General features: G+C 48.1%; 1 protein-coding gene across 1 annotated transcript; it reads left to right on the plus strand.

The window, feature by feature from the left end:
- The first annotated feature begins 591 nt into the window (after positions 1-591).
- ENDOD1 (endonuclease domain containing 1) lies at positions 592-27,881 on the plus strand. Its single transcript, XM_036074971.2, has 2 exons — positions 592-1,038; positions 23,646-27,881. Exons 1-2 carry the CDS (start codon positions 739-741, stop codon positions 24,846-24,848), a joined length of 1,503 nt encoding a protein of 500 aa, XP_035930864.2. The 5' UTR covers positions 592-738; the 3' UTR covers positions 24,849-27,881.
- The last annotated feature ends 25,855 nt before the right edge of the window (positions 27,882-53,736 follow it).

Genomic DNA, 53,736 nt, shown 5'->3' on the forward strand with positions numbered 1-53,736 from the left:
GCGCCAAGTAAACCACAGCAGGGCTCTCCTGTCTGCCTGGTTAGGAACTTCCTATAACAGGATTTCTCAGTTTGAGGCTCGGGGCTTCTGATCCGCTAACAGGACATCAAAGCTTTATACGTGTGCGCCTGGTGGAGCCTTTCAGTTTCCACTGGATTTCAGAGGCGGGTCTCTACCCACTCGCCGCAAAGAGCCACAGTTCCACGCACATCTCCCGCCGCCCCTCGGCATCCCCGACGGCTCCCGGAGCGCGCTGGCTCCAGAGGCTTCCGGGCGCCCCGCCCAGGGGACCGTCCCTTCCCAGCCCCTCGGGTCAGGCCCACCCGACTCGGGCCTCCCACTCTTGGGGCGCGTCCCCGCGGCCTGCAGAGGCGAGGCGGCGCGGCGACAGGCGGGGGGTGAGGGAGCCGGGGACGCCGCCGCACCCCCGAGCCCCCGGCCCCCGGCCCCCGGCCGACGCGGCCATCTTCGGCGCAGGCGGGTGGGAGGGAGGGAGGCGCGGCCTCGGGCCTCGGGCCCGCCCCCGCCGCCGGGCCGCCCAGCCCCGCCCAGCCCCGCCCAGCCCCGCCCCGCCGAGCGCTCACCCCGCCGCGCGCTCACCCCTCCGCGCGCTCACCCCGCCGCGCCGCGCCCGGGTCCCGACTTCCCCTCCCGCCCGGCCCGCAGAGCCCGCGCCCACCCCCATCCCCCCACCCCGCCCCAGCCGCCGCTCGGCCCGCAGCGCACGCAGAGGCCGCCATGCGGCCCGCGCGCTGCCTCGCGCTGGGCAGCCTCCTCGCCCTGGCCGGGCTGCTGGAAGGCCGGCTCGTGGGCGAGGAGGAAGCCGGCTTCGGCGAATGCGACCGGTTCTTCTACGCCGGGACCCCGCCTGCGGGGCTGGCGGCCGAGGCCCACGTGAAGGTCTGTCAGCGCTTCGAGGGCGCCGAGCGCTTCGCTACCCTGTACAGCCGCCGGGACCGCATCCCCGTGTACTCGGCGTTCCGCGCCGCGCGCCCCGCGGCCGCCGGCGCCCAGCCCCGCTGGCTGGTGGAGCCGCAGGTGAGCGAGCTGAGCCCGAGCCCGGGCGCGGGGCTGGCCCCCGGGGGCGGGGAAAGGCAGCCCCCGCGCCTTCGGGGCCAGGTCAGGAACCCCGGGTTTCCGAGCCACCCCGCCGCACCCCTGTCTAAGCCGCAGCCGGGGCTTGGCGATCCGCGAGCCTCCGCTTAAGCCGCGGGGGCCCCGCGGTCCCCAGTGGGAGGTGGTTCTCCCCTACATTTCGGGGTAGACATCTGCAGTGTCTCATTCATTTCCTGACCGGTGAGGAGCGTGAGATGGACAGTTCAGATCAGCGGAAAGCCTAGGCTGGGAGCCCACAGGCCTTGGCGCAGGTCGTTGCCATAGTTCTTTGGGCCCCCCGGGTAGGTGGGTGGGCGTTTTCGTGCCCATTTTGCAGAAGGGGCGATCAAGGCCCAGGGAGTGAAGAGACTTGTGGAAGTCTGCCCAGCTGGTAAGATGGGGCAGGTGTTTTGGCTTAGAGGTTCACTGCCCTTTCTACTTAAGGAAAAGCTGCTCTTCTGCAGAGGCCACCTGAGCCTGAAAACCCCTTGTGCACAGGACATGGAGTAAATTCGACCTGAAGTTCTGTTAGGACAATCAAGGTACATTGTTTTAGAAATGCCATGGGATAGTTAGAAATAGTAGGGAAACTGACTATCTCCAGCTAGTGGGAAGGGCAAACGAGTTTTACCCGACTCTTCATATCTGTATTATCAGACCACTTGGAAACCATGTCGTGAGTGTTCTGTACTGGCTGGCGAGGGTGACCAAACACTGCAGAAGGTCCCCAGAGGCCCTGCTGAACCTGCCTTAACGCATCCTGCCCCACCTCTGCGTAGCTGGCCTCCTCTCTGCAGACCCAGCCAGGCTCCCCTTGGGTGTGTTCTCCGCCTCTCAGCCGCCTCCTCCCACCGTCTCCTGTACCTGTCCCAGCCGTCAAGACCACCTTGGCAGGGGGCAGAGCTACTCACTGAGCCCACCCACTCCTGATGGCCAAAGCTGGCTAAAACCATATGGGTGAACAGACTGTGGCTTTCAGGTGCTTCATTCCGAGCCCTGGGCTGTAATCCCTGTATGTCATCCAGGTATTTCTAGCTCTGAGAGCTTGGCCGGGACTCATGTCATCTTGCACCTCAGTCTTCTCTTCCTGTCCGCGTCCAATCCATAGCTGTCTCCTTGATGTCAGGACCTAGGAGATCAGGCATGTGTGAAAAAGCCTTTGTAAACTGTACACATGTAAGACATATATTAATCTACAATTAGTTTGTCCCCAGCTGCACCCCTCAAGCTCTCTGCGTATCCCGCAATTCATTATACATCACGATTGTGGGCCTGTCAAGAAACAGATGACCTAGGCCTTTCTCCTTGAGGATCTTCTGGACGGCTCAAGGAGACAGAACATACAAGTGAGGAAGACACAGGAATGCGTGCTAAATTTCCATTGAATTCAGAGCACATTTAGTAATCACCTGCTGGGTGCCAGGCACATAGGGAACCAGGAGAAGAGAGGGTAGCTCTTGGACTCCAAGGCTTCCTGGTGTGCAGGTGAAGAAGCCTGCCGGGTGGAGAGGAGCAAAACAACTGATTAGAGCCAAGCAATGTGGGTTCGAGAATGTTTTTATTGACGAGCTGTAAACTTGGGCAGGCTATCCTGGAGCTAATAACAGGGTGGCCTTGAGGATTAAATGAGTTACTATATAAAGTTCTCTTGAGAGATGCCTGGCACATAAGTCCTACCTATTATTAGGACATAAGCAAAGCCTATACTTTCATAAAGGTAAACAAAGTCCTATTAGATTTAATCTCTCGTGGAGGTGAGAGGGGAAAGCCTTGGGGTCAGGGTGACATTTGTGTTGTGCCTGGAGGCGGAAGCAGAGAGTTCAGAAGAGAGACAGAGGAGGAGGACATTCCAAGCCTCCTGATGTTTTGGAGGGAACACCAAAAGTGAGAAATGCACATTCAGGGATTAGTGCATGGGGAGTGGTTGGAGCTCCTGAACTAGGAGTATGTAGGTGACAGTCTGCTCAAGTGTTGCGAACAGAGGGGGATAACGGAAGGGAGAGGGCAGGTATGAAGGAGTAATCAAGGAAGGCTTCGTGAGGGAGAGCCATCGATGCAGTTACAGAAGGAGTCACAAAGGAGCAAGTTTCGGGGGTAGAACCAAGTTACAGAGGCACAGGAGACCCTGGGCCCCTGGGGGCAGGAAATGAGGAATGGCACTGGGGAGGTAAAAGAGGATGGGGAGGGAGGGGGGACATTGTTCCAAATGGCAGCTTGAGAGGGGAGATGAACAGTGGTTTAGAAAAGGACAGGAGGCCATTGAGTTCCCAGCTGGGGAGGTCAGAATGGTGGCAGTGGCTGATGCTTTTCCCCGCACGATGGGCTCATGTCCGCCTCCTTCCTACCCCAGCCTCAGTCAGGAGCCAGAGGATATCAGGAAGGAGGGGTGGAAGGAGGGAGGGAGGAAAAGCTGCCAGATGAGATGCAGGCGGGCTCTGGAGCACACTGCAGCAAACCTGACACCCCCCCCCCCCCCCGCCCCTGCAGCCTGCATCCCAAGGCCTGCCTCCCAGCCAAGGTCCCCACTGCGGAGGATGCTCAGGGCTAACTGTGGACTTCTTCAGAGCACTTTGTAATGCTGAGCTGCCTTGTGCCCACATCACCTTTTTTTGAAGTCAGCTTTACCAAGAGGCCCAGCAGACAGGGAAGGAAGAGGCGGGAGGCCAAAGGAGCTCAGTGATTGCTTTGAGCGATGAGTCAGGCAGGGCTGTGCTGGCCCTGGGGGCTCCCTCAGCCCAGTTCAGCAGCTTTCAGAGCTGTCCTGCAGTTTCCCTTGGGAAAAAACACCAAAATTGAAGATCATAGAAACTTAGTCACTCTTGAGCTTAAAACCTCTAGGTGGCTGCCCAACACCTACCGGACCAAGTTTATCCTGCAGGATGCAGTTTAACAAGGCTCTCCACGTCCTGGCTCCTGTCTCCAGCTCCAGCCTTGATTCTCACTCCTCCACGCCCTCACATTTTATGTTCTAGCATTATCCCGCTGCCGGGCATGCCTCTCAGAAACTGTACTGTTTGTAACTTCTGCTTCTGTCCTCATGCTCAATCCTTTTGCCCTGAATCCCCTTTCTGTACTGCCCCATCTTGCCCCTCACTTCTTCCCCTCCTCCATCCTTTAAGACTGCTGAGGTACCATCTCTTCTAGAAAGAACTGCACACCTGATTTAGCTCCACTGCTCAGTACTCTGATAATTTCTTTCTTTTTTGTACTCCCCACATTGTTTGTTTTTTTTAGATTTATTTATTTGTCAGAGACAGAGAGGGAGAGAGAATATGAACAGGGGGAGTGGCAGGCAGAGGGAGAAGCAGGCTCCCCACTGAGCAGGGAGCCCAATGTGGGGCTCGATCCCAGGACCCCGGGATCATCACCTGAGCCAAAGGCAGACGCTCAGCCGACTGAGCCCCCCAGGCGTCCCTCCCCACATTGTTTTATAATTACCTGCTTATGTGTCGGTCTCCTCAGTGTGAGCCCATGAGAGGTGAATGCTGCACCTCACTCATCATGCTTATGTCACTAGTGCCCGGGACACAGAGAGTCTCTCAACAAGGGTTGAATAAAATAATTTGCTGTTGAGCTAGGTCAGGCGGCAGCGGGTGCGATGCTCTGCTTGAGCTTTCCTGCTGGGACATATACTGCTTCAGGGGCTCGCCCCGTAGCTGGCCAGCAGCCGCTAACACAAGCATGTTCCATATGCAGAGCTGGAACCTTCTAAGTCCACCCCATTAGTCCCAGCTCTGGCCTTTGGAATGACCCCAAATGATTTGGATCTCTTCTCTGGACAATAGCTCTTTGGTGTCTGACACAGGACCCCATGTCCACCCACACTGGAAGAATTTAAATGGGATCTTCTGAGGGACGGAAGGAGAACTCTGAAGGAAGCAGAGAAAACAGCGGGCTGTTGTAGGTTTTATGTGGAATGTGGTCACCTTTAAATTGAGAATGGGGGGCGCCTGGGTGGCTCAGTTGGTTAAATGTCTGCCTTTGGCTTAGGTCATGATCCCGGGGTCCTGGGATCAAGTCCTACATCAGGCTCCTTGCTCAGCGGGGAGCCTGCTTCTCCCGCTCCCCTTGCCCTCCCCCCTGCTCATGCTCTCTCTCTCTGTCAAATAAATAAATAAAATCTTAATAAATAAGTAAATAAATAAATAGAGAATGGGGAAAAGGCAAAAAAGGTGAGAAAATGTTCCCCCATTAGCATGGTGGAGATGCTTTAGAAGATTTCTAGTCAAGACTTCAGAGACCTGAGAACTGGGTTCTGGTTTAGTACAGGGAGCCTCAAACCTTTTAGTCTCTCGATTCCTTTCCATTTAATAGAAGAATTTTTGAATGAAGTGTAAGTGATGCGTTACCAGAGTGCATTGTCAGTTCATGCTGGAGGCCATCATAGAAGACTCTACCATTTTATAAAGATGAATGCTGAACGGATCTGGCTTCGTATTCAGCTTACACTTCTTTAATCTTACAAAAATACTCTGAGGTAGATGTCATTGTCTTCATTGTAGAGATGAGGAAATGGGCTCAGAGGGGTTAAGTGATGTGCCCAGGGTCACACAGCTTGGATTTGAACTCATGACTATTTGCTCTTAGTCCAGTGCTCTTTGAATATATCATGGAGATTCTTTGACTTCATAGGGGATCCACTGCATTAATGGCCATAGGTTTTTAATTCTCATCTTTTATATGGGGATCTTAATTTCTACTTCATTTCTCGTTCCAATAGTTAGTAGGACAAGTGGGAGTACAAATTTGGCCACATAAATGTTGCTTAGGTGCCAGGGGCTCTGGAATGAGGGGTAGATTCTGGTTAACTACAAAAGCATTGTCCTAAAGCGCCCATGAGGCCATATTTCAAATCCTAGTCAATGCCTGTGAACAGTGATCACAAGTTAGAACCTTGATTAAGTTCTGGATCTTTAATTTCTATCAGTGGCTTCTCGCCTACACACACCCTGAAACTGTTAGACAGGCCTTTATTCTAACATCAGTCCCTTTGTCATTGTGTCAGAGAACAGATACATCGAAGACATCACACACTTAAATCCCTGTGCAGCAAACAGGACAATTCTGATACATACTTTCTAGTTAGGACACTTGAATTCAGACTTCCTGCTCTGCTGCTTATAGGCTATGTGACCTTAAATTCTTCCAGTCCTGTTTTTCTCATCTGTTCATTAGAGGCAACAACAGTATTTAATTTCATGTAGTAGTTGTGACAAGTGACCAAAGTAACGCACATAAACCTGTAGCGTGGTACCTGGAATCTGGTAAGGTCTTAGGAAATATTACTGTGTCTACTTTACTAAGGTCCTACTCTAATAGGTATTATTACTTTTTTTTTTTTTTTTTTTTTTAGAGAGAGAGAGTGCGGGGGGTGGGGGCAGAGGGAGAGAGACAATCCCAAGCAGGCTTCACGCACAGTGTAGAGCCTGACTTGGGACTCGATCTCATGACCCCGAGATTACGACCTGAGCTGAAATCAAGAGTTGGATGCTTAACTGACTGAGCCACCCAGGTGCCCTGGCATTATTACATTAAAAAAAAATAAATTTATATAAGTTGTACACCCACCATAGGCCTTGAACTCACAACCCTGAGATCAAGAGTCACGTGCTCTGCTGACTGAGTCAGCCCCCCTTTTTTTATTACCTTTAAAATTTAAAAAAAATTTTTTTAAGTAAGCTCTGTGCCCAATGTGGGGCCTGAACCCATGACCCTGAGATCAAGAGTCACATAATATAATAGGTGTAAGACATACACAAATACACACAAATGGAATGTTGGATTAGACAGGTGACTCTTACAATTCTACAACTCTCTTAAAATGTAAACCATCTGTGTATCTTCTCAAACACTAGGCATATATTTCACATCATACAACAGGTGCTTAGATAGAGCTTTGGTGAGAGACTGAATGGATAGATGGATGAATGGATGGATTTAGGTGATTGAAAGAACAAAAATAAAATTGGTGCCAGAGATACCTCCACCCTCCTTGTCCTGAGTCACCAAGAGGTGTGTTGTCACAAAACAAATAGTGAGCAATGGCATTGCAATCTATGGCGCTGAGTCTGGGTAAGTCTGGGAAGCGGCTGACTCAAAGGGATGATTCCAAAGTCAATCACTCACAGTTTCTTCCTCACTGGGGTGCACATAGCAAAAACAGAAGTCACTTAGGCTCTCTTTCCTTGCATTTTTCTCCTCTTCTAGGTTTTTCTTCCTCTTTGAATTCAGTGTTTCTGTTTGATTTGTGGTCGTTCTCAGGAGCAAGTTAAGGGACTTGCCCTACATTGGCAGAACATTTTAGGGCCCTTTTGTCCTGAAACAGTTCAGGGGTGACATCGCTGTACACCATTCTTTCAGTTCAGACTGAAACTTGGACAGTCCAGGGAAGGAGATGTCATTTACTGATTCCCTCACTATGGACAAGGGTCTTCACAAATTAACCCATTCATATAACTAGATATTGTGATCCATGTTTTATAGTTTAAGAAACTGAGCTTCAGAGTGGTAAAGCCACTTACCCATGGTCACCCAGCTTCTAGATGCAGAGCCTGGATTGGAAGTTATGGCTGCCCGATTCCCAGGCTCTTACTGCCCTTTCTACTCGAGTGTGAGGTCTTCCAGTGACAGTGTTCGTATTTTCTCTCCAGATTCCAAATTGACTGACTAGGGTTGTTAGTTTATTTTTATTTTACTGAATTCATCTAGTTCTTTGGATGATTTGTGGCTTTGCTTTGGAATGGGCCATTCTGAAAATCTCGGCTTCAGATTATTCTTAGCTCAGTTATGAGCTCATGGTGATTCAATGGAGCTTTCCCTGAATAAAGATTTTATTCTTTGGGTTTCAGATTTCTCTTCCTTTTAAACTGTCAGTGAAACTTTTAACAAGTAAGAACGTGAGAAAATAAATCCTCCCATTCGCCAGTAGCTTTCGCTTCCTGTGATCTGGTCTTTCTCCTAGAATTACCGTTCATTCAAGCGTATGGTCCCCCTTCAAGTTGTATATCATGTCTCCAGAGTGGCCACGTAACCTATCGGCCCCATGGAACGTGGCATCTGTGGCAGCCATAATTTGTTGCCTGTTGATATATCTAGTTAGCCACTGAAAGGAAGGAGAAATAGAAAAGAAACTGACTCATGGCGTGAACCAAAAATAGAAGCACCATTAGTATTCCAGTCATGCTTCTATTGACCCAGTGCCGGACAGAGTGTGGCTCCATCCAAAGAGGTCAGGCTGAGGACATCCTATACTTTGAATCAAGATGAAAAATATGGGTACATTTCATTTTGCAGAGTAAACAGGTGGCTGAAATAGTGTTTGAAAATAAAAGTTAAATTACATGTTCCAGTCGACTTGTACCTTAATTTTAGGGATGATTGGTTTTGAGTTTTGATTGAGTTTCAGTTGGCAGGAACACCTAATGCTTTAATAAGGCCCTGGGTCCTCTATCAATGAATTCCCCAAGTCAACAAATATTTACTGGAGCATCTGCTGTGTATCAGGCACTGTTCTCGGCCCTGGGAATGGAGCAGTGAATCAAACAGACAAAAATACCTTCTCTCGTGGAGCTTACTATCTAACAGAGGACACAGGCGATAAAATAAATAAATAAAAAACATAACATGTTAAATAGTGAAAGTGCTAAGAAGAAAAGTAAAGCAAGGCAGGAGGATATGAGCTATCAGGGAAAAGGTGAAGTTTTCAAAGGGTTTTCAGGGAAGGTATTACTGTGGAGGTGACTTTGTGTACAAACCTGAAGGAAGGGACAAAGCCAGTCATGCAGGTATCTGGGGGAAGGATGTTCCAGGCAGAGAGAACAGTAAGTGCAAAGGCCCTGAGGCAGGAGTGTTCCTCATGTTTGAGGAAGAGGCCAATGTGGCACAAGAAGGATTAATGAGGAGAGAGGCAGGAGATGAGGTCAGAGAGGTGGGGTGGGAGATAGCAGACCATGTAGGGCTTCTGGGCTGTTTGTAAGGGATTTGGCTTTTACTCCATGTGGGACGGGACGCCACTCTGCCGACTTTGGGGGGTGGGGTTTGACGTGTTCTGACTTACATTTTAATAGGATCACTTTGGCCGCTGCGTTGAGAACAGACCATGTGGGTTCAAAGGCAGAAGCAGAGAGGCCAGATGGGAGCTTTCAATATCTGGCAAGAGGCGGTGGAGGCTTGGACCACTGGGGGTGGCAGTCTAGTTCTGGGTATAATTTGAGGGGAGAGCCAAGAATGAGAGAACGGGAGGAGTGGCAGACAACCCCAGGGACTTTGGCCAGAACAACTGGAAGAACGGGGTTGCCGTGAATAAGACGAGGATCCCGGAGAAGGAGTGTTAGACGTGCTAAGTACAAGATGCCTCTTGGTGTTCCACAGAGCTTCAGGTAGGGCTGAAGGATGGTGCTCACTGGTGCTTACTTACCACCCTGGGCGCTCTTCCAGGCCTGATTCACGTGTGAGCTCATGTAATCCTCAGGGCAGCCATAGGAAATAGGTGCTGTCATTATCCTCCTTGGACAGAGGAGGCTCCTGAGGCACAGAGAGGGTGGGTTACTCTTCCATGCTCACACAGCTAGGAAGCATGGGACTGGGGCTCTCTGACATCAGAGAGCCCATGGAGTTGCCTCTCTTAGCAAACCCGTTAACGTACGGGGGAGTTCCTATTTCCCTCTCCTGAGTGAAGCTCCTCTTTGCAAACTCACAGGTTCCTTTATCAGGACTTCATAGACCAGAGCATGTTCCCAGCTCCACGGCCGCGTGCCGATGACCGTGGACACTCACGGCCTTCAGGTGCACGCTCGTGCTGAAACCACGGCAGGTTACTGGAGCCGTAAGCACTGTGCTGGGCGGAGGGTGCTGTTGGCTCCCTTTTGCAGTCGTGCTCTGTTCTGATCCGTCGATCCATCGTGAGCACTGCCCATGGCCATTATGCAGACAGACATTCTCCATAGGGTTGGTGGGGGGGAGGGGGGAATCATCTAAAAACTCTGTCTGGCAACAAGTATTGTCCCTTGCGTCTCAGTGAGTGTGGCCAGCATAAGGGAGGGCTCTTGCATCTGTGGGGGCGTGGAGCTGTTGCTGCTGGAAGTGGGCTGGGTGCCATGCATGAGCCTGAGGAGAGCCCAGCTCCTGACCAGGTGCCAGCTGCCCCGGGGCGGGGGGGTGGTGCAAGCAAAGCACACCCTCCAGAGCCCCACCTCTGGAACAGAGAGGGAGGACCCACTCATCCATCCTTCAGCCTAGAGAGCTCAAGAGTCCCTCCAATGCCCCCAGCCTGGTTCCCCAGAGTAGGAAAGGCAGCTGAACCCAGCACATTCTGAAACTTCATACCCCGGTAATGTCATACACCCTGCTTTGGGACCAGGAGAGGACCTTCTCTCCAACTCAGCACACCCCACGTCCTTGAAAGGACAGAAATTCCTTTTTCTTTTATGACTGTTAGTAAACTGACATCCTCTCCCCAGTGCACATTCTTACCTTTGCGCTTATGTCCTAGGTAACCTGGCATTCACCCAGCTTGGTAAATGAGCCTTCCCGCTGTGTCTGGGAGATGGTAGCATTGGTTTCAGGAAGTCCCCTTATCATTATTTTAATATTTATAACTGAGGGAAGAAGTTGACCCATATCACATCAGTGTTTTGAGTGAATTGACCAGGACGCATGACTGAACAGGGCCATGTAAGGAAATGGCCACCGTTGATGTTTCTGAAAGACTGGTCATCCACCGTAGTCTCAGGATGCACAGAAGCCTGGGGAAGGGAAAGGCGAGCTTACAAACCACCATCAGTCTTCTATCATTCTGGAGTATCTCTAGTGTATCTGGAACCATGGTACCCATGATGACAGATGCCTCCTTCATGGCCAAGGGCACTGTTCGGGGTGGTTGATGAACTTGCCCTTGCACTTTCTTCACTGGACAGACCTCCCCCCTGTTATCCTGGCCATCTGCATGCAGAGGTCCAAGCTCCCTTCATCTTCCTCTAGGCCTCTGCAAAACAGCTTCCTCCCTGGTTAATTCCTCCTACCCACATCTCTAAACTTACTCCCCTTGGAAGCCAGAGAAATCCTCTCAGATCATCAATCCCGTCGTGCCTCCAGCAGCCTCCCTGGAAAGCCTCCAGGGCTCCCCATTTCTCTTCCTATAAAGATAAGTCCTTATCGTGATGTCCAGAGTCCTGCACGTGCATCTCCCACTCCCCACCCAGCCTTATCCTGGGGCCACACACATTGCGAGTCCTTTACCTCCAGCCACTTCGGCTCATTTCTGTGAGGGTGATGCCGCTGTTTTCCTAATTCCCATCAAAGGACCTATGTACCTGCTGTTTTGTTTTGCATTTTGTCTTCCACAATATTCCAGAATAGGGCAACTGCCCAGAATACTTTCTAGTAGCACCAGACCTCACCTTTCTTTGCTAGTGTGTCACAGTTACACATGTATTTGTGTAACTGAGTGCCACCCAGTGAGACTTGAAGTTCCACGAGGGAGGGTGCAGGGCTCTCGTTGCTCACTGTCCGAGCCTCAGTCTCTAACACAAGGACCAGCACACGTTTTCTGTATATGGCCAAATAGGAAGTATTTTAGGCTTTGTTGGCCATAAAGTCTCTGACACAACGATTCAACTGGGCTGTTTTCACACAAAAACAGCCCAGAGAATAATACATAAATGAATGAACGTGGCTGTGTTCCAAGGGAACTTTATTTATGAAAAGTGGTGGTCGGTCAGATTTGGCTTCACAGGCTGTAGCTTGCCAGCCCCTGGTCTTGCCTCAGGCCAGCATTTCATAAGCGATGAAGAAATGTTGCTCAGTGTGGAGCACTTAGCAAATATGGACTGAACAGCAGCAGTGAAATTTGAAACGTGGGCAATCCTAGTCCTGTTGCAGCCCAGCAGTCCTAGATCTAGACCTGCAGACAATCTTCAACTAACCCTTTTAATGTATAGTAATGGCCATCATTTATAATACTAAGGGTTTTTAGGATTAGAAAAGTAATATATGCTTATGGTAAAAATATTTTTTGAGCATTTTAGAAGTCTATAAAGAAAAGGATCTCATTTCTCACAGACAGCTAACCTTTACAGTTTGTGTATGTGTACGTGCTAACATTCCAGAAATTTCTTTTTTTTTAAGATTTTATTTATTTATTTGACAGAGAGAGACAGTGAGAGCAGGAACACAAGCAGGGGGAGTGGGAGAGGGAGAAGCGGGCTTCCTGCCTAGCAGGGAGCCCGATGTGGGACTTGATCCCAGGACCCTGGGATCATGACCTGAGCCGAAGGCAGACGCTTAACGACTGAGCCACCCAGGCGCCCCAACATTCCAGAAATTTCTGTTCACATAGAGACACATATAGGCTCTCAGACCCTTTATTCTAGTCAACAAGGTTCAACACTCTTTTGGATCCCCAAGCCACAGCTAACAAGCCTCTCAAAGGACCACCATACCCATGGAGTGGGAAAGTGAAGGGGCTCTTGATGAGTGAATTTGCACATGAATAGAAATAATTTATTTAATTTAGAAATAGAAGACCTGGGCACCTGGGTGGCTCAGTCGGTTAAGCGTCTGCCTTCGGCTCAGGTCATGATCCTGGAGCCCCATGTGTGGCTCTCTGCACAGCAGGGAGTATGCTTCTCCCTGTGCCCCTTGCTCTGCTCTTGCTCTCTCTCTCTCAAATCAATAAATAAAATCTTTAAAAAAAAAAAAAAAGAAAAGAAAAGACAGAATGCCGGGGGCCCTCACATGCAAAGTCTACTTCATCATATTTATTCAAGTCAGTGTCTAGATAACTCATGGGTGGCCTGAAATAATCTTACCTTCTTGCCCCTTCCTGTGTTCCTGGGCAGTGGTGATCCTTGTCCTCTTATGGGGGACTCACTGGCCTGCCCAATGTGAGGAAGCCAGTCAGTGGCAGAGCTGACCAGTCTCCTCATTTCTAATCTGGTTCTGTTCCTAAGCCCTGCTGCCATATAGTCTCACATTTAGAAGAACTTGAAGATTAGCAACATTCAGGGCGCCTGGGTGGCTCAGTCCATTAAGCGTCTGCCTTCGACTTGGGTCATGGTCCCAGGGTCTTGGGATTGAGCCCCGCATTGGGCTCCTGCTCAGCGGGGAGCCTGCTTCTCCCTCTCCCTCTGCCTGCCGCTCCCCCTGCTTGTGCTCTCTCCCTCTCTCTGTCTCTCCCTGTCAAATAAATAAGTAAAATCTTAAAAAAAAAAAAAAAAAAGAGTGACATTCATAAAACCCAGGAGAAAAGTTTGAACAAATGGAAATGATTTTGCCTGAGGGCAGATTTACTAGCCTCAAATCATATTTATTACACAACATTGAGAAGTACATGCTGTCTTTTTTGTGCTGAAGACACAGGGTAAGATTTAATAGTTCGAGGAGGGTTTAGGTTGGAAGCAAATAAGCCATTTCCCAACAGCGAGAGTTACTATGCTGTGGGAAAGGGTTTAGGGGCTGTCAGGTCCCCTTCTCTAATGATCTTCAAAAAGAAGGGTAAATTTGTCAGTTGGCTTCAGAGGAAGGCTATTTCTTATAGCTGTCAGCTTGTGTGGAGACAGGCTTTGAGCCTTTCCCAGTTTTCCGATGAGGGCGACTCCATAATTGGGTTGACAGTGGTTATATTGCTCACGGACCAGGCGCGGTACTGTTTTTTTTTTTTGGTTTTTTTTTTTTTTTTTTTTTGCTGCTCTCAGTACTGGGTCCCATCCTGTGCCTCCGTTCTTGCCACAGGCCAGCCCCTGAGTATTTCCTCCCATTTACGTACGTAATAAATGTGATCACAATCAACCAGAGGCCAGGGTGTATCATAAATTTGTTCTCTGTCGGTGAATTGGGGTTTAAGAGGTAGGTGTGGGATTATAGGGGTTTGTAGTGATTGAAACAAGTCCATCCTGTTCATTATCTGCTCATTTACTTATTATTCCTGGTCAGTGGGTCTAGAGTTTCAGCATTGCAAAGAAGGAGGGGTGGAGGAGTTGACATCCAGTTGTTGATGGACACTGTGATCGGTGTTGCCATTCTCATCCACATCAAAACCGTTTATTGAGTTCTCAGCGCCAAGCCAAGAAATAGGAGTCTCAGACCTGGCCCTGGAACAAGACCCAGTCCTTTCCCGCAGGTGTCTTGTTACTTAAGGCAGGAAGGCAGATCGTGACCGTGACTGAATTCTCTCCTACTAGACTGTTAGGCCCGAAGGGGCAAGGACTGAGCGAGCACACCGAGTGGTTGAGAAGGTGGGTCTTTTAGAGGGACAAAATTGGGTTGAGTCCTAACTCTGTCATTTACCAGCTGTGTGACCTTGGAAATGTTACTGAATTTCATGGAGCTCAGTTCCCTCTCTGTGACATGGGGCTAAGAAATTGTCCCTATTCCACAGGGGAGTAAGGAAGACGGTGTGACACTGTATGCAGAAGGTCCTCTGCATTGTAACATTAGCACTCAATACGTGTATATTAAGCATGTGGGACGAACAAGTGCCCTTGGCTTCCCCGACCATGCCTGCCTTGGAGACAACCAGGCTAAGGGTCCCCAGGCTCCTATGTTTGCCTCAGTATTATTGCTCAAATCGTTTCCTGGCCTGTGCTGAGAAAGTGAGAGGTCAGACTCTCCAGGTGGCCAAATGGGAGAAGACAGGTCAGGCCAAGCAGATGCAAAACCAGTGCTTCGTCAGTGTTGTGCGCACCTTTGGCAAAAAGAAGGGTCCCAATGCCAACCCTAAAGTCCTGTGTAATCCTGGATTTCTGTAATAAAACTGTTGAGCTGGTTACAAACAAAAACCCATACTCCTGCTCCATTGCTACTTTTCTTGTGACTGGCCTCAGCTTCTTCACGGAGTTCGGTGGCTCGTACACTGTCCTCCATGTTACTTTACCCATTGATACATTGATACATTCTTTGTTGGGGAACTCAGTAGAAGTTCCTTCTCTCTGCTCCATGGGGTGCCCCTCCGGTCTGTTCCCAGACTTCTGGAACCAAGACAGCCTTGTCTCTTCATTTGCTCCTGAAATTTAATCCAGGTGTCTGGAAGGTTCCATGCCTATAAGGTTCCTGCTCCAACTCCCACAGGGGGCTTGCTTCAGGCTAGTTGGCGCATGACTCACATGCTTACCCAAGCTTATTCAGGTGAAGGGCAGGGCTGTTGTAACAGATCACTGGTAGATTCACAGACATAGGAACCGAGGTACACACAGGCCTCCAAGGAACCAGAGCTGGGAAACTTCTAGAAGCCAAATGGTCTCACAGTCTTCAGGGTCTTTATCCTACCCTCCTGATCTTTTAAGGGTTTTCCTGCTTTCCCATGGGTCAGCCTGGCTCCCAGCCCTAAACTGCACGTGGCGACCTTCACACTCTGATTGTTGGCAGTCTCTGAGTTTCTTGGATTGAAAACCCAGGAGAGAGCCATCTGACTGCTTGCTGGCCAGATGTGACTGGCAAGGAGGTGGGTAGGAGGGGATCGTGTGGTAAGAAGTGCTGCTCTTCCAGAGATAGTATCTGAAATAGTTAATTTAAAAATGGAAGTTAACTATAGCATACTGACCGACCAGGGCTGGTATGGCTGGGGGTGGTCTGGGAGAGTCCAGCCTGCGCAGCCATATTCGACTTCTCAAGGGACCTTCACTAGTCAGCAGAACCGGTTCTGTGTACCTCTCTGTGTGTAACTCAGGCCACGAAGGCCCCAAGGTGCAGTTAATCTCCCAGGACTGGGTGAGTTGCGATCTTGGGAAAGCACTCACTGAAGGTTGTATCAACCAGGGTCCTGGCAGGAAACTGGATGGAACACTCAAAGTAGCTTAACCAACAGAATTGAATGAAGAAATTATTTACAGAGAATTAAGGGAGTCAACGAGATATGGTAAAGCTGCTAGGGCCCAGCCATTTTTACAGGAAGCTGTCACCATCCCAAGCTGTGGGGTCAGGCGGGAGCCTGGTGGGAGCCACGACGGCAGAGAAACTCAGCCAGAGCTGGAAACGCAACAGCCGGCTGGAGGGAGAGCAAAAGAATAAATACTCCGGTCGCTGTCTCCCCCACTTTCCTCCTGGCTAAGCCAGAGGGCACGAGAGCTCAGATGATGTGGTCCCTAGAAGGCAGCCTCCTGGGGCACAGAGCAGGGCGGAGAAGAGTGGAGAATGGATCTGGGAGGCCAAAGGGGACCACCCAGCATGGGAGGCTGTGAGGCTGGGGCTGGGCCCGAGCACCCAGGTGGAAGGCAAGGAGCGGGGAGGAATGGTGGAGGCGCCACCACCCCCACCCCTGAGGTCACAGGTGCAGAGGGAACCAGGGAAGCATTCACATGACATCCACGTAACTCACATGGTTGGGGACAGATTGGCCTATTTTGGTTGAATGTAAGGGAAGATTTGAGTGAAGAGATTGGAGGAGTTTTGTGTGTTGGGGGGGGGGGGGACTTACAAATATGCCTGTTTGTCATTTACCCAGGAAATATAGGATTCTATCAAAGATGTTAGACTAGTGAGATACAGTCAAAAGAGTATACATAGCAAAAATGGACTTCTCATTCCATATATGAATAAGGCAGGAAATCCACGTTTACACATGTTTATGATCAGAATGCTAACTGGTCCGATAGGAGGCAGACTTAAATGGCCCTATAATCCTTTGTTCTCTCCCTTGGCGTTATCATCGGAGCTCTTGCAGTTTGTGGATAATGCTCTCACAAATCACAAGTATCATGTGAATCACTTAAGCCCGGCGGGGGCACTACCCAAAGGTGATTTAAACATTTGTTTTTAGGTGTGGGGTTCATGGAGCCCCCCACCCCGCATCAGCCTCACCTGGGATGGTGGTAAAAATGCACTTCTGAGCCTCACTCCACACCTACGGAATATAGCTCTGGGGTGACGCACAAGAATCTGCATTTTTAACAAGGACCAAGGTGCTTCTAATATAAACTGAATTTTGAAAACTAATTTAAGGAGACATCACTAATTTCTGGTAGTGGCCATCTGGGCAGGAGTTAATTCCACCAGAGACTGATAGGATAAAAGAGAATCTGATAAAGATCTAGCCCAGCGGGTTCTCAATTTAGAATCATCAGGAGAACTTTAAAAACATCCTGATTCCTAGCCCTCTCCCGACCCCAGAATTCCTATTTCATTGGTCCAGGGTGAGGCTTGGACATACTGTATTTAAAGCACCCGGGTGATTCTGACGTGCAGCCGGACCTGAGCACCGCTAATCTGGTCTGAACCCAGAAGGTGGAAAAAATTAGAAATGGAAATGTCTCAGCTTAACAGACTTTTCGGAATTCTGTACCACACAGTCACATGCTAAGAATAATTGCTCTGGAAAAGAAAGCAGAGTAGAGAGTGGAAAACAGGCTTCAGTGAGTAACAGGGAAGGAAACCAAGAAGAGCAGGGATGATGTAACCTGAGAAGGTACTGCACTTCTGGAAAGGTCTTAAAGGAGTCGGCACACTTCTGTAGGCCCCCAGAAGGAGTTTGAAACTTGGCGCTTTGTACGAGAAGGAGCAGCCAGAGGAGTCCCGTGGGGAGTTTGTCCCCGAGGCCTCCGAGGCCACCGGCTGGCCTCCGCTCAGGCCTCCCCTCCCAGCAGGTATTGCTGTTCAGGGTTGGTGCATTTTTTAATCCCTCCCTTTTATTGACCTTTTTTTTTTTTAATTTCCAAGACAAAGAAAAGTCTGAGATGGAATTGGAACAGCCTTGTATTCTTTCTTCTGCTCCGTCATCCTCTGACTTAGGAGAGAACCCTTCACCGGGTTGCCTTCGCACCTCTGGGGTCGGGGGACCCATGCTGGGCACCTACAGGGCGCACAGCGGCCGGAGGTGGAAATGCCCGCTGCGCCCCACCACAGGAAGGTGTGTGAGTGGCCCTGGGGGCCCAGAGGAAGGGTGATTCACGGGGAGGAAGGCCAAGAGGACCAGGAAGCCCGCCTGAGTGCTGAAGGGCTGGTCAGGAAGTGGAAAGCCCTGCATTTCTCCTTCAAAAAAAAAGAAAGAAAAGAAAAAGAATTAAAATAAAAAAAAAATCCTGCTAAGTCTTCTAAAGCTGTTTCTATTCCCAAGAGGATAAAGAACATTTTGGATGCCAAACAGGGAGGTGTTTTTTTTTTTCTCTCTTCAGTGGGTGGTCGGAACTCTGTTTCTTCCTTTCCCCGAGAGCTGCAAGGCCTTATGGGTTATTCCTCCTCAAATACCCTTCATCTGCTCTCGTCGTCCCACCAGCCTCCCGCTCCTTTTCTGAAAGGCAGCACTTTCCTCAAGCTTGGTATTTTCCGTGGTGAGTGCATTCTCTCAGGATTCACCCAAGGCCTCAGGTCTAGTTTATTCTCCTGTGTGTGACTGTGGAGAGGGCCTGTTTGCGCCAGCCAGCTCCAGGTCTGATAAGATCATCCGATGTTCCGACTGTTCCCTGTAGGAGGGGCCCTCTGACTGTTCCGTGATGGGTAGTGGGATGATAGCATCTTTTCAGTGTCTGTGTGTATGTGTGTGTGTGTGTGTGTGTGTGTGTGTCTGTCTGTCTGTCTGTCTTTCTGTCTGTCATAATTCAGGGCAGAAACAGAATTGGAACACCAACAGATCAGCGCATTCGATGACTTAGCTCTTGTTGAAAATAAAACAACTCCCCAAACGAAATAGCCTCTTTGTCCCCGGTTAGGTAGGAGCCCACTAGGTCTCTCCTGATGATAGGATCATATCTGAAGCAGCCCCGCAAGTGCCCATCTAGCCCCAGCTTCAGATTCTCCCGGGGGAGGAAACTCCACCCTTCCCGAATCATTGCAAAGTTTTATAACCGTTTTGATGATCCTCCTAGATGACCCCTGGTCCACGTCCCCTGAGCCTGTCCTGCTCCTCACCCGCACACACTCAGTCTCTTCATGAGCAGTGCCCGTAGCTGTCACCTACCACCGTTGGCCCCTGCCCACCTGGCCTCTGATGCCAAGGCCCCCCTGCCCCTTTCATCCTGTTTCTGAACCTGTTCTTGGAGTATGGGTCTTGGCTGTGGGTAAAATAAGTACAAAAACGACAATCCTGGCCTAAGCAGAGCTGGCCTGTCCCATTAATCCTGGCTGGCCTCTACGGAGCCTCCCTTTCTTTCCAGCATCTTTCCTTGCCTCTCTCCTGAATTCCCCGGCACAGTGACCTCCAGAGGCTTGCAGACCTTCCCTAGGCTCTGCCTCCATGTCCCCAATGATGGCAGAGAACTCACCAATCCCAACTCCCCACGGACCCTTTCCTCTTCTCCTGTGTTCTCAGCAGAGGTTCTCTCATCCCGGCTGACTCCTCTCCACATGCTCCCAGTAGCATTCCCTTTGCTGTCCCACCCCCCTGTGCCATCAGTGCTCGTGATCACCAGCATACTAATCAGCCACCACCTACCTAGAACCTACCATATGCAGCATCTTCATCGTGTTTTAGGCAGGCGAAAGTATGAGGCAATCCCGGTGTCTGTGGAACTTGCAGTCTGTAAAAATATAAGAAGCAAATGCACAGGAGCCCGATCTCCACATGCAGACACCTCCATCCCCCCACCCCGATATCTCTTTCTGCTGGATCCATTGTGTGTGCTCTTTAAAACTAATCCTGGTGACTAGTTATGAGCGTCTGCCACCTTCCCATCCTCCTCACCTGGCATCCCACCCCTCTGCAAAGCCTCTGTGCAGCTGTGTGTTCTGGCACATTCTGTGCCTGTGCACACTCTCAAGGCACACACATACTCTCCCTCTGCTGCCACTTTCTTGCCCCATGGCGCAGTCCCCCAACTGGTCTTGAGGGCTTGGCTGGGACCTTCTGGTCTTCTGGCCCTGTGGGGTCATCTGTCTCGTCAAAATCCTTGTGCAGTCTTGATACCGGGAAGGAGGTTTAGGGGTCTCCCCTGTACCTGCCAGGCCTCTGAACTGCTATAGAGAAGGTGCTTGTGAACTCCCAGAGGAGTTGAGAAGAGATCGAGAGGAAGGAGGAAAGAAGGGGGCAGAGTACTGCTGCTGAGTGCTGAAGCTTCATGTTTGAGTTCTGCAGACCATTGTCACTGTCGACAAATAGCTCCTCCTCCCCACCCAGTGACGAACTCCGCTGTGGCAAATCTGCACCGGCTGCCTCAGGTCCCTAAGGTTTGCATGGACTTCGCAGCCCAGAAACGCTCAGGGACTGGGCCGGGGCTCGGTGGCACTATGCCCCTGAGATGCCTTCGAGCCCCAAAATACTCCTTGCACGCACAGAGACTCAGCAGCCCCACCCTCCCGATGCCCCTGGCCCTGGGCCGTGTGTGGGGGCTGGAAGACCATCTTTGCTGATCCCTGGGAGCCCTGCTTCTCGGCGAAGGGCCTGCTCATCTCCTGCCTTTACCTAAAGACTTCAACAAGCCGTCTGTGTCTGCAGTCCACTCTTGCCCATATCCAGTCACTTTCACCATTGGCCTTCCTTCCCGAACCCTCAGGGGAAATCGCCTCTTGAAGTGTCACTAAGGATTCTCAAATCATCGAAGGCTTTGGTCATTGTCTCCATCTTTCCCTTTCTTCTCTGCGGCGGGTGCCACGCTGTTGATCTTCTCTAGCCAAAGCTTTCTCCTCCCCTGACTTCTGATGTGACCCCAGGTGCCTGATTCTCCTGCGGCGCCATCTGTGTCGCCCAGGTGTCTCTAGTCCTCCACCTGTCCTCCAGCCTGGCTGCCCTGGGGCTCTCGTGCTCCCTTCCTCACCCAGAGGCGCGGGGCTGGGGCTTTGGAGTCTGAGAAGCTGGCTATAAACCTTGGCCCTGCCATATTACATATTGGGTGACCTTGTATCCGTTGCTTATGTGAGTTTTCACTTTCCTGTGCGTCAAATGAAGATAATCCCTCGCCCGGAGGGTTATGTGAAGAGTAAATGCAGCAGGGCAGTGCTTTCTGAATTGTAGTCCTTTGCAAACCTGCTTTACAATTTTTGCCATATCTGAGGTGATGGGGATCCTATTAGGATTTAAAAAGATGCTTTATGTAGAGCATTTTCCGTGGTGCCTGGTGCATAGTGAGCACTCGCTGGTAGTGGTAATTATCCCATGATGAGTTATCTGTATATTGGATCATTTATACTCTGCTTCCTGCTGTCCGTTCCAATTCAGCTTTTCACTTTTCCTTACTTCGAATCCTGTTTTCGGGGGCGCCTAGATGGCTCAGTCGGTTGAGTATCCGACTCTTGACTTCAGCTCAGGTTGTGATCTCAGGGTCGTGAGATCGAGCCCCGTTTCAGGCTCCGTGCTCAGCAGGGAGTCTGCTGGAGATTCTGTCTTTCTCCCTGCCCTGTCCCCTCTCAAATAAATAAATAAATCTTAAAAAGAGAGAGAGAAGGAATCCTCTTTTCACAGGCTGCTGGTCTCTGCCCCCATGCCTTGGTGTAGAAGTCTTGTTAAGCCTTACTGACCTTTCTGTGTCTCTACATTTATCGAAGTCTTGCACATCCTTCTAATCCCACCTCAGCTTCTGTCTTCTCCAAGAAGTGAGACATCATCCTTGACTGCATTCATGGTGCCCTTCCTTCCTTCGAAATTCGTGTGCTCTTTTTCTTTATATCACTTATTCAGCATTTAGGGTAACCTGCATGGCACTGTTATCTTTCTCTTGGCTTCCTATTTAACTTTGTATCTGTGTCTTGTTTTCCCAAATAGATGGTTCATTTCTTCTTGTGAAGGCCTATTTTGAGGCACATAAAGCAGTGATTAAGGACACCAGCCATGGGGCTGGACTTGCCATGTTTGTGTGGTGATACCACTCCTCACTGTGACCTAGAAGAGGCTGCTTAATCTTGATGTGCCTTAGTGTCTTCATTTATCAAAAAAGGTGATAATACCATAGTACCTAGTTTTTGGGTAAGCTTGAATGAGTGAAGACTTAGCATAGCCACTTACTGATTTAATACATGTGAAGTTCTCAGAAGAGTGCCCGGCATATGGTGCTCAAGAAATGTTGATGGGGGTGGTGGTTGTTACCAATGCGAATGCTTCCTTCTACAGTACTGGTCACACTTAATATATGCTCAATAAATATTGTTGAATGGATGAGTATTTCCCCTACAGTCCTCCTTTGCAATTTTCTTCTTTTTTTTTTTAAGATTTTATTTATTTGAGAGAGAAAGAGAGCACAGGTGGGGTGAGGGGCAGAGGGAGAAGCGGACTCCCCGCTGAGAAAGGAGCCCCATGTGGGGCTCCATCTGGGGACTCCAGGATCATGACTTGAGCTGAAGGCAGACGCTTAACCCACTGAACCACCCAGGTGCCGTCCTTTGCAATTTTCTATCAGTCTCTTTTTCTTACATGCATGTTGGCAGGAAAACTGAAAGTCTGCTTTCATTTAATTCCAAAACAAAAAGAAACCCCATGGGTTTAAATAGCTTTTACTGTCCGATATAGAGACCAACTCATTGAGAGAAACCATTTTTTTTCTTGGTACTGAATTCGAAAAGGAATTTATTATAAGATTATTTATGGGGCAGGATGCTGGTGGAGGGGGAGAGTTCATTTTTCTAAAACCTACTTAGCATGTTGTGATTAGGAAAAAAATTTTCCATTAAACACAGGAACTGTATCAAATGACATGGGCTGCCCAGGGGGACCAGGTCAGCAGGGAGAGAGAGTACACAGAGAGGGCTTTGTACCTGTCCCTCCGTCCAGAGGTTCCTCTGGGAAACCAAAGAGTAAGATTAGTGGTGCTCGCAGAAGGGCAAGTGTAACCCAGAAATGTAATCTGAAATTACGTCTTACGTCACAGGCATATTTTTGTCTTCAGGGTGCGGCATTGTCAGTAATTTACTATGATAGCAATAACCAGATCATTAAACTGTGTCTGCAGAGAGCATGGAAAAATACATCTGCCCTTTACGTGACCATGTTTCAAAGAATATATTAGACTTTCTAAATCAAATACTCTTACTATTTTTAGTCCAGTTTCCCACAGGTGAGTTTGGTATTTTAGTTACATACACAGTGACATTCCTTCAGAAAGTGAAGGCTACCAAGACCCACAGGGCTGTTCTGTAGAGTTAAGTAAGGGTGGTGGTGACAGGGAGCTGTTATTCTGATTTTATTTAGCTATTCAGATGGTTCTTTAATGCATGACATTAAAATACTCGTCAGCCTGGGAGCAGAATAAAGTTTTGTCATAGGTTAAAAAACTAGTTTTAAGACAGGAAGCAGGAATCATAATGGGCATGTCTATCAGTGGAGGTCAGTGAGCAGGCTATTATAAGACCCTGGGATTTAATGTCTTATAAATGATACGGTGGAGTGACTTCATAATGGAATACCCAGTTTGTGTGTGTGTGTGTGTTTGAGGGGGGTTTGTTAGCACAGAGGAGGGGCGGAGTACACAGGGAGTAGAATAGGAAACAGCCTATTTGGCACCTGCTTCCAAACACCAGGGTCCTGGGATATTAGAATGATGTGTGTGTGCACCGGAGAACCAAGCCCTTCCACACCCGGGCGCTGGGAGGGTTCATGCCCTAGGGACTTCTCTAGAGCCTTGGCTTCGAGTGCAAGTGATTGCAGTGCACCCTCTCTCCAGTGAACAGGATGCATCTCAATACTTGCTCTCTTCTTTCAGATCGACGACCCCACCAGCCCCCTCGAGGAGGTGATTGATGAAGCTGATGCCATCACTTCTGTGAGTGGCCTGGGAAGCAAGCAAGCCCTGAGTACAGATTACCTGGACTCTGATTACCAAAGAGGACAGCTGTACCCGTTCTCCCTTAGCAAGGATGTCGAAGTGGCCACGTTCGCTCTCACAAATGCAGCTCCGATGGCCCCATCCTTCCGGGAGCGGTGGTACCTGAATCTCAACAGCCTGATGGAGCGGGCCCTGACCCCGCAGTGTGGCAGCGGGGCAGACCTGTATATCCTCACAGGCGCTGTGCCCTCAGACCGCAGACTAAAGGACAGAGTGACCATCCCTGCGTTTGTCTGGCTGGCAGCCTGCTGCGCCGCGCCCGGGGGCGGCTGGGCCATGGGCTTTGTCCAGCACGCCCGGGACGGTGACGTCATAGAGGACGTGATGGTGAGAGAGCTCGAGAAGCTGCTTCCGTTCAACCCCCAGCTCTTCCGGGACAACTGTGGCGAAACCGAACAGGACACAGAGAGAATGAAAAAAATCCTGGAAGTGGTTAACCAAGTCCAGGATGAAGAGCGAACGGTACAGGCGAAAGAGGGCACTCGTCCCCTCTCCAGCACCAAGGACCAGGGGTCAGCTCTGCTACCTCCAGAGCCATCTGAGGAGAGGAGGAGCTTTTTGGGCAAGTTGAGGAGCTTCCTCGCCACCCCCGTCATCAGGCTTTTCCAGTTACTTTATTACGCTGCCATAGGCATCCTGAAGAACGTTATATATGTCCTGTGGTTTGTTACCAAGCAGGTGTTTAACGGCATAGAAAGTTGCCTTTACCGCTTGGGTTCAGCCACCATCTCATACTTCTTGGCCATTGGGGAAGAGTTGGCGAGCATTCCCTGGAAGGTACTCAAAGTCATGGTCAAAATCATCAGGGCCATTCTCCGGATCCTTTGTTGTCTGCTGAAGGCCATTTGCCGCGTTCTGGGCATTCCGGTCCGAGTCCTCGTGGACGTGGCCACTTTCCCCGTGCACACCATAAGCGCGGTTCCAATTGTGTGCAAGGACATTGCAGTGGGCCTTGGTGGCACCATCTCTCTGCTCTTTGATGCTGCTTTTGGCACTATGGGTAGCCTGTTTCAGGTTATTTTTAGTATCTGCAAGAGGATTGGCTACAGGGTTACTTTTGACAATTCGGGGGAGTTATAGAACTCAAAAAAACTAGGAGGGTCCAGTTACAGTGAATTTGATTTTTTTTTTTTTAAATAGAGAAAGCTGGAATATTTTGTCTTTACAATGGGTTTCTGTTCGCTGTCAATTACCATTATATCTTGGCCTTTGGTAGGGGTATTTGCATGTTTTTGCAAAAGAAGATGGTATAATTTAGACTTGAGCAAAGAGGGATGTTGAGAGTGGGATTATGTGTAGGTCATCTGTGGGATATGGGCAAACTTCCAAACCATTAGAATCTTTCTTCACTTTGCTACTAGATGGACTGCCTGAGATACTCTGGTGTTCATTTGTGATAACTAGGAATTACAGAGAAGGGAAGAATTAAGAAGAAGACAACCTTAATCCAAAGAGTTTCAGAGAGAATGGGAAAGGAATCTTGTTTCTGTTATGAGATGTAAGGCAAGACCTATATAAATGCTGTTGGTCGATTCGTTTTCATTTGTTTCTCTTTCTCTCCAACTCATCTGACCTTGGTGAAGTGCAGACATGCTTCCCTGTTGAAATAACTTTCTTAGGGATAAAGAATTTGCTAATATCCCTGAGCTTTCCATGGCTTCCAAGGACCTATAAGGTTGCTTGGGTTTTTTGTTTTTTGTTTTTTTTCCTCCCAAGATGAATTTTGCTGCATTTTTCTTTTAGGTAATGATAAGCATTTTGTTTTAAATGTGGCATAACAAAGTTTGAATGCCAGGGCAAATTGTTTGCCCTTTGAACAGTGTAGCACAGTCCTCTCAGGTATAAAGAAGAGATTGCAAGGGTCAGAGCCCTGCTCTGAGTAGGTGTTGTAGGTCTGAGAACATCCTTAGCTAAGCTTGGATTAACTTGATGTATATTAAATCTCTGGCTGACAAGAATGAACTCAGACTGACATGTTAGCTAATATGAAAATTTGTACCCTCCAACATTCTAGATCAGTCTTTGTTTTGCTTCAGACAAGTACCCATTACAGTAAAATCTTTGACCTCTGTCCTTAAATGATTGTTTTGGTATGAATGTATACAGAAGAGCCACAAAAGAAAAAAAACTATTCTAGCCATCTCAGAAAAAAAATCCATATCCATATATGTTTATATAGGCATAAACTTGATTAAGAATCACCATGTCTTAGGAAATTACTTTTATAGTGTGTTTGAGGTTAGAAAGCATAACTCTCCCATTAATGCAAGTTTGATTTGAGAGCTAACCCCCATTTTTCTGATCAATTTATTTTAAATCTTGCCCCGAAAGAGAAAGCAGTATCTTCCAAACTTTGTTCCACCTTCCACAGCTGAGATGGAATCATCTGGATTTTTCTGAGTGTCCTCAAGAGTTGCCGTGAGGTAGAAATGGGCCACATGTAAAATACTGTCCTTGGGGGGGGTAGAGTACCATTCATCTGAAAGTTAGTTGTAAATACCTGGGATCCAGAAAGGCAACAAGGAGAGAATAATGGAGAGAAATAATACTTCCAGTGGGTTGGTAGACAAGAAATGTGAGTGTAGTGAGTTCCATGTTGCAGAAAAATAATTGAATTGCACCCAAAGTAGAAGGTCAATTGGTGAGACAATATTGGGGATTATGAACACCAGACTGGTCCATGGTAGGGGATATGCACTAGATTTATCCAAGAATCCTAAGCCGTCTTTTAGCAACGCTTCTGTTTGTGAGTGAGACCCTGTAGTGGGCCTTCCCTTCATCTCAGCAGCGTGGAGGTTCACAGAAGGGTGAGGGTTTGCCTTGGTACTGAGGGGTCAAGAGTCCTGTTGGATGAAAGGAAGAGAATCTTCGAAGCAACCAGAGAGATGGTCTGGCCAAACCCTCAACTGATGAAGAAACTGAGGCACAGGGAGGCACCAGTCTTGCCTTTAGTTTCTTTGCTGGCTCATGGCAGATCAGGAGCCAAGGTCTTTTGCACCTGTCCCATCACACCTGGGATGTCAGATAATGTGGTGTGTGCGTTACTACTCAGCTGCCTCCTTGGGTTTTCTCCATCGTCCATCAAACAGAGTCTAGCCCTGACTCCTCAATTGGATGGATTGAGCCCAAGTGATGAAACCATTAGCCATCCGTGCACAGCGTCATGCTTCCTGCCCCCCACAGAATCTTTGTTCCCTCACAGTATGTATTTTCGTGCTGATAGGCCCAGAGAGGGCATCCACGGCAGCTTGAACCCCTTGGCGCCATGCAAGGAACAGGGCATCCAAACTGCTTCTCGAGAGCCACTTGGAAATGCCTTCTTTTTCACTTCGAGTTGTTTAGTGTTTTATTTATTTATTCTTGTGTGGCCTTTTGTGAAATCTGGGAAGGGGTAATAAAGCAAGATAGATCCTTAAGGCGAGGTGGCTGAGCCCATCCGCTCTGGACCAGTAGGGTTAGTTGAGCCTGATTTACTGGAACTGGCTCCAGCAGGTGGCTGGACTGCTCCCCCCTCCCCATAAGCTACTTTCACTTTGAGGTGACAATTTGGACTGATGAACACTGTCTGTAGCTTGAAGATTTTTCTGTGGCTCTGTTATGTTCTCAGGCCCTGGGGAGGTCAACTGTTCATTATTATGGAGCTAATTTCTAGTCTGTGGATGAGCCATGCCTTTGGACACTCCTCTTTTCCATTGTGCCTTTTGAATGTTGGCTTCTCACTCACCATCAGCACTTCCACCTAAACGCAGACTAGGGAGTTGGGAGAAAGACCTAGAATGAAGCACTCGTCATTCATTCAGTCATTCATCTGTCAAACATGTATTTGAACATCGAGGTTGCAGAGGTCAGCAATATGTGGATCCCGTCCTGGAGGAGTTCAGAAATCTAGTGGGGCGAACACACGGTGCAGTTGAAAGCTGAAACACAGCATGGTGAGCGCTGCAAGAACAATCCTAGCAGCGTGCTCCCTGGAGCACGGGAAGAAAGCCCGCAAAACCATGGAAATGAGGGAAGCCTTTACAGAGGGTGTGACGGAAGTCAACTTGACATTTTCAGGCTATGTACAATGCTGTGCACCTTGCAATGCTCAATAAAGTAATCGTTGACAACTCATTAGCATTCCGTCTATCCATCTATATCATCCTATCTATATTATTAACCACAAAATATCTAAACGGGGAGAATCCTAATGGTTGAAATGAGCTTTGGGGATTATCTGTGATTCTTATTTTTTCCCATTTTCTTCTTTATCCACCTCGACTCAAGCAGTTTTCTGCTCACATCTAGGTTTGTTTTTAATAAATGTTTTTTGGGGCACCTAGGTGGCTCAGTGGGTTAAGCGTCTGCCTTCAGCTCAGGTCATGATCTCAGGGTCCTGGGCTCAGCCGGGAGTCTGCTTCTCCATCTGCCCCTCCCCCTGCTCGTGCATGCTTACGCTCTCTCTTTCTCTCTCTCAAATAAATGAAATCTTTAAAAAAAATGTTTTTGGAATCGTACGAGAAGATTAGGTCAGTGAAAGAGGCCTTAGAACAACTGTTCAATGTTCTTTCCTCTGAAAAGCTGTTTGAGACACCAGATATTTGTGATATGTCCTCCATAAATAAGCACCAAAGGCTTCTTCCTTCACTGATTCTGAATCACATAGAAAATTATAAAGACACTTATTTATTGGTTTATTCATTAGGAACCCCCCACAATGTGGGAAATAAGTAGCAGTCTCTAAGGTGAACCGGTCTTCTCTGTGGCCTTTGTAGGGCGCCCCATCTGGGGTGCAGGCAATTCTTGACTGTCTTCCAATGGGGCAGGATCTTAGGTGTGATTCTGTGTCTTCTTCAGCATTTCACCTAAGCTCACTACATAATACGTGTGTTTCAAAATGTTACACCAGGAGCCATACAGCATGGACTGCTTAACTTTCATGGGTTTTCAAGACTTCTCCCCGTCTCTTTCTGTAGGTATTTTCCCCCAGATCGTGGCTTGCTTTCTAATAACTACACTCCAAACCAATTATTGTTAAGCTTAAATTTCAACAAAGAAAGCCCTCATGACCATCGCCATCGTTGGCTGTGTTCGGTGTATAGGAGTCCACAGTGAGACGCTCTGGGGAGGTGGGTCAAGGTCACTTCTGGAGGGAGTCTAGCCTAGTGGTTGAGCCCACGCTCTGGAGTCAAAATCACTTAGACTCAAGCCCTATAATTTTATGTGATTCAGAATCCATGAAGGAATCCTAAATGGCCTCACCATTTAATGACTATGTGGAATTGGGCAAGTTACCATCCAAATCCTCAGCTTCCTCATCTGTGAAATGGGGCTAATTATTAGTACCAACCTCAGAAGGTTGTTATGGGAATTCAATGAGTTAATGAAGATAATGAAGATTCTTTACATGGCTGTCATATGGTAAGTGCTCAGTAAAGGTTAATTCTTGTTGATATAGCTATTGTTGGTAATAACCCATGCATCTTGGATGAAATTAGCCGGAAGTTGCTGGAAGTTGCCTTAGAGGTCAGGATAGTTCTAGATCAGAGCTGGAAAGGCTGGAGTTAAAGTACAGTCTGGGAGTTGAACAGAAGTGAAGGAGTCCAGAGCCTCATCAGTGGTGTCAGAGTATCTGAAGAAGGAGATGAGGGATGGACCAGGACCTGGCAAGTTGCCAGCACTATTCAGGAAGCAGGGCATGAGCATTTCTTTTTTTTAATTATTATGTTATTTTAATTACCATACATTACATCATTAGTTTTTGATGTAGTGTTCCATAATTCATTGTTTGCGTATAACACCCAGTGCTCCGTGCAGTACGTGCCCTCTTTAATACCCATCACTAGGCTAACCCATCCCCCCATGCCACTTTTGTCTGGAACCCTCAGTTTGTTTCTCAGAGTCCATAGTCTTTCGTGGTTCGTCTCCCCCTCCGATTTCCTCCCCCGCTTCATTTTTCCCTTCCTGCTATCTTCTTCTTCTTCTTCTTTTTTTTTTAACATATAATGTATTATTTGTTTCAGAGGTACAGGTCTGTGATTCAACAGTCTTACACAATTCACAGCACTCACCATAGCACAAACCCTCCCCAATGTCTATCACCCAGCCATCCCATTCCTCTCACACCCCACCACTCCAGCAACCCTCAGTTTGTTTCCTGAGATTAAGAATTCCTCATATCAGTGAGGTCATATGATACATGCCTTTCTCTGATTGACTTATTTCGCTCAGCATAATACCCTCCAGTTCCATCCACGTCATTGCAAATGGCAAGATTTCATTCCTTTTGATGGCTACATAATATTCCATTGTATATATATATATCCATTCATCTGTTGATGGACGTCTTGGCTCTTTCCATAGTTTGGCTATTGTGGACATTGCTGCTATAAACATTGGGGTGCACATACCCCTTCGGATCCCTACATTTGTATCTTTGGGGTAAATACCTAGTAGTGCCATTGCTGGGTCGTACGATAGATCTATTTTCAACTTTTTGAGGAACCTCCATACTATTTTCCGGAGTGGCTGCACCAGCTTGCATTCCCACCAACAGTGTAGGAGGGTTCCCCTTTCTCCACATCCCCGCCAACATGTTAATTTTAGCCATTCTGACTGGTGTGAGGTGATATCTCATTGAGGTTTTGATTTGGATTTCCCTGATGCTGAGGGATGTTGAGCACTTTTTCATGTGTCTGTTGGCCATTTGGATGTCTTCTTTGGAAAAATGTCTGTTCGTGTCTTCTGCCATTTCTTGATTGGATCACTTGTTCTTTGGGTGTTGAGTTTAATAAGTTCTTTATAGATTTTGGATATTAGCCCTTTATCTGATATATCATTTGCAAATATCTTCTCCCATTCTGTCGGTTGTCTTTTGGTTTTGTTGACTGTTTCTTTTGCTGTGCAAAAGCTTTTTATCTTGATGAAGTCCCAATAGTTCATTTTTGCCCTTGCTTCCCTTGCCTTTGGCGATGTTCCTAGGAAGAAGTTGCTGCGGCTGAGGTCGAAGAGGTTACTGCCTGTGTTCTCCTTTAGGATTTTGATGAACTCCTGTCTCACACTTAGGTCTTTCACCCATTTTGAGTCTATTTTTGTGTGTGGTGTAAGGAAATGGTCCAGTTTCATTCTTCTGCATGTGGCTGTCCAATTTTCCCAACACCATTTGTTGAAGAGACTGTCTTTTTTCCATTGGACATTCTTTCCTGCTTTGTTGAAGATTAGTTGACCATAGAGTTGAGGGGCCATTTCTGGGCTCTCTATTCTGTTCCATTGATCTATGTGTCTGTTTTTGTGCCAGTACCATACTGTCTCAATGATGACAGCTTTGTAATAGAGCTGGAAGTCCGGAATTGTGATGCCACCAGCTTTGCTTTTTCAACATTCCTCTGACTACTCAGGGTCTTTTCTGGCTCCATACAAATTTGAGGATTATTTGTGGCATGAGCATTTCTGGTCGCTGGAGGAGAGGAGTTTTCCCTCCAGGCCCCTTCCTTGATGAGTCCACAGTTTTATAACAGACTCAGCTTCCCAAGAACATGTTATTGGAAGAGAGGTAACTAGACAGAGAGTATGTACATTTTAGTGGCTGGAAAGGATGATGGCCCTTACTGCAAATAGTCATTCCTCTTTATTTTTCAGCCATTTGTGAGTTAAGACATCATGAAGTAGTGCCCAAAGACGAGCTGATCTTTAATACCTACATCCAAAGCAGACGCTGACAGCATGCTTGGTATTTGGAGGCTTGAGTATGATATGAAACTGCATGCTATCTCTGAAGATCGCATAATACCTTTCAAAATAAGAGATTATTTCTATAAAGAAGAACCCATACTAAGCAGATGACCCAAAAGATAATTTTGATGATTAATTAAGAAATTATAAGAGGTCTACTTATTTTTTGTGTCCTGAGTTGGCCCACTTAATGGATCACTCTCGTTCAAACGTTAAAAAAGAGTCATACTGGCAGATGCTCAGAGCTTGTAGACTTGGCTCCTGAACTACCCTTTTCACTGGTAAGTTCCACTCCTCCTCTCGGCCACCTAGCTGGGCATCTTTCTGTCCTTCTCTGCCTCCTGCTCCAACTGATACACATATTAAGTGCTTTCTGGGTTTCTAAGACTCGACCCTGCAGGACCAGTCTCACTTCTTTTTCTCTTGAGATAGTCCTATCTCCTGAAAGATCACTTTTCCAATCCAGAACCTCTTCCCTCAGGAGAGCTGCTCAGACAGTCCCAGCCAGGAGAAGCCCAACTTCCTGAGCACACCAGAAGGCTCCTGGTTAATGGGGGAGAAGTTTACGAGGGTAACAAGGGGACTTTGGCTCATGCAACCGACCAGAGTTAAACTTACATGACTTTAAAAGTATAGAAAAATGGAATTTATGCTTAATGAAAAGGGCCTTGAAAATAAATACAATAATTTGGTGGTGGGGCAGGGTGATGCCTTGAACCAGCACTCATTAGGATTCTCATCCATGTCAGTAAGCCCTTCTTAAATGTATAATTTTGCATATGCCTCGCCCATCTGAAAAAGTTTACTGGCTTCTTTTTCATCTGAAAATGGTGGTTCCACCTACCAGAACCCTAGAGTTTGCAGAAGTATTTTCACCTACAGGGATTCATCCAACTTTCCCAGACATTGTGTCGACTAGAGTACAGGTACACCCACAGTTGACTATATTTTCAAGGTAGGAGTCTAGGGCTGCTGTCCTCTTAGGGAGTATTTCATTCTTTTTTGGGTAGGAAAAGGGCACACTCATTAAGATGGACCAATATTCCATAAAAAAACATTTTTAATTTTTTATTTTTTTACTTTATGGGTTTAGAGAGAAGTTGTGTGCGGCACTATATTGAGTAATACTACTCTGATCTGGAACTCAGTGTTACAAGAAAGGCCATGTCCTAACAAGAGCTCCCAGAATTTGGGGCATCTTTGGAAGGGAAAAGTAGTTCAAGATCAAATTTGCTATGAGTTCTGCACTAAAGTGCTTCTACAAAGAGCTATGGCATGAGGTTGGAGTTTTTGTGTTTTGTTTTGTTTGTTTGTTTTTTTAGCTTGCACTCTGGATTCTATAGACCTGGGTTCAAATCTTTGTGTTCCTATGACATTTTTGGGAAAGTCTCCAAATAAAAATATCAACCTCATAGGGTTTCTGTAAGGATCAAATGAGATTATCAGCTTTGTAAATTATAAAGTATCAGACAAAGATTTATTATTATGGGAGGCTCCAGGTTGGTTCTATTTCCTCCAAAATTGATGCATGGTTCGTATTTTAAAACATGAGTAGATATAAATGAAAATTAAAGCAGTTATCTAGAAAGTATGAGTGGTTTAGCCAAAGACTGGGTTTGGCAGAACATGTTGAAAATAATGCCCTGGGAAGGCTCTGGATTTAAGGTCCTCAGAATTCTGCCTCTTATCTTTCCTTAAGTCTATTTTCTCGAAATCAATAAATCCCATCTTCAGTAGATGCTTGGCACACACCTCATGCCTATCCTTCAGGTATGAGTCAGCTGAGTCCCTGGGATATTAGGTATTGAAAAGAAGACACTCTTTGAGTCATATAACAATAGAGCTGATGAAAAGAAACATGGCAGAGAGTGAAAAGCCACAGGGGAGCCTCTGAGAATGGACAGAAGCCGCCCAGAGCAGCCTACAAACTGAGGGCCAGCCCTGGCCTGCCACTGAGTCACCTATCCCCAAGAACACCAGACAGCAGCTTCCAGGATTGTGTTGTTATTTGTTAATTAGGCAGATCCGGGTGTATCCTGTTCACTGCATCCAGAAGTAAGTGTTCAGGGAAGTGGGAGTTCCAGAAGTGAGGAAGAAGCAGGCTGGTCAAAGGGGACCCAGGAGACCTGAATTCACTTCCCCGGAATTACTGTACTTTTTCTGGATGTCATTGCAAAAGGAGAAGGGAGGGACAGGACCATCCTTAGGGCCTCGCCAAATTGCAGGTAATAAATCTTAGCTTTTCAACAGGGATTTTCTATCACTGAGTCACAGAGATCCCAATCAAGTTTTATTAGTTTATCTCTTCTATTTGAAGGTTACCAAAAGTCATAGAAATTCCCTGGGGCATTACTGGGAAGGATAGTGAACCATCATCTCATCATCGCTGTTATTATTATTACTATTGTTAGCATTTCTTCTTCCAGACTCACAAAATTAATTGGCGGGGTTACTCTCAGTTGGTAGCCAACCTGAGAGCATATAAGAAATGTCATAAAGCTCCTCGATCGCAAATAAGTCCCTAGCAGCCTGCAATGCTGTTGGGGGTGGGGGGGACCTCATCCCTTGATTCTCTTCCCTTGGGCTATCTCCGTTTCCTATAAAAATACAGAGTCTGAGGAGAGTTAGCACACTGTGTCAATACTAGCTGGTTAGAATAAATGATCTCATGAAATCCTTCCCACCAGCCGGAGCAATGCCTATGCACAGGAATTATTTTGATAGATGAGGGTTGTGGTCAGGTGACTCTGTGCAGAGGGTCAGGAGGAGCCCATCTTAGACCAGCTTCCCATGGGGCCAGAGCCTGGCTCAGGCGAGCTCTTTACTGGGAGGGCTGGGGACAAAGTGAGGTCCCCTCTAAGATCTTAGAAATAATACTAGTAAATTGCTCTCTACATGTCAAGTAGAAGATTGGCCCATAAGAAATCAAAGTAGAAACATACACATGGAAGAGGTAAGAAGCTGCAGGACCTGTGACATTCATAACCAGGGCTGTGCTAGTTAGTGTCAAACAACCAGCTAGAAATTCTGCAGGTGGAAGGGATAAACCTGATTTGTATCATTTGCCAATTTCTTTAGTATAAATACGCACCGTGGCTAATTTCAAGCTGCCAGTGTGACATCACGGAAAACAGAATCGGAGGAGATGCATATGATCAGCGCTCCGGAGACACTCCCCTGCACCATAACTTTATAATCCAATTGAGTGCATTAGACATATAGAGAAAAGGTGTTTCCAGCAGAGAAGGAATTGATCAACCATAGAATTGCAGAGAAAGAAAGGGTCACTGTGACAGACACTGACCATGCCCATGTGAGTACTATCCACAAGAGAGGAAGGCTTGGCAACCTGCACCTGGAGTAGTTCCAAATCCAAATCCATCACCTGCCCTGTGAAATGAATGCATCAGGTTATTTTAGCTTAATGCCATTAAGCCTCAACTTACCCAACACCCCTCTTTTTTCAATCCCATTCCAACCGGACAAACTTTGAATCATGACCTGGTTTCCTAGGTTGGCTTGGCTCTATGGTGAGAGGTGGGGTGCAAGATAAACATCTACGATACTCGCTCACAGACTGCCCCACAGCTTGAGTTAAGCCATATAATGATGCCCTATAAATACATAAGGGGACATAATTCAGGGAGCCCTTTCACATTCATCAGTGGACTACATTTGACCATAGATATTTTGTTGTTGTTGTTTTTTAAGGATTTTATTTATTTGACAGAGAGAGAGACACAGCGAGAGAGGAAACAAAAGCAGGGGGAATGGGAGAGGGAGAAGCAGGCCTCCTGCAGAGCAGGGAGCCCGATGCGGGGCTTGATCCCAGGACCCTGGGATCATGACCTGAGCGGAAGGCAGACGCTTAACGACTGAGCCACCCAGGCGCCCCAGATATCTTGGTTTTTGACTTCTTTTATGAAACAGAAGCTCTGGTCACCATGTGCCAGCATTTTTACAAGGCTATAATCAGCTAGAGCTGAGTAGATAGTTTGTCATGATCCCCTTCATGTCTTCATCACCTCTCTGACCTGACCCTCTTTACTCATTTAAATTACTTGCTTAGTTCCCATAGCCACTTGGGTTTGCTAATCCCTAACATGACCTCATTTCATTCATATCTATGCTGTGAGCACAAATGATCCCAATTTTATAGATTTCAACCCAAAATTCAGAGATTCAACGGACTTTCCTATGATTGCACAGTTAAAGGTGAGATCAAGATCTTAGAGTTTAAGGTTGTTCAGGGTCACCCTATAGGGTTGTACAGATTGTGCACTGAGCAATTCTAGGAATGCCTTTCACACCATAGTCTATGTGAATGGAACCCTCTAGAGTTGTATAGTCTGCACTATATGTGAAAGCCCTGAGACCATTTTCCCTTCTATGTCACCATAGTCATAATACTGTCACAAATTCAAAATTAGTCATGTCCTTCAAATTTTTATTATAGAACAAATACTCAGATAAGTGAGTGAAATGGTGAATGATCAGGTTGAGACATGGACCAGTAAGTCTGAACACAGTAAGTCTTAGCTCAGATAGATACATTGTCCAACTTAATGGAAATGAGGTAGTTAGTGAAGAATTGCTCCCTAGTGGCCACAATCATGTTAAGGGTGATTTCGTTTTCCTCTACAAGTAACCCAATCTCTTTCTAGATTTCAGTCCCCACATGATTAAATGAAGGGTTTGCACTCAACTTTCCAGTTAAGACAGTAGTGCTTGATCCCATCCCTAAAGATTTGAACTGAAACTTCACCAAAAAAGATATACATAATGTCAAAGAACATGCGGGGGAAGCACATGAAAAGATGCTCAACATCATCAGTCATTAGGGAAGTGCAAATTAAATTTCTGGTGACATGTAGTACACACCTACCCCCACCAGAATGGAGAGGTTATAGAGCCACTGGAACTCTCCTGTCGTGCTGGTGGAAATGTAAGATGGTCCAACCACTTTGCAAAGCTGTTTAGCAGCCTCTTAAAATGCTAAACATAGACCTGCCACATGATTCAGTCATTCCACTCTGAGTTGTTTATCCAAGAAAAAAGAAAGCCTACAACCAGACAAAGACTTGCACATATGTGTTCAGAGTAACTTTATTTGTAATAGTTCCAAACTGGAAACAACTCAGATGTTTGGTGACAGGTGACTAGATCAACAAGCTGTGGTAGAGCCCACAGTGGAATACTGCTCAGCAATAAAAAGGAATTGACACATAATCACACGGGTAAATCTCAAAGTAATTTTGAGCTAATGAAGCCAGATAAAAGAAAAGGAATGTACTATATGATTCCATATATGTAAAATTCTAGGAAATAGAAATTCATTTATAGCAACAGAAAGCTAATCAACGTTTGCCTGGTGGTGGGGGTGGGGGAGGTAGGGAAGGATTGCAAAGGGTGTGAAGGAACTTTACTTGATTGCAGTGATGGGTCAAGATATATATTTATGTCAAAACTCATCAAATTGTTTAACTATGTGCAGTTCATTGCATGTCACTTATACAATGTATATAATACAATGTATATCAATATGGCTATATTAAAAAACTGATGGCTGGAACTCAGGCTCAGAGATTCTGATTTAATTGGTCTGAGCATCAGTATTTATTAAAAATTCCATCTATGATTCTGGTGTACAGCCAAGGTTGGTTCTATAATTTTAGGTCATTTCAGTTGCCCTGGGCCAGGGATTTTAGCCCTTCCCCACTTTGTGGACTAGAGCAGAAGGGGATGGTCCCACAACAGCAGTTGCTCATGCAAAAGGATGCAAAGTGATTAAATCCACTGGCTGAGTGCCCAGGGTCCAGCCTAGCTGCCTGGAAGCTGGAGCCTTTGGCCTTTCATAGAACAGAAACACCCCTCCCCCTCCAACATTTATCCATCTATTCCAGCCTGATGCTTTCTTGTGACAATTGTCTTTTCAAAGCTGCCTTTGGTGAGCATGTTGATATTTAAAGTAGATAAAGATATTATTCAGGAGGGTTTGTATGTGTAGAAACAGCGTGTCTAGCCCCAGCCAGACGCCTCCTACTAACACCTGCTGGTACAATTTTGGGCATGATATCCTGAAGTTTCAGAGCTAAGGCAGCAGACTGGGGATCCAGAATGCCAGGAAGTGGAAGAGAAATGCTCCCTATCTTCATACTCCCAGGGATGGCAGCAAAACTTGACCACTGGCATAGACCAGGGAACATGGAGGCCGGGAGCTAGAACCAGGGAGATGACCCTTTGTGCCAAGGCCCCTTCTACTCATCCCAGAGACACAGTGAGAAGGATATTGCTTTGAATCCCATTCTACTTGTTATCAGTTTGGGCAAGGCACCTGACCTCTCTTTGCGGTCAGTCCCTTACCTATAAAATGGAGACAAGGTCTTTCTCATTTACTTTAACAGAGTTATTGTGGAGATCGAATGAGAAAACGAGTGTGATCAGGCTTTAGAAACACAAAGGCATTTTATTTACCATGATCATCCCAGTGTTTTATAGAAGGGAGAAGAAAAGATGTAGACTCAATTGGTAGGAAACTGGATGAGCCTGAGGAATAGCATCATTACACAGCCTCCAAAACTCGACTTGCTGTTTACATGACTTCGGTGGTGTCATAATCATCACGATAACAATAACAGCTAGATTTATTGAGCACTTATGTTCTCAACACTCTACTAAAGTGCACCTATATTTTACAGAGGAATTTTACAAAGGAAGGCACCAAAGCGCTGGTAGGGAGGGTAACAACTTGTCCAAGATCACACAGCCAGCAAATGGACTTGGGTCTTGCCATGCCACCGTCCAGCTCCCAAGCATGTAGGTATAACCAGCTGAGCTTTCTCCTACAAAGGACTGTCTCAGCTCAAGATTTTAATAAATGACTTAGGTGCTCAGTAGACCTTCTCTCTCAATCCCAAAGCAGGTAGGGCTCTGCTAAGAGTCAGGAAACATGAATCTTTGTTCTAGAATTTTCTGTGCTATCTGGAGATGAGAGTGGGTGTTTATGATTGGGCTTTTAATGCAAATATTTTTCCCTGGCTTCTGAAAATAAACCTATGGAGATAAGATTAGAGTTATCAGATAGGCTGCAAAATGTAAGATGATATCATTAACCTTTAGAGTTTCTTTTTTTTTCTCCAAGAATTTATTTATTTATTTGTCAGAGAGAGAGAGCGCATAAGCAGGGGGAGCGGCAGGCAGAGGGAGAAGCAGGCTCCCCGTTGAGCAAGGAGCCTGATGCAGGACTCGATCCCAGGACCCGGGGATCATGACCCAAGCCAAAGACAGACGCTTAACCAACTGAGCCACCCAGGCATCCCACCTTTAGAGTTTCTACTTACTCTCCATTTGCTGGACACTTCATGTCTACCACACACAAAGAGTAGACCAAAAATACAGCTATGTGCTTATACTGTACACCTTACAGACTAAGGCTGAGGAGAGGGGGAGAAAACTGATAAATATAATATGCAGACGGATGGCAAACATCCTTAATATGTACAGATCTCACAAAAGTGACTAAGAAGAACATTCTTACCAATTTTTATTGTTGCTATATAAAGTCAGAGTTTATCTTTTTGAAAGAAATAAGTTGAGTTCATAGAAAGGCAGATCACGAATGCAATCTTTCCCACATGACATATTATTTATATGTAGTTTTACTGTCAAAAAGTATTTAAATGAGCAAAGGATTTCCAAATAAGTTTCCATTTTGAGAAGGGAAATTACAAACTCATTACAAAAAAACTTAACTTAAGGAAGGGACTCAGATTTACAAATATATTCAGCCACTCTGACTAAAGGTGAGGTTGTAGAACAGGGGTCTACCTGTTGTCCTCCCTGAGGAGAACCCTCCATCGTTGTGGACGGGTGCTTAACTCCTGGCTTCCCTGAATAATTCCAGCCTGCTTTGGGTCATTTGATTTCAAAGACTGGAAGAGTTATCTCCAGAAAAATGAAAAATTGAGCAGCACTGATGGTAAACATTGTGAGGATTCTGAAAATGGTGAAGCTGGGTTCCTTTGGAGAGGGAGTGTGCCCGGGCAGTCTTGCAGAGTCTCACAGCCCTGCCAGTTTGACAACAAAATGGTCCAGATGGAAAACTTGTATAGTCCCTTACTCAGACTCATCTCCGAGAAAATCCAGTCTTCCTTTGATAGGACCAAAGACTTTGGCTCCCCTGGCAGCCTGAGCTGGTGTGAGAGCAAGAAGATGGACGAGGCATGCTTAGCCCATTGTTGGGCACAAAGGAAGTGCTTCCTCAACGGCTTCTGTTATGCCGGCCCTGTTGTGAGCAGTACACCTTCCTTCCTACCTCCATTGGCAGGCTCTTGAGGCAGAGTGTGAAGTCCAGGGGCAGATTTCTGATACTATCACCAGTGCTAATAGGTGACAACTCTCCAAGCCATGCTCTTCCTGGGAGAAGCATTTCACTCTGCGCTACGCAGGTCTCCAGCTCCATGCTCCTGGGTTGGACAAAGAAGATAAGGAAGGTGATTGGATCATGAACACACATTTCTCTTCAGTGCACTTATATAGGGACTGAGTCTTGGAATTGCTCATTTCGAGAAATTAGAGATTGTGTAGGCATTTCTCCAAATGCTAACATAGCATAAGGACATGACGTTTCTTTCTTCACAAGGCAAAGTGAAAACAATTTTAGGGGGTTGGCTTAGACCGAGTCAGTGAAAAGAGCGAAGAAGAAATGAACTGTTCAATAATGAGAAATGAAGTCCATTCCAATTGAGGGAGATAGTGTCTTGAATAGAATGAAAATGCTATAGACACCATGGTACAAGCTGGTAACGACTGGATAATTCTCCAGGTCATGTTGTTCAGGGAACATGTAAGTAAACAAGCTAGGAGGCATGGGCATTTGATAAACTGATAATCAGAGGGTCAACTTGACCATGAGTTCCTTGAGGTTGGGTTCCTCATCCTCCTCTCAGTTTCTAATGAATAGAAAAGAAACTCGAGATCTATTCAGTTTTCTTTTTTTGATTACTGAAAAATACAAGCAGATCTTATCCCTGAAAACTATTTTGTTCCTAACCTTCTGCACACAAATATTCTTTCCTTTGAATGAATATCCTAATCAATCCCTTGGACCAGGTCTGAATAGCTATGCAGGCTTATCAGCTGCAGGTAAACACTGTGATCATGGCTCAACTTAATCCCTTTACTGCATTGCTTAAAAAAAAATGGAGGTGATCTTCTTAGGAACTGAATAAGGAGTTTCCTGAAGCCATAAAGCCCTGAGTGGGGCTGCATTTCCCTCAGACTCTCATTAATGGCACCATCTGGCACCAAGACCTGAGAACCTAGGTGCACCCTCTGCTGTGGTTTCTTCTCCCTGCCCTTTATTTTATTTTTTTGTGAGCAGTAGACTCAGTTGCAAGTGTCGCAAAAAGCAGGTGCAGCCTTCCAGGGCCATTTGCAGGAGGATGGAGGTTGCGGACCAGGATGTGAGCTAACTTCACTCTTGAGCAGGAAAGGAGGAAGAGGAAGATGGCAGAGATTTGCTTGTGGGGGGTGGCACAGATGGGAAAGCAGATGGAGGCCTTTGGGACCGATGCCGAATGGAAGCAAGAATGAAGGTCTGTCTTTCCAAAGGCATTCTTGTTATGACTCCACAGATCATCTCTCTCTAGGAGAGGTGTCATGATTTCCCTGATCCTTCTCATCCTAGGAGGGTCAGCAGAACACCTCAGACCCATCTCCCCACAGGAGGGTCCATCATGACCTTCTAGACATATCTCAATATAGGAGCGTTCTTGACTGCTCAGAAACCATACAAACTAAGAGAATATATCAGCATTTTCCAGGAGCATCTCTTCCTAGGAGCACTAATCATGGCTTCCCAGATCCATCTCCTACTCAGGAGGACCCACCATAACTGCACAGACAAATCTCAATCCAGGAGGACTCTTGACTCCCCAGACACTTCCTTGCAACCCAGGAGGGCCTATCATGATTCCCTAGTTTTGGCATTTAAGGTCCATCACTTCCTGCCCAGAACTAAAAAGCCATGAGATGCCAGAAAAGGTCTCCACCAAGTCTTCTCCACATTGGAAGGGCTGAGGACCCCACATCAGTTACTCCCAAAGAACAGATATAAATTCATGGCGGTGGCGGGGGGAAGCAAAACTTCTATTCTGGAAATAAGAAGCAGCATGACTTAAAAAGCTCTTTCCCCAGTCTGTAGCCTAGGCAGGGATGAAGAGGGTCAAGGTAGAGATGAAGAAGTTGATGAAAGTCAGCACCTTGGGCTCTAATATATCAAGCAGAGAAATTAAGCAGTGGGCTGCTGAGCTGCCTTCTCTTCTAGATCGATTCTCTAGAGATTGCCAAGGGCACCAGGCCCTGCCCTTGGTTCATTTCTGCTTGGGAACAGAGGTGCTGAAAGTACCTGCTGACAGCCCCTGAGTCCCCCAAGACCATCAGGTCTTCTGGGGTCTTCTCCCCGCTCCTGGAGCTCACCTTCCATCTGCTGGTGTTCATGCCCAGGCCCAGAAGTCCGTCCACCGAGCACCACAGTTCACTCCCAGGCCCCGAGGTCCACCTGCTGCTGGGCTGTATCCCAAAGCTTCTGGCATTCTCAGAGGGCCTCCCACTGACCCAGGCGCACATGGCGATTCCCAGCTTCCTCATGATGAAGTCTCCCCACCAGTCTCCAAACTTCCCAGAAACATTCCTCCCCTTTTCCCTACCAAGTTCCTTTTTTTCTTAGGACTTCCTCTATTTTCCTCCATAGGAAAGTTGTGGTGATTTTGTGATGGGGGCTGCACTGTCTTCAGAGGTGATTAAACAGATTCTGCCCCCTCCCCATGGTATGAATACATTGTAGCAACAAAAAATGGAGTGAATCGCTAAACAACAGAGCCCTGTGTTGGGTTGTATATAAACTACTGTTCCAGATATGCAGAGAAACATTGGTACAAACAAGGGATAACATTTTCAAAGGGGGAAGAAGAGCATGAGGAGGAGGTGGGGTCTGATGGATGATGAAGGATGAAGTGAGATTGCTCTGCCCCAACACCTGGGAGGCGGGGGCGGGGCTCTCAGCAGGTGAATCAGGTGAGGAGGAGGGCAGGCTTCCAGGGCCCCTGAGGCCTGCGAGGTCTGCTCTGGTGAGTTCTCCTCTCTGTTTCTCAGGAGAAGACAAGGACTTTCTCGGCTGTGACACGGAACTTAACGTTTATCATTGAAAATAAAAATTCTCAGCCTGTATTTGTGTGAAGCTCATGGTGTGTGAAACATTTTTTATAGATAATGTTAAGAAGCCATAAAACATGGCTCTGTGTGGGAAACAGGGACGGCTCGTAAACTGTAGCAGCTTTTTAACTACTTGGCTTGAACGCAAAGTGAACCCTTCCGGGATTTTTTAAAAAACTGGTTTCACCTGTCCATGCAAACGCCAGCCTATGAAAACCTTCGCGTCACTTGTGAAGCTTGAGAAAACAGCTTATGCTGTCGTTTGGAATGGATGTGGATTCGGCAGCACATAGACTGATAAGAACGTGAGTGAAGGAAATCTCTGGCATTTTTCTGGACCCACACATAACGGGATGCGTTTTTTCATTGTTCTCTTCGCTTTCTTCTTTTTGTTTTCCCTTGTTTGGTTTTGGTCACTCTAGGAGCTGAGGCCCTGTGGCCAACAGACCCAGGGACCGCCCTCAAAGGTCCTGCGGGCTGGTGTTCAAGGCCAGGCCAAGCCCGCCTTCCCTGATAAGAGGGAGCAGGGGCTGAGAGGAGCAAGTGGATGTGTAAATAGCCGACTTCAGGATATGGAGCAAGAAGGCAAAGAGCCCGAGAACTGCCACTCAGAGTATAAGTTGGTACGCAAAAAATAGATCCGCAGGAGCCAGGGTGCAGGGAAGGTGTGTGGCCGGGGCTGGCCCACAACGAGGTGGCTCGCCCATTCTGTGCTGGGGACGTGCAGATGTCACACCGGGCCACGCTGTCCTCGTGCTTGTCCCTGGTGCTGGCCTTCGTCTTAGTCATCTTCGTGTTCCGCTTCCCATCAGTATTGTCGCCCACAGAGCAGGGGTTAATAAGTAACGGTTGGATTAAGCAACCATTCATGAAGGAGTGTCCTCCCTGGGTGACAGGTTGAACTAGAAGAATTCCAAGATGCCTTTCTACTCAGAGATTTTATGATTCTATAGCGAGCCTGGCATGTGACAGGTGCTCACTAAATAATGAATCAGAGGATGTCTGCTTCCTATTGAGTTTATGTATCCCCATCTTCTATCTCCCCATATAAACCAGCTTTTCCTTTTCTCCGAGGGTAGTAATCATTGACCAAGCACTTCAACTTGTCTCATCTCACAAGAGCCCTAGGAGGTAGAGTCTGGGTTCCTACTGCTGCGTAACAAACCAGCCCATAACTTAGTGGTTTAAAACAACAGTTTATTATTGCCTGCCGTGGTTTGTGGTTTGCCTGGGCTCAGTGGGGCCAATCTTTTTGGGGCCTCATGGAGTCGCAGTCAGGCGTTGGCTGGGGCCACGGGCATCTGAGGGCCCAGTGGGGCAGCACATCCAACAGGGCTGACCTGTTGGCGGGTAGTTGATGCCAGTTGTTGGTTGGGGCCGTTAAGCAGATACTTACACCACCACTTCTCCCAGTGCTTGGGCTTCTCACGGCATGGCGATGCTACAAGAAACCCAGACAAAATGACCTGGCCTCAAGTAATCAAGCCTCGAGGGCCAGAACATTGTTTCTGCAACATTCTGTGGTCATGCGAGTCACTGAGGCCAGCCTGGATGCAAGGGGGAATTAGAGGTCATCTGTTGATGGAGGAATGGCAAGGTCATTTTATTTATTTATTTTTAATTTATTTTTTAAAGATTTTATTTATTTATTTGAGAAAGAGAGAGCATGAGCAGAGAGAGGGAGAAGCAGACTCCCTGCTGAGCAGGGAGCCTGATACGGGGCTCCATTCCAGGACCCTGAGATCACGACCTGAGCCGAAGATAGACACTTAACGGACTGAGCCACCCAGGCGCTCCAGAAAGAAAGGTCATTTTAGAAGAGCAGCTGGGATGAGAAATATTATTGTAGGCAGTCAAGGAAAATACCATCTATCATAAGTATATACTGTTAATATCCCATTCTACAGGTGAGGACATTTGGCAATGAATTGCTAGGTCATATGGTTAGCTTGCTCATTTACGGGCAACCAAATCCACACTCCCTCTGATTTCTTAACCACTATGCTTCACTGAAGACAGTCTTCTAAAACTTTAATGAGTCACCCCTTTCAAAGATGCAGGATTATTTTCAAGAACATAAAAATATAAATTTTAGTAAAATGTATAAACTTGAAATGTAAGTTCTAGTAGGATCTGGAATGCCTTGTTTGACAAATAGTAAATAAAGAACTACATTTTTGAGTTGCTTCAGTGAGCTAGGTACTTACACACTCTATATAAACTCACGTAATCTTTACTAAAATCTTTTCCCCGCAGATGAAAAATGAAATTTCGAGAGGTTAAATAACTCACCCAAAAGCACATAGCCACTAAGTGATAGAGCCAGGCTTTAAACCTAGGTCGGTCAGTCCATCTTCCAGGCAGCTCTACGTTGAGCTTGGGCTCCCAGGAATCAGATGCTGAGATGAGATCAGCATGAAGGAAGGTCACTGATGAGATCAGGGACATCACCTGAAAGGGGATGTAAGGGCACAGGGTCAAGTGAAGGAAAAGGTGGGCTGTTGCTGTCATAGCAAAGGACTCAGCAGGCCCTTGGGGAGCCCTGAAGCTGGGATAGCCCTTCAGAGTTGTCCTCAGCAAGGGGTCTGGCCTTTATTACGCCCCTCTCCCCACTGCAGGCATTACAGTAAATGGTTGCTAAATAAACCAATGCATCAAGCAGATCCAGATTGAACTATAAAGGGAGGCAGCAGCACAGGGGTGGCGGGGGGGGGTGTCCCTGACATGTCAGGCCAGCCAGCCCTAGCCCTGGACCAGGACAGCCTTTCCTGTAGGACACTAGAACATTCGGGCCCTAACTTCAGGCCCTAACTTCCTCAAAAGGAGAAGCCAGCTCGCTAAGCCCAAACAAAGCGCTAAGGTGAACACTGCAGGTCCCTTTACTTAACCTGCCCAAGGAGTCCTCAGCACAGGCGGGTACAGTCTTAATGTCGTTGAGTTTAGGCATGGCCCCAAAATGAGTCAACTTACAGTATTGAGTTTATTCACTCTAGGATTCCACACCGTGGCCACACACCCAGTGAAAAGTTTCTACAAGTAAATAATTCAGCTGTTTACTCCTAGATGCTGGTGGTAGGAGCTTGTTAGGTGGTAAGATATGAACAGCCCATCATAATGACAGTCATCATCCAAACAGGATAGAATGATGAGAACACATTTCCCAGACCTACCCTTTGTCTCTGTGCCTGATCCAGTCTCACTTTCCATCTCCGTGGAGCATGGGAAGGGGGAGAAGTGGGGAGAATTAGAAGTCACCAGGGAAGAGGAAAATAAGAAACCACTTAAGGGAGATAGGGCTGATTTATTGAATGTGTGTTATCCCACTTAGCCCTTCTTGCGACCCTATGAATTATTCTGACTGCCAGGTTTCAGGTGAGGAAATTGAGACTCAAAAGGACTAATTAAGATCCCTGGGTGTGGGGAGAAAGAGGGAAGAGACGGAAAAAGGGGTGAAGGGAGGAAGGAAGGGAGGAGACTAGAGTTGAGCCCATTTATCAGAAAAGGGGGACGATTTTTTAAATGCCCAAACATACTCACGCTGCCAGAAAACCATGCTTCCTCCCTGTGCCCCCAAACTGAGAAAACAAGAAGGAAGTAAGTCCCTGAACCCCCAGTCCTCATTCCACCTTCACTTTCTCCTTTCTAAATATCTCCAGGTCCTGCTTGAAGTGCCCAAAGACTGTCTTTCCAGAGGTTTTTAGACATATGATGACTTAAATCCTTTTTGGCTTCATTTCTAATAGAATTTCCAACAATGAAATGAACGCTTACTGAGCACTTACTGTACATTGGAAACTTTCAAATATGTTATTTCATTTACTCTTCACAATAACCCTGCCGAGATAAAGAATTATTAATTCTATTTTTGAGAAAGATGAATTTGAAGCTCAGAGAGGTTGAATAACTGGCCCAAGATCACACAGGTAGTGTCAGAACTAGAATTCTAAGCCAGATTAGAGCCAGCACACTTTTCCCTTGATCCTCCCCAAGGTTACGGAGGTCCATGAGCCCTACATGGATTATCCTGGTCTTGCTTTTGGTTGATGCAAACATTCAGTGTCCATCAAGGATTGCAAATTTCACAGGGATCAGTTACTTGGTACTGGGCATTTTATTTTTATTTATTTAATTCAATTTGGGGTGGGTTTTTTGTGTGTGTGTGACTCTTGGTACCTGTAGAGTATGCAGGCCTCCCTCAAATAAGCAAAACTTCCCACTGTACTGAGTCATTTGGCAAGAAGAAAGTGGTCCACAGCCAATGCAAACAGAGGAGGAGTGCAGGCAGGGAAAGGGAGGGGTGGGAGGAGAATTTGGTAATGTATGGAGCTGCGAGTTCAAGCACCTCGTTTTTGCCTCCTGCAAAATAACCAACACCCCTATGTGAACCTGTTTCCAAGGAGTCACCCAGTCTGTACTTTCGGTGTGTGGTCCCTTAGTGACCCCACAGCCAGCAGCCCTGCTCTGTGCTTTGGCAATCATCTTTGGTCTGGGACTGGCGCTAGCTTGTGTGAACGCCCGTGGATGCTGCCAACAGTTGCCCAAGGTGGAGAGGGTAACCATTATTCACAGCACCCCTGAGGCTCTGCCCTTTTGCAGAGCGGATGGGAGCGACCAGGTCCTCCCAGGTCTTGGCAGTGGACTGAGACACTGGCAGGAGTATTGAGGGAGGGCTGACAAGCCAGAGCCTGAAGGGAGAGGGCCATTCCGGAGGCACACCCAAGTAGAAGGCCCTGCCTCTCAGATTTAAATGAGGAGGGGGGGGCGGGGCGGGCAATGCCGAGGAGGTGGGGCAGGTAAAAGAGGGAGATGGGCGAAGGAGGGAGTGGGGAGGTGTTCTTTCCTGGGGCACATGGAAGAACTGTCAAGCAAATGCCAGCCACAGTTCTGGAGGCTCTAGATGGAAAGGAGACAACATCAAAACGGCATTAATTCTCAACCCTGGGTGCTGGAAAGAAAAAACAATGTACATGTATAAATGCATATATTAATTTATAAGCGTGTAAAAATGTGTGTATAAGTGCATATATGTATACGTGTGTGTACGTATGTATACATAATTTCTCTACAACAGTGCTGGGTTTGCGACCCTCTCTACCATTTCCCAACTGTGGACCTTGCACCAGGTACAGAAGATGAGAATAGGAATTCCTCTGGACAAGATTGGCAGGGAGGAGTCAGGTGCGGGCCCACGCTCCAAGCGCAGGAAATGTTCCCTTGCCTTCCACTCTCCCCAGCGATTAGGAAGGTTGCTTTGTTTTCTTCCCAGTCAGGGACCTGGAAGAACAGTGAAGCTCATGGCTGTCTTTGGAGTCCTCGAAGGGAGGGAGCCCCGGGCGTGGAGGGGCGGCCTCAGGCCCCGGAGGGCGGGCTACAAAGGGGCATTGTTCCTGGGAGGGCGGGCTGGGCCCGGCGCCCACTCGCCGCGGGCCTGGGGGTGGGCAGGTTTGCTCCGCCAGAGGGGAAGTCCTCCATCCCGGCCCACGGTGGCCAACCTCCAACAATAGTTTGGTTAAAAATCAGGAATGCAGGAAAATGCCAGAGACTGTTTATTTTCCCCTGGGGTGGGTGGGGGAGAAAGCCACTCCTTTTCTTGGGCTGGATCCAGGCTGTCTCCCCTCGCCCCACCCCAACTTTTCCACTGCGTGTGGCTGCACCAAGTCCCGAAGTCCTTGGGGAGGCGGCCAGGTGACAACACTGTCCCTTCCTCTGGGCGACTGCGCGTCCTTCCGAGCCCGCTCGGCCTGTTTCCTCCGGCGCTTCTAGAAAGGACAGGCCGATGCTTAGGACAGCAGGGCCCAAACCGGGGTGAAACCCCCTCCGCTGTCCCAGTCCAGCACGGGGAGCCTGAGCCGGGGCTCCGTTCCGAAAGCGGGCAGGCCGGCAGCTGCGATCTGGGGACAAATATGTATACAGCGCCTCCTCCGACAGCCCGGGTCCCACGAGGGCGGAGGTGGGGGGCACCCTCGGGAGGGGGGGAGGGCGTCGGGGCGCCCGGGGCAGTCCGCCATCTCGGGGTCCGGAGGCGACACGGCGAGAACCGTGCTTCTCGAGGGTCCCGGGGGTCCCGTCCGCTCCCAGCTGTCCCGCCCCGCGACGTCAGCGGGCCGAGTCCGACGGCGGCGGCCGCAAGTGGGGTCCTGTGCGCGGAGGGGGGGCAGCGTGTCCGAGGGTGGCGACCCCACCCCGCTCCCGCCCTCCCACCCCCGCTCCCTGCATCTCTGGTGACCCTCGCCGCCGCGGGGAAGACGACCCAAGGAAATGGACTGTGACGGGCGGGACAGCCAGCGCTCCTCGCCCCCGGGACCTCGCGTCCCTCCTCCCGGCGCGGGTTCGACCGGCCGCTCTCATCCACCCAATTCCGCATTGCCCCCTGGGCCTCCCTGGGCCCGCTGAAGACCCCGGCGGGGCCCGATCCCGCAGACCCGCGGGAGGCCAGCGCTCGGCTCCGGGGTGGGGGGCCCCGGCTCGCCCCCTGGTGACCCCACCCGGCCAGACCGCGGGGCGCGTCCGCCAACCGCCTCACCCTGGTGAGGTGACCCGACTGGTAAGGACTGGGCGGTGGTGACTGGGGCCGAGGGTCACTTAGGTCCTTTCACCGAGCGCTGCCCGGGGTCCACACCTGCGAAGCCCCAGGCGAAGTTGCTGGAAGACGGTGAACTCAAAGCAGGGGAGGTAGATGAATCAAAGGTACAGTTGCATCCTGCTCGGACAGTCTGTTGGCCCATCTCAGTGCGACCCGTAGGGCCCGCCCTTCCCTAGACCTGTGTCCCCCTTTTTTTGCGATGCGCCCCATGTGAGCGGTGTTAACACGGGCGTCGGGTTACCGCGGGGCGGGGGGCTGTGTTGGGCGCCCCTTACCCCCGCACTCTTCGGCGGTGCGCTGATTTCACAGGCCGGCCGGCAGAGGGCAGCCTGATTCCAGGTTCTGGCCCCAGCTCACGGGGAGGCGGGCCCTGGGTATCTTCCTCCTTCGCCAGCCATCTCCGTCACCTGCAGGAGGGCTCAGCCGGGAGGGCCCCTGCGCATCTTGTCTCCAGGAAAGCCAGTGTGAGCCCAGTTGACTGTCCTTTTACTCCTCCTCTTGAGAACTGTTTACATTTTAAGGAGCCACGAAGTCTCTGCACACAAAGAAAGCGGGCCAGGGAAGGCAGGGTGTGTGTGTCCAGGCCTCCGACCGAGGCTGAGGGGAGACCTTCCCTGTTTTTGGAAATCACCTCCGATTCCAGTTCGGGTAGCATACCACTGCACACTGTCTTGGTGGGAGAAGCTCTGGGTTCGGAGCTATGAAATCCAGCTGGACCTCTGGCTCCCTCCCTATGAGTTGCCTCCCATTAGACTGCATCCTCTTATAGCACCTACCGCTATGGTCATTTTATCCGTTCAACACATGTTTATAGAGTGCTCACTGTGTTCCAGGACAGTATTATTTGCTGGGCTTGGAGTCAGCCGATAAGCAATACATATAAAAACGAAATCATATCTGTTGGAAGGGGGCCTGTTATACAGGGCTTTGCAGACATTTTATGGACTTTGGTGTTCATGTGAAAGAAATGGGGAACCATTCGTGGGTTTCGAGCAGCGGGTGGGCATTTGCTTTTCCCAAGCATCACCTTGGTTGCTGTGTTGAGAATAGACAGTAAGAGTTCATGAAGCAACATGGAGGCCACAGCAGAGCCCCAGGTGAGAAGGGTGTTGTCTCAGGCCAGTGGGGGCTGCTGGAGGTGGGGAGAAGTGGTCACGTTGTGGGTATGCATTTCAAACTAGAATAAAGAAGAGTCCTGTCTGCTGTGGGGTGTGGTCGATAGGAATCGAAGATGGCTCCAAGCAGCCAGAAGGTTCTAGACTGGAAGGCTGGGGGAAAGGCATGGAAGAGCTGAGTTTTGGTCGTACTAAGTTGGAGGTGTCCAACAGAAGAAGTGGTGGAGAGGTTGTCTAGAGAGGGCTGGGCTGAGACCGAAACGTGGGGCTGTGAGGATACATGGAGTGGGCACTGGAAGGCCTGAGGCTGGAGAGATCTGGAAAGAGTGAGTGGGACACGGGATCGCAAGCACGGAGCCCGGGGCCCAGCACACACATCACAGCCGGTCCCTTTGCTCAGCTGTGGTCCCGTGATCCTCTCTTGTTCACAGCTCCACCCCGGTGCCTGCTCACAGAACATCTGATCCTAACTGTAAGGCAAGCAAAACGAGATGCCTACCTTCTAAGATTGTTGTTGGGAAAAGCTAAATGGGGCGATGAAAGTGAAAATGCCTTCCAAATAGTAGGCACTCAGTATATTCTTAAGATCTAGGCTTGATGATCTCATTCTTATTTATAACTCTGGTTTATGAGAACTTTACCGCCTCTATTACTTGAGGGCATCTTCCCAGTTAATTCCTGATGCATGCGGGCAAACACTGCTCTTCTCCTCTTCCAGAGGAGGAAAGGAGGCTTGGCGAGGTAGAAGAATTTCCTGCGGGTGAACATCTAGTGGTAATACCAGCCGCTCGTGTATGTGAGCACGGCTGCGTCAGGCAGTGTTAACAATGTTGCTTGTATCTTGGCAACAACACTCGGAGCAGAGAAAGGATGGTTAATGTGGCCAAGGCCACACGCCGCGTGGGTGGCAGAGCCTGGGGCACGAAGCAGACCCACCCCCTCCTGATCCTGACCACAATGTTCTTTTCCCAACCTTGAGGCTCTTCATCCTCCTCCACGTGCTAGACTCCCGGCAGGGCTGGGCCCCACCAGGGGCAAAGTGAGTGGCTACCTCTTTGCTTTGAAGGTAGCAAAATTCTCCCTCCTTCCACTTCTCTCCTACCAAGCCTGCTGCAGGATCAGAAAGTTCAGTCACTCCTTGGAAGTTTCTAGAGCAAGCGAGGTCAAAGCATTTTGGTTCATTGCTCCCTCTCTCTGGAATGTCCTTTCCCTTGTTTTCTATCTGGTGAACAACTCCTATGTGTTCTTCCAAATTCTGGTGAATTCCTATATGTTTTTCCAAAGCCAACTCATATGTCTCTTCCAGGGTGAGGCCTTCCTTGCTTGCACCCGATGGAGTTTGTCGCTACTCAGTTCACGGGACACTTTGGTCATACCTCTTTTGTAGCAAGTGTCACAACAAATGGACAGTTTCCTGTGGATTTGACAGATGCCACTGTAAGATGGTGATTTCCTCTAGGAAAGATTTTTTTTTCCCCTTGTCTTTCTATCGACATGGTGTTTGCTTCATGGATATATAAGTGAATGAATGACCCATCAATAATCACTATCAAAGCAATTGTATGGGTGTCAAATACAGTTTTAGAGATGAGGAAATAGGCTCAAAGAGGTGACTTGCCCAAAGTCACTCAGCTAATGAAATATTGGAGCCCGAGCTCCAGAGAGATGATGAGGTTAGGTTGTACCTCATGAGGTCTCTGACAGCTGGGGAAGCCCAAAGACTTCAGGCTGCTCCTACCTTCTCTCTCCAGGGCCATGCAGGGTCACTCTCCCCCAAATGATCCAGCAGGTGGCAACAGAGACCAAGGAAAGGTGTCTTGTCCTGGAGGGAGCCCAGATCTGGGGGGTTGGGGGGGAGGTGAGGAAGGCAGAGCCACCGAGGGCAAAGGCAAGGTGATTTGAAGAAATCCAGGCAAGGGAGAGCATCTTTTGCCTCCATCATTTGTAACTCAGAAGGAAATTGTTTAGACTCCTAAAATTGACATGAAGAAAGAAAAAAACAATTAAAGGACATCAAAAGGCGAAAATGAAACTTTACCTCTGGATGAAAGGCCATATGATCTGTCCCAAGTCACAGAGGTAGAAAGGGGCAGAGGGGAGGGTCACTGTCCCGACTCATCGCCTGTGTCATCTGCAGAGCGGGCGGCTGCCTGGTGGCCGAGCACAGAGAAACCCGCTGCGGCTACAGGCGCATGAGATGGGCCCTAGAGCGTGTTTGGTCATGGACTGAGAGCCCCCTGGAGGGCCAGGGTTTATGGCTTGTGGGGCTCTGTCCCCAACTCTGCCCTCAGAAACATTTTACCAACGGCTTAAAAAGCAGAGGGAAGGTCCTCAAGTTTGCCAAGGATAGGAAGCTGAGCACTTGCGAGTGCCCCTGGGGAAGAGCGGGGAACTGTACAGGTCCAAGCAGCACGGGCCCATGGGGAAATGGAACAAGGGGACATGTCACCCTCGTGTTCTAAATCAGCGGCCAAGGACAGAATAGAAGAGACATGACTTTAGGAGCAGCGTATGTGGATAAGAACAGGGCTGGGCCTTGTTTGTGCAGCACCTGTAAGATATTCCCACCGTCTCTACCCCTCACAACACACCTTGAGGCGCTAATGGGGAAACTGAGGCTGGGAGAGTCTCACCTCATTGAGCGGTGAAGCTACATTGTAAATAGTGTTTCTCTAAGTCTTGGGCAACTTCTGGGCCTTTGCCCCACATCTCTAACCAGGCTGTAGGTTCTGCCCATTCCTTTCTCAGCCTCTCCCCTCCTGTCCAGCCCACTGCCGTGTTAGAGGAAAGGGTGACCCATCTCTCTGGGGGCATCTTGTACAACCTCCACAGTTGATCTCATCCTCTTTTTCCTCCCAATAATCTGATCCATGCCACATGGGTAGGCTTGCCGGATTCAGCCAAAGCCAAAAACCAGAGGCTCAGTTAAGTTTGAGTTTAGAAAAACAATGAGGGGCGCCTGGGTGGCTCAGTCGTTAAGCATCTGCCTTCGGCTCAGGTCATGATCCAGGGTCCTGGGATCGAGCCCCGCATCGGGCTCCCTGCTTGGTGGGAAGCCTGCTTCTCCCTCTCCCACTCCCCCTGCTTGTGTTCCCTCTCTCGCTGTCTCTCTCTCTGTCAAATAAATAAATAAAATCTTTAAAAATAAAGAAAAAGAAAAACAATGAATAATGTTCACTGTCTGAGACGTACTTGTATTAAAAATATTTTTGTTGTTCACCTGAAATGCGGATTTCACAGGGCATCTGTATTTCTTGCCAATGGTATCTATGAGTGTGAGTTCTGAAAGGCCATTTCCATCATTCTGAAAGTGTCCAGTTTTCCTGTTACCTATCCGTAACCACAA

Source organism: Halichoerus grypus, chromosome 11, assembly GCF_964656455.1.
Source record: "Halichoerus grypus chromosome 11, mHalGry1.hap1.1, whole genome shotgun sequence".
NCBI lineage: Eukaryota > Metazoa > Chordata > Mammalia > Carnivora > Phocidae > Halichoerus > Halichoerus grypus.

Coding starts and splice junctions, on each gene's coding strand:
- ENDOD1 (XM_036074971.2), top strand. CDS start 739: ATGCGGCCCGCGCGCTGCCTCGCGCTGGGCAGCCTCCTCGCCCTGGCC. Junction 1,039..23,645: donor GCTGGCTGGTGGAGCCGCAG/GTGAGCGAGCTG, acceptor CTCTTCTTTCAG/ATCGACGACCCCACCAGCCC.